The sequence below is a fragment of the Cibotium barometz genome, chromosome 26 (assembly GCF_041138505.1).
Source record: "Cibotium barometz isolate CiBa-2024 chromosome 26, ASM4113850v1, whole genome shotgun sequence".
Taxonomy (NCBI): Eukaryota; Viridiplantae; Streptophyta; class Polypodiopsida; order Cyatheales; family Cibotiaceae; genus Cibotium; species Cibotium barometz.
In genome coordinates this window covers 37,837,588-37,909,676 of record NC_141071.1, presented here as the reverse complement: position 1 = coordinate 37,909,676, position 72,089 = coordinate 37,837,588, and the positions used below count along the sequence as shown (strand labels likewise).

The following is a 72,089-nucleotide window of genomic DNA, read 5'->3' as shown; positions in this document are numbered from 1 at the left end:
AGTCCATAATGTGAACAGGCTAAGTGGAGTGGGTGGGTGTAGACTAGTCAATGTAGTCCAACTGTAGAATCTCTGGCGAAGATATGTCAGTGCCAGCTACCAATCCTGCGAGTGATGTAAATGTCAAACAGTCATGCAGGTGCCTCATGAGTGTCATCTCATATTAAGCTTGACATCTCAACACCCCCCTCAAGCTCAACTCTAGCTCATGAACTCCAAGCATATCTTGAAATTTGTAGAGCTTCTCAGCTCCCAAGGCCTTCATGAAGTGGTCAACAACCTGATCCTGTGTGCTGACGTAGGCCAAGTCGATGTCGCCTACCAAGACTCTCTCCCTAATGAAGTGGTAATGTACCTCAATGTGTTTTGTCCGCGCATGGAAAATTGGGTTCTTGGCCAACTGTATACTACTAAGATTGTCACAATATATGACAACCTTTCTCTCCACATGCAACCCCAAATCAGCAAGTAGCTTGCATAACCAAGCTACCTCACACACGCTGCCACCGCAGCTCCTCTATACTTTGCTTCTGTACTCAACAAGGCAACTATGGGATGCTTCTTGCTGCTCCATGTTGCATCATCACTCCCCAATGAAAACATAAATCCTTTGGTAGATCTCCTGTTTGAGATGCTACCTGCCCAATCTACATCTATGTACCCATATAACTCCAATGGTACACCTATTGCATAAAACAATGCATAATCAACAGTGGCCCTCAAATACCAAAGTGTGCATTGCACACTATCAAGATGTGGTTTACGTAGAACCTATATAAACTGACTCTCTAAGCCAACAGTGTAACTCAAATTTGGCCTACTGATTGTGACATGGATCAAACTCCCCACAATCTTCCTGTATATAGTGGGATCCTCCAACACATAACCTGTATCCGCACTAAGCCTGCCATTTTGATCTAATGGCACCGAGATTGACTTACAATCAGCCATCCCATACTTGGACAACATGTCTAGTACATAATGTCTCTGTGACAGCCAAATACCCTCAGGTGTGCAAATGACCTAAATTCCCAAAAAGTAGCGCAAATCTCCCAAATCCTTCATTTTGAACTTCCTTTTGAGAAGACTTTTCACATGCTCAATCTCGTCCAAGTTGTCACCCCCCAACAATAAGATCATCTACATAGATAGTGATGATCACAATACCCTTGTCACTCTTGTGCACATACAAAGAGTGATCTGCATCTGCCATATGAAAACTAATAGAGTGACAAGATATTCAATAATCTTGTCATGCCATGCTCGTGGAGCTTGCTTTAGCCCATACAAAGCCTTGCATTCTGTGCAACCACATTTCCACTTACTTCAGCCCCAATACCATCTTTTTTAGTAGCATACCAACTACTCATCTCAGCAAATACAACATCCATGCTTACCCTCAATTCACGTGTAGTAGGATTATAGCATCTATATCCCTTTTGCTCAAGGGAATACCCAATAAACACACATTTTTCTACATTTGGATCTAGCTTAGTATGCAACTCATCTGGCACATGCATATATGCAATACATCCAAAAACTTTTAGTGAGACAAATCAAGTTTCTTGCCAGTAAACTTCTCCTCTGGCGTTACATCATGTATGGCTGCAGTAAGAGTCATGTTCATGATATAAACTGCTATAGACACATCCTCAACCCAATAGCTATTTGGCATATTCTTCTCTGCCCCATCAATGCTCATGCTATCTTTGTAATGTGCATGTTTTTCTGCTCAGCAACTCCGTTTTGCTGTGGAGTGTATCTACATGTAAATTGTCTCTAAATGCCATTCTTTTGCAAGAATTTAGAGAACTCATTGAAGAAGTATTCTCCCCCTCCATCTAACCTTAGGCACTTCACATGCTTTCTTGTCTATTTTTCAGCCACCATCACTCTGAAATTATGAAAATGAGTGAACACTTCACTCTTCTCCTTCATGAAATACATCCAAACTTTCCTCGTTTCCTCGTGTGGTCATCATCAATGAATGTTACGTAATACCTGTAGCCCCCCATAGACACAGTCTTTGTAGGACCCCATATATCCGAATGCACAATATCTAGTACATTCCTACTCACATTTCTGTCATGTGGAAATACATGCTTTGTTTATTTTCCAAATTGACATGCTTCACATAGTTTCTGCATACCTTCAACCTTAAACTTAGGCAGCCCTATCACAATTTCTTTAGTCTACATAGACTTCATTCTTTACACATTTACATGCCCAATTCTCTTATGCCTAAATGTCTATATCTGCAACAACTCTTGAACCACTTGCAAACATTACAACACTCACTTTAGGCATATTTACATTCAATGTAAACATCATGCCCACTCTGTTGCCTTTTGCAACCAACTTGCACTTATCTTTAAAGTCTTCTACACAATAGACATCACGATTAAATTGGACTTGCAAACCCTACTCAATCATCTGGCCAACTAAAACTAAATTCTTTGTAATTTTTGGAACATGAAGTACATCTGCAAGGTACTTCACCTTACCATCCTGTATAGACAATGGCACATCTCTAACATGGGCAATCGGATGAGCAATGTCATCCCCTGTTTCAACAAAACCTAGTCTTTCAAGACTCTTCATTTCCTTGAACCACTCACCATGACTTGTCATGTGGTTCAAAGCACCTGAATCAACATACCATACATCATCCTTACATGCTGTACATCATTTCCAGACACAGCATTACCTACATGTTGCATAACAAACAACCTCTCATTATCCTCATTATTTTTTCTAGAGGACGCATAGTTATTTTGTTGCATTTTTCTATTTTGCATGTCAATCTATTTCTTATAGCAATCTGCCTGCACATAACTAGGATTACCATAGTACAAACAGCCTCGTGTATCATTATGCTACCTTTGCCAATTACCACGACCTCGTTGACTCCCCCTGCCTCTAAACTGGCCTCTTCCACCAGTGGGTTGTTGTGAATCCTAGGACTATTGCTGCTGCTAACTATAATTCTCATTACCTGTTCTTGGACACCACCTTGGCCATGTCCACGACCTCTACCTAGTCCTCTACCTGCACTTGTGTAGAAGGCATGTTGCTCTGAACTGTTTTTGTTTTGTGAAGACTGTTGATCTTCACCCAAATTCTTCTCTTCAATGATCAGTATTGACACCAAATTTGTGAAGTTGGAAATGTTCTCTCGAGTCTGAATATGAAAGATCCCTGCCCCCTCTGCGCAACAAAATCTAGGGTGCTAGCAGCGGAAGTAGCACTTCTTGCGCAGGGCGGAGCCTCTCACTCGGGGCCTCGCCCACGGATATCCGGACAAGAGACTAATCCCTCGGTTCTTCCAAAACCGACCGAAAAAACTTCTCTCGCCCAGAAAGCACAGGCGATTCCTCCAAAAAAATTTATTCCAATGTAATCAAGAGCCTTAACTAACCAAACTGATCCGACCAAACTTGTAAGTCACATGATCAGATCAAGGAAGAGACTTGCACTTGGATCATAGAGACCAACACTTATTTCCTTATCAAGAGACACAGCCGGTGATTCTTTTCCATAGAACAAGGGTTATCCGAGATTTTACTCAACTATCGTAACATAACAGAATTGAGTCTCATTTAGGGATCTATCAGTCCAGCCTACATCCAATCCCATGGGTTAGCCAACTGCCCAACCACTATAGTGATAGGATCCATTTAGAAATTTGGTTATGTTTTGCCCCAGGTACCAGGGAAAAGAGTTCTCAGGCCCCCTAGCCGCAAGCAAACTTCAAGATAGTCACACCACTTATACACCCAATATGAAATTGCCTATTTCACAGATTTCGCTATCTTTAAAACAATCTTTTCATGAAACCATAGTATCAGTGATCATAATCCTCCAAAATATCTAGCTTGAATTCTAATTTCCAATCATTCCTTCATCGGTGTACCTATGGCATCATTGGCAACCAGAACGCTCACCACCTGTTCACTCAGAGGCCTTTTCAATAGTTCCTAGCTCATAGTACCCGGAAATATATAATCACATAAGAAAAATCCAAATGGACTCTCCGTTGAAGATCAGCAAGATCAACTAACAAATCCATATAAAAGAGCCATGGACTCATCCGTTGAGGACCATCAAGGCTAATCAACCAGATCCATGCTCCCAGTTCAGAAAACAACTCTAACTCCTTGTTCCATTTTCTTCCCCGACGCACACGTGGGTATCTTCGGTGACCCAGAGCCCAAGCACCGTATGGTCAGCACCCTCTAGGCTCCTTCGCAGGTGACCTAGCGCTTCCCTCATAGGCCGCTTCCTTGGTCCCTCATCTAGTGTATCGGAAGCTCACCATTTAAATCTGTTACATTCCCGTAACGCCGCTACGGGCATTACCACGAGAGGGGACGGCCTCTGGCTCACCACCCAGCCATAGAGAAAGAATGAGGATTGCCCCTCATCCCCCAGGCTATATAGTGTGTGACCTGCCGTCCACACTAGCCTGGCCGCCCATGACTCCGCATGGGCGTCCTCTCCCACTGAACCCCGGACATGGCCATCCGGTCTGCCGTCGATCACAGGCATTACAGCCTACGTGACATTACCCCCCCCTTAAGAAGAGTTTTCGTCCTCGAAAACAAACTGGGGAAACCTTTTGGAAATTGCACTACGGCATTCCCAGGTAGCTACCTCCTCATCCCTATCTATCCATTTAACAAGTACCTCCTGGTACACTTTATGTCGGGTTTGTCTGTCTCGATACCCAAGAATCCTTTCCGGTTCATGTGGTATCTTTGGTGGAGTGATCAATTCCACCAAAATCCCTGGAGAAACTACGTTCTCTAACCCGTGAACTGATTTCTTCAGTTTACTGACATGGAAGACAGGATGAACTTGAGAACTCTCCGGTAACTCAAGTTTATATGCTACGTCCCCAATCTTCTTAAGGATTTTAAAAGGACCACAATATCTCGGAGAAAGTTTATTACACTTTTCCGTTTTCATGGTTTCTGACTGCGCAGGAACCTTGAGGAATACAAAGTCACCTTCTGCAAAGGTCACTTGTCTGCGTCCTTTATAGGCAAATGTTTAGCGCGTTCTGTGCGCTACGAATGCTCTTGCGTGCAGCTTTGAGCATATCATTCATATCTTCAAGGAAATCCTTGACAGATTGAATCTTCTCCTTTTCTAGGCCTACAACCATCGGAGATCTCGGCTAGAATCTATACATTAACATGAATGGTGTAAATTTAGTCGCTGAGTGTTTGGAGCTGTTATAGACAAACTCCAATAAGGGCACTCTTTCCAATTAAATTGCTTCTTACTAACATAAGAACGCAACATATCTTCTAGAATTTGTTTAACTCTTTCAGTTTGACCATCAGACTCCGGATGATCTGCCATACTCATACTCAGAGTAGTATCCACCTTTTTGAAGATTTCCCTCCAAAAATGACTGTTGAACTTTCTATCTCTATCCGACACTGTATCTGCGGGCAGGCCATATAGCTTGTAGAGATGTTCAATAAAGAGTTTTGCCAACTCTGGCGTTTTAACAATTTACTTCGTGGCAATAAATTTTACCATTTTAGTTAACCTGTCCACTACCACCCACACCGAGTCATTCCCTCGTCTTGGGTAAACCGGTAATGAAATCCTTGGAAATGCTTTCCCATTTCCCTTGAGGAATCTCCAGCGGATGGAGTAGTCCTCCAACCTTAAGACGTTCATGTTTATTGACCTGGCACGTACTGCATTTTAGCACATAAGTCCGGACGTTCTTAAACAAACTAGGCCAATAAAACAGTCTTTTTACTAGTGCATAGGTGTTCTGAATCCCAGGATGACCCGCACTTGGACTATCAAAACTATATTCCGAAGGCTCGGCGCCACACCTACGGCCAGTCTCTCCGGACTAGTATACGTGCCGGCGAGGAAGGTGGGCGAGGCTGTGACAAAGTGCGTACGCGTACAGCGCGCCAGACCTCTGTAAATACAGGATCATGCTCAAACAAGCCATGATTTGGTATTTCAACCAAAACCTTAAGGCAAATTTCATGCCTTGATTTTTCATCATGTCATTAGCACAGAAGCTAATGTATTGGAGAGCACTCTAGTAGTGCAAGTTCTTAGACTATGCTACTAGATATTTGTAGACTACGCTACCATGTTGCTTCACCAACTTGTTAAAACTTCTCCTTGGAAAGCTCTACGGCCATAGGAGAAATAAACTAGAGCCAATCTAATCATGCATCACAAGGATTAGTTCCAAAGTTGAGAGACTTCTCTTTCAGAGTAACATCTTTGCACAAGCATATGCTCTAGAATCTTGTTGAGTTTCTAACTACCATCAATCTACGGATGGTTAAACTCCACTCTAACTCAGAGTAAATGTAAGTTTTGAAGATTTCCCTTCAAATATAACAATCAAACTTCCTATCTCTTATGCCATACTATATATGCGGGTAGACCATATAGTATGTGGAGATGTTTGATAAAGATTCTTGTACCACTACGGGGGTCTCGAGTTACATCCAATCACTTACAACTCTTTGTTGCTATTACCAGACACATCCCTTCAAGTATTGTCTGGACTTACACAACTATTCGAGTTTATGTGATATTTGAGGATATCCCTCCTTTCCCTCAAGAAAGGTTTTTGTCCTCAAAAGCTCTACTCTCAAGCGGACTACGCGCTAGTGTAATAGGTCCAAGAACAAATCTAGACTGTGTTTAATATCATATGTTATATTCTTGAGTCCTTCCAAGAAACTTTTAAACATCTTGCAACGAAGATGTGGTGTAGTGTCTACGCACATATGGTGGTACTATTGATAAACTGTTTTGCAACAGATCAGTGGTTTCACACTTGTAACAAAGTGCTTAATTGTTGCATATTATTACCCTTCATAAGCGGTTACACACTTATGAATCATTTGGTGGGTTGTACCATCTATCAAGAAAATTCCAAACTACTAATAACCACATTATCAATCCACAGATAATGACTGAGCTTGCTGTGAAGCCATAGGTTGCTAGATAATTGATGGTAATCAAGCCCAATGTCCCATTCCATCGTACATTCAATATAAATGCAAACATCACAGTACTTCGTGATGATGAACTTAGGAATTTCATCCTATCCCTGTTTAGTGTTGGTATGAAGTATAACTATGAGAACATTATTTGCTGCCTCCTCATTATAGCGGCAAAGCTACCTACCCATCACAGGTGGCAATCTCTACCAAGCTATAACCAATGACAAGCAAATAAACGAATACTCTTGTAAGAACTTCATAACCATATGTCACACCAAACTCATAATCACTACGGATTAAATGCCAGGGCTTGCAAAATTGAATGTTATCTGATAGGTAGAGGGGATCATCAAACTACGGATGACCTCGACAACTCACTAGGACTAGTGATGTGTAACTTTTAAGTTACTCCACTCTCCTTGCTTATTCATACCATCGAACAAATCGGTCCCTCGATTTGAGCAACGTCAACATATTTATGAGTACCTCGATACTCATGGATTGTGGTTCGGTAATTTAAAATGTTGATCTAGAGTATCTTTCACTCGAGGATCTTAATTTTATTAGCAGCTATGTATTAGTAGTGAGTAACTACGTACCCACTATCATCACACTAGTAGCTCCATACTAGTCTGTGAGTAACTCCGTACCCAATGGCGTACCTCCCCCGAGTGGGAGTACCATATACAGCCATCTATAACAAGATGCTTAAGTCACTTGCTGTGCTAAGAAGTGACTACACAAATTGACCCCTCCATTGCACATTGCAGTACAATTTCTGGTATTACAACACAAATTTTTGGACGTCCTTATCATAGAGGTCAACTTAAAAACTAGTGCATAGGTCTTGTGGAGTCTCGGCTGACCTAACCACACCACTGGTGACTTCCTACAAAAAATGTGGCGCCGAAGTCACCACCTATGTACTTTAACTCCGTAAAGTATATGGTCTTCATCTATCATCTATGGAAAGTTGTAAAACATTCCTGCGATGGATTTTTATCACCCTAAAATTTTTGTGCACTATTTTAGTGTGAAGAGCTTTTTTCCTGGGTACCATGGTTCACCCCAAGCTCATCTTTTGCTAAATTCTCCGATTTAGCAAAAGATATGTCTGCCTCCGAACACTCCGGTTCAGCCCCAGACTTTGAGTTTACTTCTTAACACTCCGGTTAAGTCAAAACTCACCAGATACAGTAGGATTTACCACTAAGCTCTCCGGCTTAGCCTTCTATCCTAACTCAGTCCGAGTTTATGTACACTTCATATGTCGGATCTGATACTAACAACAACCAGGCTCATCTGGAGTGAGATACTACTCACTATTGCCATGTAAAACCTTATTAAATCCATGGAATGCTCCACTCATTCCCAAGGGGTCTTACGACTTATAGGGTTTACACGCACATGAACTTTGTAAGCAAAATAGCCTGTCATGCAATATTACAATTGCTTATGTAGGAAAGTAATATATTTCCCAAATTCATATGGTAGCAACTAAAATGTGCTCACAATCGCACACTTATGTTGAACATAGGCAAGACTACGCTTGCAAAATGCTATAGGGCGTCCCCCATGCATGAAATTGTCCAACCAAACTAGTCTTACTGCTAACCTCTAGATTTAGATCACTCCGGAACTAAATCACTCTGTTAGCACTAGCACACCATCATGGTCTTGCTACCTAGAGCTTCTCCGAACTCTGTAATAACTGGGTTTTATCCCAACTCATGGCTATATTTGATAATTTTCAAAGTTCAAATTTTATCTTGCACACTTTATCACTACAGACAAGTGTACATACATACCTGCCAAAGAGTCAAGTTACATGCACAAGCCTTGGCGTCCCATTCCACCAAGACTACAATCGATTCCGTGAGAATTTGATGTCCCATACCATCAAATTACCACCAAACCAATTGATGTGACATATAAAAAGGCTCTTTCCCCCCTTAAAAGATCACCACAAACTCTCGAGCAGTGGGATGTCGACGCATGGCAATAAAAAGAAGAGAAAACTATGCTAGTAAGCTTAAGAACAGTTCTCTTGTCGATCAACTTTTATAAGGGCATTGAGCATTACATCTCAAGACTATACCCCTTCAGATTTACCTTTGATTTCTACAAATCAATCTTAAATCTGCTATTATATCTAGGCGTGTACTAATCACTCGATTAGTACTCGTAGATAAAGCATTCAATTGAGTACTGTTAGCAGCACTCCTAGCCCCTTTATCCCAAGTAATACACACCTTAGGGATTACTTTTACCAGGCAATCACGTGACTAAATCAAACTAGTCACCACTCTCTAGGCTCAAGTAGTGACACTATTTTGTTACTTTGAACAAGGGCCAGCTTGCCTCTACGGGCCAAAGCTCTCTTGTTGCTACAAACAGTAAGCAACTTGTTTGGACACAAGGCGTAACCACATCAAGACTCCTCTTGTACATGGTTTTCATTTGCCAAAGTTTATCACAATCTTCTAGCATCTGTTAAAAGATTGTGAAGGGTTATGAGCACTACGGCTCAATTAGGCTTACCTAGATTTCTCGTGATAAGTACTTCTTCTAATTTGGGCACAACTGACGCCATTGCCAGTCCTCTTAGCCCAAGTAAAACACACCGCGGTTTCAGATTTACACTATAGCCAAACTACGTGACTTTGATGGTCAATACTAAGTGTATGCTCTGCTTTCATTTAGTCTTTCCGAACCAAATGTGTGATCACCACATGTGTTATTCTCGAAGCGCTACGGCCATATACATGTTAACTAGGCACAACGGCCATAGAACGGCTCCCTTCGAATGATTCGGCACTACGGCCGTGGGATTTGTCTCTCGCTTAGCACGCGACGCTACGACCGTGTGCGGTGGGTCTATTTCGTGGAAAACGGGCACTACGACCACACGGCACGACAGCCGTGTTGGGTTTGTTTCGTGGGGTGTGCTGTTGTTTTGTGTTTTTTTTTTAAATAAAATAAAATAAAATAAAATAACGGGCCGGGCCAGCCCTCACCGCTTCGAGCATGGTCGCCCGCCCGTGGGGAGTGTCCAAACGATTGTGGCTGGCCTCCCGATGCCAGCTGTGCGCTGGGCATGCCCATATGTGGTATCAAGTGCTGGTTGCCCGTCATTTCATTATTCATAAAAATGAATAATTAAAAAATATTTAAAAAAACAAATAATTTTTTTAACCCCCTTTTTTTTTCTTTCTTTCTTTCTTTTCTCTCCGCCTGCAGCGCTGGTGGCTGGGCTGCTTTGGCCGGCCGCCCTTGGCTGGCCGCCGCCGCCGTCGCCCCGCTGGCCGCCCCGCCGCCGCTGGCTGGCTGGCTGGCCGCCGCCTGGGCGCCTAAGGCTAGCCTGGCCCTGGTTTGACGGCATTGTACGCCACCGACACCCTCCATCAACGACAAGACACGGCGTCTCCACAAGCTCACGCAGATTTCGCCCACACAAACGGCGCATAAATATGGCGCAAATGATTTTCCCGCCCCACATGCGTTTCAGTTTATTCGTGGGGCTGTCTTCGCCTTCAGCAGCAGCTCCACACACCTACGTAGCCGCTTGGGCTGGCCTGGCCGGCTGGCCGCCGCCCGGCCGCTAGGCTGGCCTTCCGTTGCACAGCGCAGCCATTAGAGCCTAGCACTTGGACTCTACGCCCCTCAGACGTGCTCTTCATCTACTCTGCTGCGGGTCAGTTCTCTTCAGTGAGGTGCTACATGGGCTTTGCGCCCCCCCCCCTTTCCACACAGTCATTTTCACCTGCAGGTAAAAGCGTGGGGCTGTGGGGCTGCTCTTCGCCCCCCCCACCTCCCCCCTTCAGCACGGGTCGTGGGCTGGTGGTCTTCGCCCCCCCCACGCACACGCGTTTTTTCTTTAATTTCGTGGGGTTGGTCTGCGCTCCCCCACCTCTACACAGGTTTCACTTCGCAAGCATTCAACGGAGAGGTTTTCGCAGCATTCGTAGCCATTCAACGCAGAAAACAAAAAGAAAGCAAACAAAAATTTTGCTTACCTGCGATGCTCCTTCTGGTGTGTTGTACTACAATGAAATCTTCATCAAGACACCCTCCACAACATCCTCTTTGGGATCAATACAAACAATGTTCATGTCTAATTCGTGTGCTACTACACATTATTGTGCCCGTTTCGTTTACTAATATAAAAGCACAATTAAGTAGTAAGTAAGCTTTGTAGAATGTTATGCTCTTGAATAGAGCACGCTTGGTAGCAAGGTTTGAAGCTACCACACGTTGTTTCTTCAAGTTTGATCCCACATTACCTCAAACAACTTCCCAAAATACATTCTCTTAAGGTTGGAAAGGTCCTCCTGAAATGTATCTAGGGGAAAACTATCTTATACTTTCCTGATATTTTTGCAAGGATGGCCACACCCTTGAGCTCCAATATCATGCCATATGACTTCTCTTCGAAGCCAATCCCTGAATAAACTTGCATTTGCTATGTTGCTGTAACGTCCCTCCCAAGCCATGTATATATGTGTCTCTTTTAATATAGATTTCAATAAGAAAAGAGAGTGTAATTAGAAAGAGTGAGACAATAAGGCTAGAAACATTAGAAAAGTGTTAGAAAAAAAATATTAGCACCAAAAATCCTAAAAGAAATAAGAACATAAGAATAGTTCTATTAAGAGATAAGTATCCCCAAAAATAGAATTTCGATTTTAGGTGATAAGAGGTCATATTTAGAGTACTTTTACACATTTAGAGTCCATGCATACTAAAAATGTGGAAAAACAACGCGTTTCTAAAGATGGTGCGTTTGCGGCTATATACAGACGTTTTTGCCTATTCTGCCCACGTGAGCTTGTAGACCAGATGCCTTCCCGTTCTTTTGACTGGTTACATGACCATATTCTGAGTTTTTATCAGAGAGTTATGGTTGAAACAGTTTGCTGTTTCTGTCAGGGTCTCTACACAGAGAAAACTGTGAGAAGACAGCAAGTAGCCCTCAAGGTAATCCTAGAGTTTGAGATGCATATATCCCTTCATTCTTATCTAATATCTCAGAAAAGAAGCTTAGATTGCTATAATCTTTCGAGGAAGAGACCAAAACTCCATAGTTTTCTTTTAAAGAAAGAATAGTATGCCGTAGCCCTGTAGGAGAAGGCTATTTTGTCATAGATCTTAGAAAGAGAGAAGAATCACAATATGAGTAAGAGGAGATAAAGCTTGGAGATTATTGGATGATTTCAATCAAAGGACAAGGTATTAGAAGACTCTATTCTCATATGTCAAGTTCTAAAGCTCTTATTGACAAGCAAGGACAACGAGATAAACGACAAATTTCTATAAGGTATATACATATTTTGTTTTTTATTTACATATCATTCTTAGGGGTTGAGGTATGGCCCCGGCTTCTCTATTGATTGTTACAGTGATCTATTTGATTGATTTACCATTTAAAGTTTGTATTCTTTTAAGCAATAGCATATGCCTTAATAAAGAATGTCCTATCGCAATCTCAAGTTGAAATGCTAAAATCTTTGTGAAAAAGATTGTTTTCTTAAAGAAGGTGACATGGATCCTAGTCATATGGTTTAGTGAGTAAATGGATTGTTATCTTGGTTAAATTAAGGTACAGGTACAACTTCTCCCTGCCTTGATGCTGCCCCGTTCTTGTGCTTGTGTAGCCGGACAGCGGAGACGTTAGTAAGGCCCGGAGTTGGCCCATGGTATCCCTCATACCATTGGGAGAATGAGGTTTGCCGATTGAGGCAAGTGATTGTGATGATGCTGCCTAGTTCTGAGGGCCCAGGCTAGTGCGGTGAATTAGCCCACCCTAGTGCGCAGACATCCCTCTGAGGGGCGGGAGGATCGAGCGATGGAGCCTGAGAGGGTGACAGGCCGGCTTGAGTCCTCGCCAGCGGCCGACGATGAGATGTATGGTCCCGTAGGGTTTTGCCCAGCATGTGGAGGCTGGAAGGCCGAATTCTAGATCATCGGCGGTATAAAGGAAAAGAATAAGAAAGCCAGTTTGGCTTGTATGAAATTGATTCATGTTTAAACTTTGTTTTTATAAATCTTATCTTTGGCATTATTGTACTGTGAAAAAAGGCAAAGGCTGTTTTAATAAACCTTGTGAAAGGGCCTTAATTAAGGAACATGTTTGTTCATGTCAAACAGTGTGGTAGGATTAATTAGAAAATAAATTGACGCGTGAGTAGGGTGGAAAGTGGGAGGATGGAATGCCCCGACGGCACCATCCTACGGACGGGTGGACCCGATTAGTCGGGTAGCTTTCCAACATATTAAGTGAAAGCCCTACGTTAGATAAATAGGTTCTCGAGCAATTCTATTCTAGAAGACTAGGCCAACGGCTGTGCCTTGCATGGATGAGGAAAAAAGCGTTGCCTCTAGAAATCAAGTCTTGTAGTTGCCCAATTTATGTGATCAATTACCCTATGGGTGATTTGATTTTAGAAGACCACGCTCCCCCTGCGGGATAGAACTAGGTCTTACCTATGAATCGTATCCTTGAATCTCTGTATGGTCAAGGTGTCGATGAGTAGGAAATTTTCTCTAAGATAAGACTTAGTGGACTATCTTAAGTGTTTCCCCTATTTGTGGAAGGGGGGAACCTTACAGTTGCATTGAAATTGTTAATCAAACAAAATACAGTGCTTTGTATATATCAAGAAGAAAAGGGAAGAAATTATTACTTACCTTTAGGGATTTGTGAGTCCTTCAGTCTTTGCCTGCGAATTTCCATCAACCAAAATACCTTTAGGGATTCACTCACAATAAAGGGGGATGTCACCTGCATGCATGAACCTCAAGGATACCTTTAAAAATGACTATGTCACCCCCTTCCTTATATCTATGTCTTTGATCACATTCTTGAACTCCTCGTTTCTCATTGCCATATGTCATCCCATGCACTAACATCATGTTGTGTTACTTCTCTAACAGGATTATGGGATGAGGAGATAGAGCAAATGAACCTCCATTGATTGGCAACATAGCCATTTGTATAGAATTCCCTTGCCAACTTCTTGTACTAAACTGCACTCTTCGTATAGAGGGGTCTGAAATGGTTCCCTTGACAAATCTTTACTTGAATTTTATGAACATCTCTAGGGGTGTATGGTCCAGTATGTACACCTCATCACTGTATGTGGCTCTTTTTTGGATCCTCTTCAATTTTTCTATGTTTCTTCTGAACATCCCAAACCCTTATTGCTTGCCTCCTGCGGTGTTTTTTGATCAAAAAGTCTCACCACCGATCTGAGTGGAGTTTTCCCCAGAATCTTTTTCTTTGCCATAGGTATGGGTCTCCATTTAACCTAGGCCACTTCTTTATACTCTTATAGATTATTTGATGGTGGACTTTTTTCCCTTTCTACCACTGGTTCTCCGGTGCCCCATTTCCATATATTGGTACTTGCGGGTGGTTGCATTCTGGGTGGCAGCATCCTCTTGTGTCTATGAAAACAAAAACTGAGAGCATGGGTGCTCCAAGGGAAGAGGTTTCCGGACTAGTATGGACTTTATTCTTTCTGCATTTTTAAAATATATTCTATGTTCGCCTTCAGTAACTCAAAAAACATGACATGAGAGGCTTCAAAAAATGGGTTTTCCATGCTAGCATATGGAGCAGAAGATCTAGTGACCAGTTGGTACTTTAAGCGTTCATTTTCCTTGAGCAAAGCTTGGTTGGCATCCTACACCTTCCACACCTCAACCAGCAATTCTCCTTGTTCTTTTTTGGGTACTCCGGGCATCAACATAATCTGTGGTTTTTCTATGGCTAGCTCCGCATCTATTTGAAAGTTCTACTTGGAGTCTGGCAATTTCCTTTTTTTCTTCCCTTAGCTCTAACTTCCATTGCAATCTTGTTTTTTGGGTTTGCTTCACCTTTTCGGCCAATTTTTGTGCTTCTTCTATTTGTCCTTGTAGGGCCCCCTTGTAATTTCCCTAGTCTCCGGGCCCTTTTTCTCTTAGCACATTTTCATTTTCTATGCATCTCTAGTTCCAATGCATTTAACTCATTGATGACATGCTTTCAAACTTTGTGCTTCTTTAAAAAATTTTCTTGTACTCCTCTACCTATTCTTTTGCTCTGTCTCTATCATGAATTACATCTCTTAATATGTTTGAATATTCCTTTCTGGGTGTGACTTCCTGCAACTCCTGCAACACTTTGTTCCTTTCAGATAACTTCCTTGTTTCTTATTCCTTGCATCAGACTCGTCTTACTTTCTATTTGTTTCTCCTTTCTAGAAGCATTGGTCTTGGAAAATTCATGACCCATTGGTTTTGCTAGTGCTGATGTTGCTGCCCTGCAGCTGTGGTTGCGGTTGTTCCATCATTGATGTCCAAGTCATGGATGACTTGTTGGGGTTTGCAAGGCAACTGCTCATGGAGCTGTCAAGCACTTCATCCTTTAACCCCTTGATTTCGTCAGCCCAGTCTTTTGCTCGCTTCCTTGCTTCTTCCAATTCTACTTGCAGCCTTTCTATTTGTGCTTGGAGCAGTTGCCTCTTGCTAATGAGAGTCATGATTTTTCTCTCACTTAGCTCTTTTTGGTATACTAGGGCCCTTTCAGCCATGGCCACCTTCTTTTGCAACTCATCGTTTTGCTGCACCATGGACTGTGATTGGCATTCCAACTCCTTGGTTTTTGTTGTGGCACTCATCAACATTCTATATTGTTTATGGTTTAGTGCACTCAATTGGCTCCCATTTTGTTTCCACCACCGCAAGTCATGTGCTTATTACCCCTGGGCCAATGGGTAGGCAAAAAGCACCAACAAAGTCCTCTGCCACTTACTTCGCAAGATGTGTCATCAGCACCCAAGCCATTGGTGGTGGTCAGAAGCCCTCCTCGTGGTACCTTGTGAGCTTACTGAACTGCCTTCAAGACCACAACACAACATATTCCTTTTTAGCTGGTCCACAATATGGAGGTCGTTCTGTCCTTCGAGTTCAACCACCCACGGGTCATACTACCGAGTTGGAATTGCTGCCAATGATGACCCTCATCAGAGTGCTTCAGTGCTCCATCTGACAATCTTAGAGGAAACCAGGGCAGTGGCCAACCAAGCTTTGGAGGTGGAACAAAATAAATGAAAGGCATGGCATGATTGACATCTATAGAAGCCCTATTTCCAGGAAGGCTAGCTCGTCTTGCTGTACCAAGCTCATTATCTAAAATGGGCAAAAAAGCTTGTCCCTGCTTGGGAAGGTCCATAACTGATCCAAAAAATTCTTCCTCATGGTGCTTTTCAACTCCGCACTTTGGATGGTCTATTGCTTCCTCTGGTTAATCACTCCCAGATCAAGTCTTATCATCTAGAGGCCACACTTGTCGCTTCCACTTCCTCATAGCTCACCCCTTCCTTCCATGCCCATCTTCAATGTCCGTTCCTCCTTGCTAACTCTATTGTTCAGCTTGCCATTGCCACCTCTCCCTTTCACGCTCGCCATCGACCTTCAGCACCCCAGTGTAGTCACTCATGGTTCCAATGTTGACCTCACAAATACCCCATATCTCCAAATCACGATCTGAAACTAGACAGTTTTACCTTATTGGCTTATTTTATTCTCTTGGCCAAGTTTACCCACAATGGTGGATGACCCAATTACCAGCTCAGCATCCTCCAATGACCCCACCGCTTTCATTCATTTTGCTATAATCTTTCTTCTATGTATCCATCCTGTGGTGGCAAACTCCTTCATTCCTCCTTCCCTTTCCACTCCTATGGTGGACTTTTCACTCCATCCCCCCCCCTTTCCCAATCCTCTAAGGGGAAGAATCCTCTCTTCCTCTTCCTCCTCTCATTTCTCTATGGTGGACTCCTTCAGTGGTTTTGTCATGACACCATAATCTCTCTCTCTTTCTTTGTTGACTTCTCCCTAATTCCTTTTTACTGAGTCCTCCCTTCTGAATCATCCCCTCTCATTCCTCTCATCTACTTCCTCCCTTTTGACTCTTCTCTTTGGTTCCTCTTTCCTGAGTCCTCCCATGGGACTCATCCCCTCTACTTCCTCTTTCCTGAGTCCTCCCATGGGACTCATCCCCTCTACTTCCTCTTTCTTGAGTCCTCCCTTCGAACTCATCCAATCTGCTTCCTCTCTCCTGAGTCCTCCCTTCCAACTCCTCTCTATGAAACCTCCCTTCTGACTCCTCTCTCTGCTTCCTCCCCTCTGAATCCTATCTCTGAATCCTTCCTTTTGACTCCTCTTTTTAAATCCTCCCTTTCTTACTACCACTCTACTTCCTCCCCTCTAACTCCTATCTCCTTCCTTTCGACTCCTCTCTCTACTTCCTCCCCTCTAACTCCTATCTCCTTCCTTTCGACTCCTCTCTCTACTTCCTCCCCTCTAACTCCTATCTCCTTCCTTTTGACTCCTCTCTCTACTTCCTCCCTTCTGCCTCCTACACAACGGGATTCACTCACAATTAAGGGGGATGTCATTTGCGTGCATGAACCTCAAGAAAACCCCCTATATATGATGCTAAAATAAGATGATTACACCCCTATTTTAGCTTATAAGGATACCTTTAAAATTGACTATGTTGCCCCCTTCCTTATATCTATGTTTTTTCTCTAGCATTTACACACCCTCTCTCCTTAGATTAAAGTATGTTACGTTGAGCCTTATTGAGCAAACATAAGTACTTCATGCATGCTACCAAGAAATAGATGCTAAGTACTAGGAAATCATTATTGTAAATCACCAACCTACTTGAATCATTATTGAAGCATGTTGTGATCATTTCTTAATATCATTAGATCATTACCATACATGCACCATGAAAGTGATGTGAAACCATCCCCCCATCCCTCCCCCAATGCCCCCTTCCCCTAACTTAAATTTAAGATTTAGTATTCACCTAAATACATGGCCTTACCCCTACCTTATAAGCTTATGCCTTATTTAAAAAAAAACCCTCTTGTACACTCACATGATATCATAAGTTTTCTAAGAGTGAATCCCTTACGGCTCCTACCCTCTGCTTCCTCTCATAAGTTTTCTAAGAGTGAATCCCTTACGGCTCCTACCCTCTGCTTCCTCTCACATGAATCCTCTCTTTGCTTCCTTCCCTTTGATTTCTTCCAATTCTCTCTTGAATATTCCATATTGTTCTTGAAAAACATGTGTAATAATAAATTTGTAGAGAAACCATACAATTTTGTAGTAGTTTTCTAAGAGTGAATCCCTCGCGGCTCCTACCCTCTGCTTCCTCTCACATGAATCCTCTCTTTGCTTCCTTCCCTTTGATTTCTTCCAAATCTCTCTTGAATATTCCATATTGTTCTTGAAAAACATGTGTAATAATAAATTTGTAGAGAAACCATACAATTTTGTAGTAGTTTTTTAGTAGTTAAAAGCACTTCAAAGCACCTAAAATGTGGATTGAGGAGAGAACTTTGGCTCCCTAGCATTAAAAGCACCTAAAATCAACTACTAGTAGTTAAAAGCACTAAAAATCACCTAAAAACAGTGGCTTAAGGAGGGAACTTTACCTCCCTAGCACACAAAAGCACTTCAAAGCACCTTAAAGTAGTAGAGAGCACTTAGAAGCACTCAAAAGAATAAAAAAGAGGTGCCTTAACGAAGACAATTTGACTCTCAAGCAGTAAAAGCACTGTGTTAAGGAGAGAAATTTGCCTCCCTAGAGGTAAAAGCAATCAAAAACAGCTACAAGGACCTAAAAGCAATGGCCACATGGTTTTTACAAATCATGTGCATTAAGATATTAAGAGGGCAACAATAAAATCTTGTAGCACTTTTCTTGTTATTCAATAGCACTTCAAATCATCAAAATCACCTAAAAGTGTGGATTGAGGAGAGCACTTTGCCTCCCTAGCATTAAAAGAAACTAAAAGCAACTAGTCATAGTTAAAAGCACCCAAAAGCACCTAAAAGTAGTGGCTTGAGGAGGGCACTTTACCTCCAATCCACTTCAAAGCACTTCAAAGCATCTTAAAGTAGTAGAGAGAACTTAAAAGCACCAAAAAGATATGCCTTTACCAATTCAATTTGTCAATCAAGCAGTAAAAGCAGTGTGTTGAGTAGAACACCTTTCCTCACTAGAGATAAAAGCAGTTAAAGTTATCTACTATAAAAGTAGTAGAAAGAACTTAAAAGCAATCAAAAGCAATCAAAAGGTGTGTTGAGTAGAACACCTTTCCTCACTAGAGATAAAAGTAGTTAAAGTCATCTAAAAGTAGTAGAAAGAACTTAAAAGCAATCAAAAGCATAATACCTCTCAATTAGTAAATACACCTTAAAGCAGTAGGTTTAACCCACTTTGCCTCGCTAGTAGTAAATGTAGTCCAAATCAACTCAAAGAACTTTAAGTACTAAAAAGCTCCTAAAGTACTCAATAGCACTCAAAAAGCACATACCAGTACCCAAAAAGCACTCAAAAGCACCAAAAAGTATCTAAAAGTACTTAAAAGCACCTAAAAGTAGTAGGATCTATAAGCACCTTAAAGTAGTATAGGTAGGCACCCAAAAGCATCAAAAGCAGTGGTTTGAGGAGGGTACTTTTCCTCCCTAGTAATAAAAGCACCTAAAAGTAGTAAAAATCACTTAAAAGTAATTAAAAGCACCTTAAAGTAGTTATTGGACCAAGGCCCTCTCCCAAGTTATAAAAAACACTTCAAAGTAGTTGTTTGAGGAGGAAACTTTGCCTCCCTAGTAGTAAAAGCAACCAAAAACACCTACAAGCACCTAAAAGTAGGCAAAAGCACCTAAAGCAGTGGCTCCCAAGCACCTTTTGTTTTCTCCCAAGGAGTCAAAACACTTAAATGCAATAAGAAGCACCTTAAAGCAATGTCTTAAGCACCTTTAAGAACTTTTCATTACAAGTAGTCCAAAGCACCCATAAGTAGTTAAAAACACCAAAAAGCATTGGCTACACCACATTGTTAAAATCACATTTACAGTTAATATTAGAAGCACCTTAAAGCACTCAGAAGCAGTCCAGAACATGTATAACTAGTGGCACCTAGAATCACTTTGCTTGCCTAGTAATCTAAAGCACCTAAAGGCGTTGAAGAGCACATAGCACTTCTAGCCTTTTGAAGCACCTGGCAATCAAAAGCACATGGATTGATCCATACACAAAGAACTAAAACATCAAAAAGCATAGGAAAAGTAGTGTACAATAACTTTAAAGGAGCTAGAAGCACAAAGAACAGTGACCTTATAAGAGAATTAGGAAAATGACCTCTACAGTTCTGCAACATCAGCCTTGAAATTTAATATTTGTTCATCTACACAGATAGACAGGAGAGAAGTGCATGCTGAAATCTGTGCTTCTAGTTTCAATAGTCCCTCCGTATGAGACTGAGAACCTGCACTTATATTACCTACATTCACTTCAATCACAAATAGTCCGGTCCAAAACTACTAATTTTTTTTGTGCCAAATTCAATTGCCCTTATAAAGTGGCCAAGACATTGAAGGCACCTTTCTCACAAAAGATTTTCTCCTTTTTTCCATCTAAGAGAGCTTCCTTTTTAGCTAGTTGATTCTTCTTTACATCAACTATTGCATGTGCAAGACGCCATGGATATGCTTTGGATTGAGTTTGCAAAACTCTATGGACAAACAATGCTTTTGACCTCACCCTGACAACTGTGTAGAATCTTGTCACTCTAGTCGATTCTCTTCTTCTATCTCACACTCCATCTCAGCCTTGTCAACCCCTCCAAATGAAGATGTTTGTGCATTGGATGACTTGTTGACACTTCTCCAATAGTCCAGCTTCTGATGCAATGCACCTAGTTGCCCTTGGATAATCTGCACCACAAGCTATGCAAATTTTTCCCATGCAACAACATTTGCTAACTTCTTTGATGGACTTTAGGCTCTCGAGGATCTTTCAAACGTGAACCCCTGAGTAAAAGAAATCCCCAACTCATTGTTTGAGGGGGGCTCTTGGTACAGCTTATGATATAGTGTTGAAAATAGGGTTAAAGGAATGCACAAACAATGCATTCCTCTGCAGCATAACAATGCCATCATTACGTTGCCAAAACTCAATGCCCAAATAGTATTGCAGTAGTCCAAGATCTGACATCTCAAAAGACTTCTCCAAATCAGTTATATAAAAGCTAAAATATGATCATCATTAGGGCATGTGAGTAGCATGTCATCAACGTATAGCACAATTTTCCCATATTATTTAGGCTATTTTAGGCATTTTTATCAATCTCATGGACATTTGTCCTCCAGCCCTATAAAAAACTTGTGCAACCAAATATGCATGTATCTTTTCGAACCATGCTCTAGGAACCTCCTTAAGACCATATAAAGATTTCTTCAATCTACATACTTTTGATTTCTTACTTTTCTGAACAAAACCACGAGGCTGAGATACATAGACCTGCTCATGCAAATCTCCATTCAAGAAGGTAATTTGATATCCAACTGATGTACACTCCGACTTTTATGTGCTACTAATGTAATGATTCTCTAGATGGTAGTCATATGACATGTGGGTGCAAAGGTTTCACTATAGTTAATTCCTTTTTCCTATGCATAACCCTTTGTAACAAGCCTTGCTTTGTATCACTCGACACTACCTTCAGCTTTATGTTTAAGCTTGTAAACCCATTTCATGCCAATGGCCTTCTTGCCATGAGGCAAGTCTACTAAATCCCATGTATAATTTTTGAGTATTGAACGAATCATACTCAGATTGCATAGCACTCATCCAATTTCTAGATTCCTTTGCTTCATCAAAGGAGATAAGTTCCTCTTCTCATGACATAAACTAGCATAAACTAGCAATAAGAGCATGACCTATGTCAACATGAGATGTATGATGAGAACTTGCACATGTTCTACTAGGCAAAGGAGTGGCTAATTTGCTGTCACATATGTTTGCACCAGCCATTTTGGCATACTTTGGCATATAGTGTTTGTACCAGTCATTTTGGCATATTTTTTGACTCCTCAATTTTCCTTTTTTCCTCATCAACTACATCATCCACATTTGCCTCATCAATAGGCTGATCTGTGGGCTAAAAAACATGCTGATTTGTAACCTGTGTGGGCTGCTTTTTAGCATTTCTTTGATTACCCAAATGCTCTACATCAATGTGTCCTCCATTGAACAATGGAAGGACAGTGTTGAATATGTCTTGCGAACATACATTTTGCTATTTTTTATATGAAAGCAAGGACTAAATTACATCTTCCACAAATACAACATCTCTACTCACAAGAATCCGCTTGGTAGCAGGATGATAAAGATGATGACCCTTACTTTCTGAGCTGTACAAAAATACATTTAATAGCCTTATCATCAAGCTTGCATGCAAATTCACTCAGGCACAAGTGCATAAGCAAGACAACCAAAAATGCATAAGTTAGCCACTGAGGTCTGTCTACCATTCCAAGCTTCAAAAGTTGTAATTATATGCAAAGCCTTTATAGGACACCTATTCAAAACGTATGGTGCACACATGACTGCCTCTAGCTAGAAACCATGAGGTAACTCCTAACTTTTGACTATACAATTTGTCATCTCCATAAGAGTCTTGTTTTTACATTTAGCTACACTATTTTGCTAAGGTGTATAGGGCACAATACATTAGTGTTTTATCCCATGATTAGCCATGTATGCATGAAACTCCTTAAACATATACTCCCCCCTTCAATCAGTATACACAGGGTGCCAATTTTATATGTAGAAACATTTTCAGCCATAGCAGAGCAAAGTGACTAAAGCACATAGAAGCCTCTGATTTTTATTTCAATGGATATATCCAAGTATGTTTAGAATAATCATCAATGAATGTGACAATTTAGAGATGGACCCCAATAGATGGTATCCTCATAGGACCACATATATCACTATGTATAAGCTGCATTTTTTGGACAACTCTAACTGAACCATGTTTGGGAAATGATGCCCACTGCATTTTTTTAAGAATACAGCCCTCATAAACATGTTTGATAAGGGCTTCAAGATGTGGTAGCTCAGACACCATGTCATGCTTATGCAAACGCAGTAAACTACCAAAGTTCAAGTGACCAAAGTGTGCATGCCACAGCTTAGCATCACCCATTGCCTTTGTGGTAGAAACTATACATACAACATGCTTTTGTCTCTTATATGCATCTAGCTTGTAAAGGTCATGAGACAAAGTACCAGAAGCTACAATTATATTGCTATCACTTTGCGATCATGAACAATACATCTATCATCCACAAACTAAACCACTAAGCCTTAGTAATGGTAGAGACAAATAACAAGTTCTTCTTGATCCCTGGTACATATAATACATCTGAAAGCGTGATTGTTCCATCATTTTTAGTAGTGAGAAAATTTTTTCAACTCCTTTTATATGATATGAGGAATTGTTTGCACATGTTACAATGTTTCCCTGTGGAGCAGATTCAAGTGATTAGAACAAACTATGATAAGAAGTAACGTGCTTACTAGCACCACTGTAATGTGCTTACTAGCACCATAATAGCCATATGTACATGGAGATGTAACAAACCTAGAAAAATCACTTGAAGACTCAAGAGAGTGTGTTTGACTCCTCATTTGGGCAACAAACCAATTACAATAATCACTGTAATATAACATTAAATTCAGCAAAAAAACTATAACACACACATAAGATAATGATAATTATGCAGAGGAGAGAGAGAGAGAGAGAGAGAGAGAGAGAGAGAGAGAGAGAGTCACGGGACCCTTTAATCTTCTTGAAGAAATAATTAAAAATTCACAAAATACATCAATTATTAAATCAAAGACTTGAATTTAATTGAAAAATCAAATCACGTAGCATAACATAAGACAAGAGAGAAAGAATAACATCACCATCAAGACAAGATTGGGTGCAATCTCCCCCCCCATGCCGTGTAGCTCCACTTCCACGACATGAGTATTTAGATAATTTTATTTCATAAAAAATAGCCCACGGAGCTAAGAATAGGTGAGTGTACAAATTGGGCTTCCTTTTTCCACTTTTGGGGTATTGCTTTACACATTTTTAGCCATATGAAGTCTCCTAAGGTTAATACATATAAAAACCTTTGCCTAAATAAAATTGCTAGTGGGCCTTGTTACATAAAATGACTATGTGCACATTTACACTTATACATTAATCTTGTGCCCACTTACATATTCCATTAAACTGAATCCTGCACAAATTAAATTAAATATATTTTTGTAAGATTATTAATTCATCAAAAATATGAATAAATATATACCTATAACAGTCCTCCCATTTGATGAAGCAATTGTCCTTAAATGTGTAAAAGAAAATGCTACAACAATAAAAAAAATCTCGTGTGACACCAAAATTAGTGATGCTCGCATCATCATCAAATCACAAATAATAAAAAAATAATATCGTATAGGCAAGATTCCTTGTGTGTGGCACAAACACATTGCTCATCACCTATTTCTGTAAACATATCCCAATTAATTGTCCAGTGTACAATTAATCCCAATATGATACATTGATGGGCACAAACTTAGCATATATTCACCACTTGTTTCACTATGATAAGAGTATCACTATGTACACATCATCTAGCATGGTGTGAGCTGGCACTTGTTACACTCCAATGAGCATGGCACATCAGTTGCATAAACCACTTGTTTCTTGTCGACCGTGTGCAGTTGTCAAGCATAGTCCACTTGTTTCACTTGACCATCAAGCATGGCACTACTTGTTACACTTTAACAACATACACCCATCAAGCATGGTCTTAAGTTATGCCAATACCACTAGTAGGTAATCAATATTTAATGTGGAGTCACCCACGATACCAATTCATAAGATGGCACACTAGTGTCCGGGCATCCCCGTACAACTAAAGGATGGACATTATGTAACATCCCTCCTGCTTGGATAAGCAATTGACCTCAAATGCTTGTTTGCTTATGCAAGCAAAGGAGATCAATTGTCATATACTATATAAATTCAAGTATGTTCCCTAACAAAATACATTATATCAAGGACTTCTATGTGTAATAAATTCTAGTGTCCCATACCACCATAAATTATCCCACATAGATGTGGAGATAAGTATGCATCAAAATCCACTGGATTGATCTCGTGTCCCATACCACAAGATTAATGCATAGTGAAAAATTCATAAAGTATAATTCAAGATGGAAGGGTGAGTTCCTTCAAGAAGTTCTACTTTTGATGCATAAAAACTCTCCTTGAGTTTACCCCAAAAAGTGTTAAGTAATCAAACGCAATAAATATGTTACCTCAAGAGTCTAAGTAGTCGTCGTGGTATTCTTCTTCTTCATCTTCATTGATCATATTGAGTCCTAATGAAATAAACTTTGACTTCCGTGGACAATTTGATACAATGTGTCCAATCTCATTACACCTGTAACACTTCTGGGAATCATGTTTATTAGCTTTTTGTGAATTATCTATCTTAGTGTTAATGGTCATTAAGAGATGTGTCAAATGATTTTGGTGAGGTTTTAGGGTTCAAAGATGTTGATGCCGAGGTATTAGGATTCATTGTTTTCTTAGAAAAATCATTTTTCTTTCACAATTCAAAGCTAGAGAAATAGCTAAGCTAAGAGAATGTGGTCAAAACATATTTACCTCAGATCAAATTGTAGGTTTCAAACCTGCTACGAACTTTCTTCTTTGATCCTTGGTGCGAACCTTCTTGATTACCTGCATTTGTAATAAAGTTTGCCAAAACCTATCCTTTTCTCTATTAAGCTGTCTGAAGGTATAGACCATCGTGTCGAGTCTTAGCTTTGTGTTGTGAAGGTAGGAAATGTTTCTTTAAGAGTTTTTGGAACTTTTTCCATGTTGAAGGTCTATGTTCACCTTGTTTGATCACATTCCACCATAAGGCAGCATTTTTGATCAAGTGATTACAAGCACATTTAATTTTATCTTTTTTTGGGGAACTTCTCACCAGAGAAATAGTCATCTAGGTGGCTAATCCAAGCAATGAGAACTTGTGCATCCTTCTTGCCATCATAATTTGGAAAGTGAATGCCTTTCCTGATTCGTGTGACAGAAGGATAAATTTCTAAATTCTCCAATTTCAGGATTTATAATAGCCTTCCATTATACAAATTGAGGAGTAACTGGGTTTAGCAATTCTTACAATGGCTCTCCATGCTCTTCTCTTTGCTGATTCAATCAGTACCGACAGATTATGAAGAGGATTAGTGTTGAGGAAGGTGGTTTTGTGGTTTTGGGAAACCCACTAATGGTTTTTCACGTAGTTTTACCCTTTGGGCAATAGATTGATGGAGTTTTACCCTTTGGACAATAGATTGATGGAGTTTTACCCTTTGGGCAATAGATTGATGGAGATTGATTACCCAATGGTTAAAAATTGGTTTTACTCTTTGGGCAATAGATTGATCCAGATTGATTACCCAGTTTTACCCTTTGGGCAATAGATTGATGGAGATTGATTACCCAATGGTTAAAAACTGGTTTTACTCTTTGGGCAATAGATTGATCGAGATTGATTATCCAATGGTTAAAAATAAGTCTTCTTTCAACCATGTATAAACATAAATCCATAAAAATGTTCTTCTTTAATTTAAATTCAAAAAATTTACCAAAATTACCTCTATTTTTGTGTCTTTCACCTCTTTGTCCACAAGTTTTCAACCGCCTTCAAGAAGATTAAATTAAACCAAAGCTCCGCCTTCAAGAAGATTAAATTAAACCAAAGCTCTGATACCACCACTACTGTGGAGACCCTTTAATCTTCTTGAAGAAATAATTAAAAACTCACAAAATATATCAATTATTAAATCAAAGACTTTAATTTGATTGAAAAATCCAATCAGGTAGCATAACATAAGACAAGAGAGAAAGAATAACATCACCATCAAGACAAGATTGGGTGCAATCTTCCCCCCAGCTTCCCATAGAGCTTTTAGCCACCTATTAAAAGTACCCAAAAAAGTTGTGTAAGTGTACCACTCAACCTTGACCCTGAAACGGATGACATCAAACTCTACATACATTCATATGTGTTGGTTGAAAACTAAGTCAAGAGAGATGTGATGATGCCCAAGGTAGGCACAAAGCACAAAGGACCCTGATGTAGAAATGGTAAGTGCTAAGAGAAATCCTGCTAAACGGATAGTGCCCAATTTGTGGACTCAAGCCACAAACACATTGCAACCACCATAGTTGTGTCATTCTACATCTTAAGCTCAAGCGAGAATGCCTCACTAGAAGCTTGAGTATAAGGTTTGGCTAGACCTTCCAATTGGAAAGAACATGAATAGGCAAAGAACGCTCATAAACTCGAAAGCTATCCCTAATGCTATATCATGGGAAACTTGGGTGTCCCTTGGTTAACGAGAGACTTGGCTAATGCAATTGTCACTAGGAGGTATAATCGTCACATTTCTATCTGTGAAGAAATCAAAGGAAAAACCAGGTTCCATGCGATTGTTGGTAATGCGGCTAAGGGTTTGTAGAGCTGGGCCGGCCGCATACTAACTATGTTATTACTGCAAAACATAACCATGTTCTCAACCATGAAATAAAAAAAAGTACCAAAAATTGGGTAGAGTGGGGGCGATTCATCTCCCCATTCTATGCCAGATTTTTTATTAATTTTAACTATAGAATTAATTTTAACTACACGTCATTTTTCAATCAATTTTAACTGCACATCATTAAGAGTACATTAAAAAGATAAAGATCTCATAACATTTAAGATCATAGAAAGATTTTACATTTAATATATAAAATAATAAAAGAACATTTATGATCCAAATAGATAGTCATTATGTTGGTTAAAAAATATATACGGTGTATACAAAAAGAGGTCATATTCTCAACCCCCATGAGTTTTAAACCAAAAAAAGTATCCTAGAGTGCCATGCTCATATTCATCATCAAGCTGCTCTTCATCATCATCATGCTCCTCAACATCATCCTATAAAACATAGAAAAGAAATAAATTATATATAGAACTATAATGTTATTGGAAAAAATAAGAGAGATAATATGAAATAACATTTAATTCACCTCAATCGGAGCTTGAACTATGACCCCCTTTCAAGAAGCCATTTCCATGTTTCTTTCTCATTATGTCTTCAACAAATAACCATATTCGTCTTTTGTGCTTTCTAGACAAACAAATTAATCATCTTAAGCAATTATATACATAAGGTGAAGAGATTAATTTTTTTAAAAGTGAGAATACTTACGCATAAGAGGCAATGATGCCTAGAGGCCTCTTATGCATAAAGAAACAATTATGCATAAGGGGAATTTATGCATAGAGGCCTCTTCTTATGCAAAATTTGAATTGATTCATAGAGGCCTCTAAATGATGCATAGGCACCTCTTATGCATAAGAGGTAATGATGCATAAAGGCATCTACTTATAAGAGGTAATGCATAGGCATAGAGGCCTCTATGCACAAGAGTCTTCTATTATAAATAGATGCATAGAGGCCTCTTATGTATAAAAGGTAATGATGCATAGAGGCCTCTATGCAAAAGAGGTGCCTATGCATAGAGGCCTCTATGCTTAGGTGCCTCTTATGAATAGATCTTTTGCATAGATTCATAAGAGGCCTCTATGCATAAAGAGGCTTCTATGAATAGATGCATAGAGTCCTCTATGCACAAGCGCTTCTTATGCATAGATGTATAAGAGGCCTCTATGCATATAAAGAGGCTTCTATGCATAGATGCATAGAGGCCTCTATGCATAAGCGCTTCATATGCATAGATGCATAAGAGGCCTCTATGCATAAAGAGGCTTATATGCATAAGAGGCCTCTATGCATAAAGAGGCTTATATGCATAGATGCATAGATGCCTCTATCCATAAGTGCCTCTTAGGCATAGATTCATAAGTGGCCTCTGTTGCATAGATTCATAAGAGGCCTCTATTCATAAAGATACTTCTATGCATAGATTCATAATCGGCCTTTACGCATAGAGGAAATTATGGATAGAGGCAATTCATTAGCATAGAGGCCTCGATGTAAGCCATATGCATAGATGCATAAGAGGCAATACATAGGCATAGAGGCCTCTTTGGATAAGAAGCTATGTGCATAGATGCATAAGAGGAACGAATGCCATAGAGGCCTCTATGCATAAGAAGCTATGTGCATAGATGCATAAGAGGCTTGTAAGCCATGTGCATAGATGCATAGAGGCCTCTCCACATAAGAGGCATAGAGGCATCTGTGCATAGAGGCTTCTATACATAGAGGAAATGATTCATAGATGACTCTATGCATAAGAGACTTCTATGCATAGATGCATAGAGGCCTCTATGCAATCCATATGCATAGATGCTAGGCCTCTATGCATAAGCGGTATGGGGATATTCATGGAGGCCTCTACAGAAAAGAGGAAATGCATAGGCATAGAGGCCTCCTCTACATGTAGAGGCCTCTTTATGCATTGAGGCAATGCATAGGAGAAGAGAAATAACTTCTAAAGCACCTAAGCATGTGAAAGTAACATAGAGCATAGGTATACCTTTTAACTATGTTTGATGTCGTGGAATGTTGATATGGTGTAAAAGAGGCCCCTACACAAACACAACAAGGCAAAGTATGTCAATAGGTCACTTTCTCTTATGCATTCTCTCTATTAGATGTGTTGCCTCTATGCATAGATGCATAAAAGCAATACATAGATGCATAGGAGCAATTCATAGGCATAGAGGCCTCTTATGCATTATATGCATAGATGCATAGATGAAATGAAATGCATAGAGGCCTCTTATTTATAGATGCATAAAGGTATATTATTTATTATCATAGATATAAATATGCATAGAGGCCTCTTATGCAATCTCTATGCATTCTCATAGATGCATAGATGCCTCTTACGCATTCTCATAAGGATTTATAGACGTGTAGAGGCCTTTTATACAATCTCATAAGGATTTATACATAGATGCATAGAGGCCTCTTATGCAATCTCTATACATTCTCATAGATGCTCTATGCATAGATGCATAGAGACCTCTTATGTATTTTCATAAGGCTTATTCATAGTCTCTATACATAAGGCTTTATACATAGCCTATGTACATGTGCCTCTTATGCATAGATGTATAAAGGCATAGCGGCTCTCATGCATTCTCTATGTATTCTCGTAAGGCTTTATGCATAGCCTCTATGCATAAGACTTTCTATATAGCCTATCCATATAGCTTTATGGAAAAGCTATGCATAGAGACTACATTTAATTCAAACCCAAGTACTTTTCCCCATACTTATGCTTACAATACATGCATGAGATAAGGTGATGATGCATAGACAATATAAAAAAAGTAAAAATCCCAAAGCGCTCGAGGATGTGAAAATAACATTAAGCATAGGCATACCTTTTTGACCACTACGACTTGTTCTTGATGTCTTGGAATATGGATATGGTCTACAAAAGGTTCCTACATAGACACAACAAGGCAAAGTATGTCAACAAGGCATTATCTATGCATTGATGCATACACGTAATGCATCAATGCATATATAATGCATAGGCATAGAGGCCTCGTATGCATTATATGCATAGATGCATAGTTCATAGAGGCCTCCATGTATAGATGCATGGTGGTCTCTTATGTGTAGATGCAGAGAGGCCTCTATGTGTAGATGCATAGAGGCCTCTTATGCATATATGCATAAGAGGACTCTTATGCATAGAGGCCTCTTATGCATATATGCAGAGAGGCCTCTTATGCATATATGCATAAGAGGACTCTTATGCATATATGCATAAGAGGACTAGAGTCCTCTATGCATATATGCATAAGAGGACTTTTATGCATATATGCATAAGAGGACTCTTATGCATATATGCATAAGAGGACTAGAGTCCTCTATGCATATATGCATAGAGGACTCATGCATATATGCATAAGAGGACTAGAGTCCTCTATGCATATATGCATAGAGGATTCTTATGCACTCTCTATGCATAAGAGACCTCTTATGCATACATGCATAGAGGTCTCTTATGCATTATCTATGCATTCTCATAAAGTTTTATGCATAGATGCATAAAGGCCTCTTATGCAATATCATACGACTTTATGCATAGTCTCTATGCATAAAGCTTTATACAAGCTCTCTATGCATTCTTATAAGGATTTATGCATAGTCTCTATACATTCTCATAAAGCTTTATATGTTCTCAATGAATTCTTGTAAGGCTTTATGCATAGTCTCTATGCATAAAGCTTTATACATAGCCTATGTAGTATAAAGCTTTATGCATAACTTTATACATAGCCTATGTGCACATAGCTTTATGAAAAATCTATAGAGATTACATTGAATGCAAACCCAACTACTTTTCTCGATACTTATGCTAACATTACATGCATGAGATAAGGCATTATTTCAACATTTTTGCTTACTAAGGAGAAGAGAAGCAAACCTATGGAGGTGAGTGAATACTCTACTCTACTTCCAACTCAAGATTATATTCAAATAGAAAATAAAATATTGCATGAAAGAAACGAATATTAGGCTGGAAAATACCCTTGATGGAGCTTGCTTGCTTGTCATTGCTTGCTTGGTTGAGTGGGGGGAGATTACCTTGATTTCTTATCATTACTTGGTTGCTTGGTTGAGTCGGGGGACATTACCTTGAATTATTGCTTGATAGAGTGGGGGGGGGGATTAGATAGGAGAGAGGGAGGGGGAAGAGCAAGTGGGGGGATAGTAGATAGGAGAGAGCAAGATTGACACAGGGAAGGAAGAGGGAAGACTACTTGTTAGCTTGTCGAAGGAAAAGGGAAGAGAGGAATGAGAGTGATTAGTAGAGGGATGGAGAAAGAGAGGAGGGAGAGAGAAATCAATAAAGCTGCATGCATTATTTTTGTTTGGGAGTTATACCTTTGTTGGTTGTAGTTGTACATGAGGTGCAACAACGCGATGCAACAGAAGTGTAAGGTTCCCCCTTCCAAAATAGGGGAAACACTTAAGATAGTCTACTAAGTCTTAGCTTGGAGAAAATTTCTTACTCGTCGACACCTTGACCATGTAAAGATTCAAGGATACGATTTGTGGGTAAGACCTAGTCCTATCTCACAAGGGGAGCGTGGTCTTCTAAAAGTCAAATTACCCATAAGGTAATTGATCATAATTTGGGCAACTACTAATCTTGATTCCTAGAGACAATGATTTTTTCCTCATCCATGCAAGGCCTAGTCTCCTAGAATAGAGTTGCTCAAGAATCTATTTATCTAGCGTAGGGCTTTCACTTAATCTGTCCGTAGGATGGTGCCGTCATGGCATTCCATCCTCCCACTTTCCACCCTACTCACGCGTCAATTTGTTTTCTAATTAATCCTACCACACTGTTTGATATAAATAAACATGTTCCTTAATTAAGGTCCTTTTACAAGGTTCGTTAAAAATAGCCTCTTTCCACAGTACAATAATGCCAAAAATAAGATTTATATAAAAAAAGTTTATGCAAGAATCAATTCCATACAAGCCACACCGGCTCTCTTATTCTTTTCCTTTATACTGTCGATGATCTAGAATTCAGCCTTCCAACCTCTACATGCTAGGTAAAACCCTACGGGACCATACACCTCATCATCAGCCGATCGTTGGTGAGACGAGGACTCAAGCCGATCTGTCGCCCCCTTAGGCTCCGTCGCTCGACCCTCCCGCCCCTCAGAGGGATGTCTATGCACTAGGGTGGGCTTATTCACCGCACTAGCCTGGACCCTCAGAACTAGACAACATCACAATCACTCGCCTCAATCGGCGAACCTCATTCTCCCAATGGTATGAGGGATGCCATGGGGGGCCGACTCAGGGCCTTACTAACGTCTCCGTCATCCGCTACACAAGCACAAGGACGGGGCACATCAAGGCAGGGAGAAATTGTACTTATACCTTAATTTAACCAAGATAACAATCCATTTACTCAACTAAACCATAGGACTAGAATCCACGTTACCTTCTTAAGAAAACAACCCTTTCACAAAGGTTTTAACATTTCAACTTGAGATTGCGATAAGACATTCTTTATTAAGGCATATGCTGTTGTTTAAAAGAATAAAAACTTTAACTAATCAATCAAATAGATCACTATTAACAATTAATAGAGAAGCCAGGGCCATACCTCAACCCCTAAGACTGATATATAATTGAAAAACGAAATATATATATATATACTTTATAGAAATTTATGGTTTATTGTTGTCTTTTCTTATTGATAAGAGGTTCAAAACTTGATATATGAGAATAGAGAGTCTTCTAATACCTTTGCTTACGATTGAAATCATCCGATCATCCCCAAGCTTTATCTCCTCTTACTTGTACTCTGACTTTTCTCTCTTTCGAAGGTCTATGGCAAAGTAGCCTTCTCTTGCAGGGCTACGACATACTATTCTTTCTTTAAAAGAAAAGCTATGGAGTAGTAGTCTCTTCCTCATAAAGGTCATAGCAATCTAGCTTTCTTTTCCAAGAGATTAGATAAGAATGAAGGCATATATGCATCTCAAGGTCTAGAATCACCTTGTGGCACAGTTTCTCTGTGTAGAATCACCTTGTGGCTACTAGCTGTATTCTTACAGTTTCTTTGTGTAGAGACCTTGACAGAACCAGCGAATTGTTTCAGCCATAATTCTTTGATAAAAACTTAAAATATGGTTGTATAACTAGTCAAAAGAACCGGAAGACATCTGGTATACAAGACAACGCGGGTAGAATAGGTAAAAATGTTTGTATATAGCCGCAAACGCGCCTTCTTGAAACGCATCGCTTTTCCACATTTTTAGTATGCATGGACTCTAAATATGTAAAAGTACTCTAAATACGACCTCCTATCAGCTAAATTCGAATTTCTATTATTATTGTCTTCTTATTTCTTTTATGATTTTTGGAGCTAATATTTTTATTCTAACACTTTCCTAATGTTTCTAGCCTTATTGTCTCACTCTTCTCTAAGTGCACTCTCTTTCCTTCTTGAAATCTATATTAAAAGAGACACATACATGGCTTGGGAGGGACCTTACAAGAAGAAAGAGAGGAAGGAAGAGGGGAGACTGCTTACTTGCTTGTGGAAGGAAGAGGGAAGAGGAGAATGATTCCTTGCATGAAATGAATAAGGTGGACCTTCATTAAGAAATGGAGTGGTTGTATCTAGAGTTAGGGGAGTGGTTGTAGTTGTACACGATGTGCATCGTGATGCAGCAGAAGAAGAGAGGAAGGAAGAAGGAAGAGGGAAGAGAGAAGAGGGAAGAGGGAAGAGGGAAGATTGCTTGCTTTCTTGTGGAAGGAAGAGGGAAGAGGAGAATGAAAGTCATTAGATATGAGGGAAAGAGGAGATTAATGATTGATTAGAGATAAGTACTTGCATGAAAGAAAGAGGGAAGACTTGCTTGCTTGTGGAAGGAAAAGGGGAATGAAAGTCATTAGATAGGAGGCAAAGAGGACATTAATGACTGGTAACCCCTTGCATAAAAGGAATAAGGTGGAACTTCTTCAAGCAAGGGAGTGGTTGTACATAGAGTTAAGGGAGTGGTTGTACATAGAGTTAAGGGAGTGGTTGTACTACACGATGCACAGTTAAATCATGATCAGTCGTGATTTGGCCATGTGTATGGCGATAAAAACTGGGAAAAAAATATAAAAAGCTAAAAATTCCAGAGCATAAAAAGTTTTACATTCACAAATGTGATTTTAGGTGCTTATATTAGCATGATGTGTAGGTCATCTTCATCATCGGAGCAAGAGGTGGGGCCACCTAAGGGAAACCAAGAATCGTAATATCAAAAGATCTTAGAGAGAGAGAGAGAGAGAGAGAGAGAGAGAGAGGAGGAGAAGGCCTAAATTGGATTTTTTAGAAAGAAAAGAGAAGATATATTCATCCGCAAGTTATATCCAAATGAAAAGTAGGTTGGACAACCACCATATGAGCAAGTTTTTCTTCCTTGGGCACGCTTGAGAAGCTTGTGAGAGTAGTTTTGAGTGGTTGTGCACACCAAATAGAAAGACAAAAATAGAAATTTCTAAAAGTATTGATAGATACCTAAACATGCTACCTTGGAGCTTTATGTATCTCGTTCATTCATAAACCAACTACCTTAACTTTGTCTACTTTTCAAGAATGACTAAGGTTAAAATCTTTCTTAAAATGAAACCTTCTCATCATGAGAAAAAAGCGCTTTAGAATGACACACGTGAAAGAATGATGGGACGTTTACTTGGCTTGAGGTGTTTAATGTGTTAACATTGCAAGCCATCGAACCATGCTTGACGTGAATATGCATCCATTACATGGAAAAAGTTTATCAAAGGTTATGGGGGGATTCATCCAATACTATTAAAAATCAATCACCTTCGTCAACTTGAAACGCCATCAACATAGGCTAAGGTATTAAGCTATAATCCATGCCATCTAGAGTTTCTTTTTCAGTAAGATAAAGTCTCAAGTTATAATCCCATGCCGACTAATGTACCTTCTTTCTTTTTTTTTGAGAGCCTATAAGGCACTTTTGTTTTGTTTTTATAGTAGATTACTCATTGATCAATTGAATATAATTGTGTGTATTATGTGATAAGATATAGGTGTATGTGTGTGCACATGTGTAAGGACTAAGAACTATACCTTTTATATAAAAAATTATTCATTTAAGTCAAGGATCATTTGAAAAATCTATGATGCATATTAAAGTAAGAGCATGACATCTTCTTTATTTTAAAACACTATTGACAACTACATTAGTTGAGATCATGAGTGGGCATCACTAAACTTATTATTTCAAAAAGGATGTAAGAGCAAAAAACAACCTTTGCACGCAAACATCAACATATAAAATAAAAAATGCAAAATTTTAACTTACTCCACTTCACTTTTTGTCCTCCAAAGACTAAAGATCAATGAGTAATAAAGCACTTGTGGCAATTCAATTTTAACACTAGGTAAAACTCTATGTTTGCTAGTTTTCCTTTTCCTTGGGAAAAAGAAACACTTACTTGTTTGATTTTTTTCTTGCTCAATATAAATTGTAATCTCTCAAATGCAAACACTAACACGAATGCAAACAAGCACACACAGAAATGTGCTCGCATTCATGTGTGCGTGCATATGTATGTGTGTGTGTGCATGCATGTGCAAGAGCATGCGCATGACGCAAGTGGAATACATGTGTAGTAATTTGAATATGTATCAATTTACAAAAGATGATATGATGTCTTGTGACTTAGCCATGCTTCATGCATGTTTTCTTCATATAGTTTCAATGATACCAAATCATAATGCTTTTTTGATTCTTTTCTTTATGTGTCATCTTTTCCTTATAGATTTGGTTCGATGTCAAATTTACACGAGTCACCATCCTTCCATAAAGCCTTAGGCTCCATTTTGAGTGAATCTAGCCACCAACCAACATTTGGGTTTTAGAAGGTTCCTTCAAGCAAATTTTCTCGATAGGTGGTATGTCTTTTCTTTCGAATGGTGAACTTATTTTAAGTGGCGATGTAGATGGGAAAAGTAGGATTTTTTAAATTGTTTTTTAAGTTAGTTTTTGTAAAGGCATTTTAGCATAGGGACGGTATTGATATGCTTGTAAATGGAAAATACTCAAATATTAATTGAAAGCCCGCGATATGAAAAGAAAAGTGAGTTGTGTATCACTTTAATGCCTACTTCAAAGAGGTGTAGTGTGTATGCCTAAAGCCTACTTGCCACACTCACTCTCATCGACTTAGAAACTAATAGCCATCAACTTCTATAGGGGGTGGGGTTACAAATTTTAAGTGAGCTACACACATAGCTAGCATCTCAGCCTATGTCATAGGTGTGCCACGATGTTGAATGAGCTATTTTTTCTTGGATCCTTTACACACTTTGATGGAAGCTCTCATACATCTTTCATAGTTAGCAATAATGGGTACATGCCTAAGAATCTCTTTTGAGATGTGGAAGAGCTAGGATTGGAAAGTTGAATAGTTACTCGTCAAGAGCCTCTAACTTGGCAACACTTTGTGTGTAGAGCCATGCTAAAAAATGATAAATGTAGAGGAAGATAAATCGTTGTCTGCTGTTCTAGAGCACACAAGCATATGAGCTTGTGAAAACTTACATGAAAATTGTCTACACACTCTCTGTTGACCAAGAAACGATAAAAGATCTCTATATCCAAGTGTGAACAGACTCCTTAAGTAAAAGTTTAAATTACATAGCAATGCGTGGCGCCATCATATCCAAGTGTGTAGATTCATTAAGTATAGGCTTAAAATACATGGCAATGTGTGGCGTCATCATATCCAAGTGTGTAAAAGGTTTATTGTGCGATAAAACAACGGTGGGCAATTGTGCACACCCACCAGAGAACAATGTCCCCCCCCCCCCACCCCGACCAACTAGAGATCATTTGCCATTGGTTTTGTCCACAATGTGCCCCCACCCCGCCCATTGGATCCAAGTGTGTACAAGACTGTAAGCGCTTCCCCCGCCCTGCCCAACTAGAGATCATTTGCCATTGGTTTTGTCCACAATGTGCCCCCACACGGCCCATTGGGTCGAGGTGTGTACAAGACCCTAAGAGCTTATTAGCATCATGAGCACATAACAAAGGCATTAAAAGGCAAGGTCTTGCAGCACATTTTGCACAGCCCACACATGCTGATGACCTTAGGAAAACCCTAATTAATGCGCAGAAAGACGCCATGGCCGGCAGCAGAAACCATGGCGAGTTTCACTCGCAGTTGGAGGAGGGGGGCCCTGAAGGGAAAAAGGCTTCTTGCGCGGCCTTGTGTGGTGGGCAAGAGGAAACAGCAGGCTTGGAGAGCGGTCTCAGTGCAACAACAACACCGAAAGCGAAAGCGAAAGCAAAAGCAAAAGCAACTGTTGAAGAAGACAGAGAAGAAGGGGGCTCTTCCCGCCCTAGAAGAGTTCTGCTTTCTGGCCAAGTGGGAACTGCCAGAGTGAAGAAGAGGAGGAGGTCCAGGGCCACCAGCAAAGCCCCCATCAAAGTGTTCTCTGCAGACGCTTCGAACTTCATGGCTATGGTGCACCGCCTCACCGGCATACCCTCACACACATTTCAGCTCCTTACCCCCCCTCCTGTGTCCAAGCCCCTTCCTTTCATGCAGGTGAGTTCATGCCAAAACCCTACCCGCATGTTTATCAGTTATGCCTTATGGCTCCATCATCCATTTAATGTTATGATTAGTGACAAAATGAATGAGTCAATCACGCCACATGATAGATCAATTATCACCACAATTAATGCTTGAATTAAGCAAATTGATGACAACATTTGATTTAATGGGAAGTTAAGCGCATTAATGAGTTATTTTCATTCTTAATGGGGTCATTTTCGAATGTCGCTCAGTTAAGGAAACTGATTTGTCAATCAAACAAGTAGGACATGTAATATGTGAATCAGTAGGTCATTTGAGAGTTTACCACTCCCTAATAGGGTAGAGCAAACAAGCTTGAAGCAACAGGTGTCCTGCCATGTGATGGGACGATAAGACCAGGCGATGGAGCAAATGGACGGGTTCATCAGGTAGCAAATAGGTAGTATTAGGTGATTTAATGAATGATTGAAGGATTAAATACAGCACAGTAGAATGAGGAAGATTAAGGAAACCAGTAAGCATGTCATTGGGTCAATGTAGCAAAATTGATTAACTGTTAATTAAGCAAATTGATGGGGTTTATTAGGTAGCAAGTTAGTCATATTAAACATGTTAAGCTATGGTTTAATTAGGAGTAAATCGTACCCTTGTCAGGTGAGGAAGAATAAGTTGGGGTCAGTGTAGCAAATTAATGGTTTTCTCATGTGCTGGAGGTTAGAAAGTAAACTAATGGGGTTAACTGAGCATTTGCTAAGTCAAATTCTTAATAAAGCTAATTTCTTTGTCTGTTTTTTCTCGGATTAGCAGGGCCTTCCCACTCTCGACACCTCTGCTGTCCTTCTTCCTAGGAGGTCTCGTGATTATATCTCGGGCGACAATGAGTTACAGAAAGTGTGTAGCTTTCCTTGCTTGCAAGCAGCATCATCACAGCAACACTTTGGTTCTTCAAGCCTGAATCAAGCACGTCAATTGAATGCAGGCTCTGATACCAAGTCTCCGATACCTCATTTGATGAGAAACAGAGGCAGCACAAGCTCTTCGTGCGCCTCGTTACCGAGTTTATGGGAAGCTTCCGAGGTCAAGCAGAAAAGTGTCGCCCACAAACTGCAAGAGAATTGTATCAATGGAAGAGAAAGCATCTTTAGACAAGCATCACATCAAGGCATAACAAGCGAAGTGAGTTTTTCAAAACCTAGAGATGTTTCAAGTTTAGAAAGCTTGCTGGCGCAACATGATGGGTTAGCATCAGTAGAAACTTGGCTATCTAGCACGAGTGTTCTTGCCAGTAATATTACCAAGGAAGAGCTTGCTTGAATTGAAAGAAAACATTAAACTAGCTGCAGCCCATATCAAGCTTGTCAAAGAGAAGAACCCCTTTTTGTTTGATCCTCTTTGTACATGCGTAGGGTAGTGAGAGTTGGATGCCATCCTTTTATCCTTTTAGTATATAAGTCTAACACCCACTAACTATTTACCTGCTTTTACCTATATGTGAGGTGCTAGAAGCCTCTATCAAGCTCGGAGTTGTGGATGTGTGTACATTATGGTGATCTATGAACATTGTCATGTAGTACAAACTAGTGCTTCCTTGCCTACATATTTTAGTGCCATTTTTCCATTTGTATCGTTGCTGTGCACACTACTTAGTCGGCCCAAATGAGTCACTATGAAATCTATTGATCTATGTGTTGTTGCAGGGAAGAGTCTTAATTAACAATAAACTGAGGCTTTTAAGTAAAATGAATTGGAACTGCTGAATATTGCATAGCCATTTTTGTGAGATTTAGATAGTGCGCCTTATCTCAACAATTTTCTTCACGGAAAGTGGAGGGAACATTGTACTGGCTTAAAAATCAAAGCATTTGGAAAGCTAGATGGTTGTAAGAAATGGAATGAAATGCTCTACGATCCCTTCTCATAGTACAAATGTTGTGTATTTGCTTGGCCTAAACATCATGCGATGGTTGTTTAAGACTCGCAATGATTGTAAGGCTGATCTTCCCTAACATGTACATGGTTAGATGAAAATAAGGGTGATATGATTCATTTCTAGTATTGGTCTTTGCATTGTATCATATCAGGAAAGAGTGCATTTGTAGGGAACCTATCTAGTGAATCAAAGTTAAAGTATGGAATCTTAAGTAAATTTTTGTTTGTTCAAAGGCAAACTAGCAGTAAAGGAAGTTCAACATGAATCGCAATTTATCACTTATCAATGATGGCCTTAAACATGGTCAAGTTATATGCAATTGGCTCTCTTCTTGTAAATCAAAAATTGGAGATGTGGATTGTTAGGATTCTAAAAGTGGTTGTATCAAGTGCACCCTCTTGGGTTAAAAGATGTTTATACTTGGCACTTAGTGAGCTCCAATTTAGTGCGACAAGTTGCCAATTGCCAACAAAGTAGGGTAGGTCAAGTCAATTAGTCGCTGATGCAAAATCTTGCATAATTTGGTAGTCCACTTGGAATTGAAGTGTGCATAATTTTTCCACGTCATGTTATTAGGGCCTAGTTTTCACAGGAAGTAAAGTTTAAAATGGTTGCAATTTAGTTAAGAATTAAATGAAACAAACACAAAAGTATCCATGAATTTGGTGAACCATTGGCGCCATATCAACCATAATCTCACCAACCATGCTAGTGGCATAAGTGCCTAGGTGTACTCTTGGCATGTCATCGATATCTACACTAGTCGAGCTAAATATTTCAACACTCCTCCTCAACTTCAACTCCATACCTTGCACTCCCAGTAAGCTTCTAAACCTTCAAAGCTTTTCTATACCCAATGCCTTCGCGAAAATGTAAGCCACCTGATTCTCTATGCTTACATAAACTAAATCTACATCACTTGCTAGAACCTTCTCTGTCTCAAAGTGATAATGCACCTCAATGTGTTTCCTCCTAGTACGATACATTGGGTTATTGGCCGGCTATATTCTGCTCGTGTTGTCACAATAAATGACAACTTCTCTATCCATGGGCTCACTTATGCCTATAAGTAGCTTTTGCAGCCAAACTACCTCACATGTCACCATAGCAACGTTCCTATACTCAATCTCTCTAATCAACAAAGCAATCATCATCTGCTTCTTCTTGCACTTTAGTTAACAGCAACATTCCCAAAAGAGAACACAAAGCTGGTAGAAGGTCTCATGTTTGAGATACTACTAGTCCAATTTGTATTTATTTACCTATGTACATGTACTTATATCTTAGCATCATAGAAAGTTATATAATATGACATGGACTTTATGTATGTGAGTATCTTGCTAGATCCATCCTATTGTGGCTTCCTTGGGGCCTGCATAAACTGACTCACCCATCCAATCGAATAACTCAAATCTGGCCTAGTGATAATTATCTAATTCAAACTATGTACTATGTGCATGTACATAGTAGGTGGAAGGCTCTCATGTTTGAGATACTACTAGTCCAATTTGTATTTGTTTACCTATGTACATGTACTTATATCTTAGCATCATAGAAAGTTATACAATATGATGTGGACTTTATGTATGTGAGTATCTTGCTAGATCCATCTTATTGTGGCGTCCTCGGGGCTTGCATAAACTGACTCACCCATCCAATCGAATAGCTCAAATCTGGCCTAGTGATAATTATCTAATTCAAACTATGTACTATGTGCATGTACATAGTAGGTGGGAGGCCCTTGCGCCATAGAAAGAATGTAGAAACAAACCAATGTCGTGGGGCTTTGCCCAACCACACTCCGGAGCACAAACAACTCAACCGAAAAACCAAATTACTATGGTCTAGCACATAAATACATATAGTCGGAGTGTGTCACTCACCTTGTGAAAGCTTGTTGCCTAGGACTCTCGTAGGAGATGATGTTTCCGCTCAGTCGTACCCGAAAGCTCCACTCCACCGTCGCACTCCAAAGGAAGCTTGACCCTCCTGTCACCACTTAATCTCTCACACTCTACTCTCTCACATGCAAGCAAGAAAGCATACATAAGAGCTCGAACAAGCAAGCAAGCAAGTAAGTAATAGCATAAAATAGTAGATAGAGAAGAAGAGCACTCTATTGAATCAACATAAAAGAATGAGTGGTAAGAGTTACATTTTAGGTTTTGTAAGTGACCTCTAGAGTTTACACTCTTGGGTGGCTAGAGTTAAAAGTCTATTTCTCGGTCTCATTTGGTCACTCTAGATAGCGTAAACACCTACCTAGTTTTGTAGGTGATCTCTAAGGTTCACACTCTTGGGCGGCCAAAGTTAAAAGTCTTGTTCTCGAGCTTATCTCGGCCAAAGTTAAAAGTCTTGTTCTCGAGCTTATTTGGCCACTCTAGCTAGTGTAAACACCTATTCTAAAGCTGGCACTCTCAACCTAGGATCCCATGGTGCACCTTTAAAATAGACAAGCGGTGAGAACACACGTAAAATATACAATACATGGTTTTCCAGTGAATTCCAGCCATTCCGACTCGTGACCTAAAAGAAGTGAAAATAATATGGTGGCCGATATCGATGCCATAAAAGTCTTGACAACAAGGGTTAATATACCTCTCTTCTCTTGATGCAGATTTCGTCCTCGGAATATGTCGATGAAGATGTCTTGAGACTGTATGCTGGATGCATACAACCTCAACACATGCTGGCTTGGAAATGTCAGAGGGCTTGTAAGGTTTGCAAGGCAACATGGCATAACCAGTTGCGTGTTCCTATGGTAAATAATTGAAATTTAAGCATAATGCAAACACTTAATCAAGCAGCAGTGAGGAAATATTGTTGTGACTGGTCAAATTTTTCTAGTTAAGACAAGGGTAATATTAAGGTTGGTCCAAATTTGATCTAGACTAAGATGGATCAAAGAGCATGCCTTGGGGTTATGACCCTAGTCTCTACACACTATTACTTTGGTGAAACTATCTTTAGCTACTATCTAGCCTCATAAATGAAACTGCTAAGTGATTATTACAAGCTTTCGTCTTTGAATTTTTAATTATTTATTTATTTTTAAATTTAATAAGAAGATAGAAATATAAAAGTAGGGCACCACCCTGCACAGACCCACAAGCAATGGCCCATAGACCTCATACAAGAGCATCTAAGAACCGCTAAGTATCTCTACAACGATGGTTTTTTTAAATTTTAATTTTAACGTTCTTTATTAGGTCTTTAGCCACAAGTTCCCATCCCATGGAGATCAAGGCTATGATTCCAAGGCTCTATCACTAAGAGCCAAAAGTCCTACCTAGATGGCACATGGCGATGATTATCTTCTTGGGTTTTTTTTTGGTATTTTTGGTATTTTGTTTAAACTACTTTCACTTTCACAATTCACCTAGAAGGCTCTATTCTAACTAAAGAGGGCACACTAAGGAAGGTGGAGTACATGGCATACTCCTTCGGCACACTTTAAGGTTGATCCTAGAAAGGATTGAACTAGGACCAACTCTCGAATCGTTATCCAAGTAATGACTAGAAAAGCGATAGACTAGTCATAGAATGATGCAGCACTCAAACAGACATGAAATGGAGAATTATAAAAAATATTGAAACTGAAAACAATAGCATTAGTTGAGGATGGGTTTAGAATACACCTGGTTAGTTGTATGGTTGGGAAGTCGGTCTTGTGAATTGTACTTGTAATGTTGGGAACTTCCTTTGTGCTTCCTGTAAGCCTGAAAAAATCTTCAAAAATCAATGCAACATGTCATCATCAGATAGCCATAAATCATACGCTGGGTTAGACTCAATGTCACTAAGCTCATCATCCTCACAGTTTGAGTGCATGAGGCAGTGGGCTGAGTGCATATTAGTCCATAAGGGACAAGGAGTTGGCAACATTATTTCATAGAATGACAGTGTAAGTGCGTAAGCTCTTGCCCTCCTCCCTTGCTCTACAAGCTCTTCCTATGCATTTCTTACTTGATAAGGTCCTCCCACTAGGTGTGTAAGTGTGTAGGCTATTGCCCTCCTCCCCTGCTCTACAAGCTCTTCCTGTGCATTTCTTACTTGATAAGGTCCTCCAAATGGGTAAAGTACACTCACGTTATCATGTCATTGTGGTGTCTCTCCTACCATGGAATGCAAGAGTCTTGTCCCATAGCGCCTAAAATAAGTTCTACAATGCCAGCATAAGTAGGACACTGTGGACAACATGCGATGCTCATAGCTAAGACATGGTGCAAGGAGATGAAACTGTAGGTAGAACACATCCACAAAGGTGGCTCCACAACATCGCTCCCCTAGTGGTGCATAAAAATAGCTCAAATGGGTTTAGAAAGGAGGAATACTTAGCTACCCTTGATAGTACCAATCCAGACAATTCGGGTCCAAGCTAGGGTCACTCGTTCAATCCACGAAAAGTCCATGATCATGGCCTATAGTAACAACACAGTTGTACTTCATTCTCTTATTTTGATATGGGCTCTTTCGCATCATCAAATTTTTATAATAAAAATTAATGGTTAGTCAGATTTCTAGTATGTGTCAAGCTAAAAATTGTTGTACATGTTGGTGCAAGCTAAATTATCATAGGTTAGCTTTTTCTAGGAGAGGCTCCCTCTTGATATAGACATGAAATTTGTCGGGGAGCAAAACATGGGGGATAAAAGTAATGATATTAGTATAAATCCCCCCTTCATGCTTTCTATCATAACTTGACTTTGTGGAAGGTATTGTAGGTTTTTTGTAACGATCCCTTCCAACTGTGCTCCATCAATTTTTGTTGGCTAGGAGCGCCTTTTGTTACTTATTGTGGCATGTGAATTTCTAGTTTTAATGGCAGTAAAGGGATATCGTAAGACCAGATGGAGCTTATGGGTTCTCCCATATACATGAGCAATGGAGTTAACACTTGTTGCAGTAAGGCAATTTGTACTTGCATAGTGGGTCGCTCTAGGGAAACCAATGGTTTTGGGGCTTGGATAGCCAGCAATGGTTTTATAACATTTTGTGATGTAGAAGCTTCGGCATTTGTTCCATATGATAGGGTTTCTTTTTGGGATCCAGACTTGTTGCTTGGGTGTTGGTGGTGAAGGTTCCCTTACAATAGTCTTTCCTTTGCTGGAATTTGAGCTATTAAAGCTTTTTTCCATCACTGAGGAGACTGGGGAATTTGTAAGCAGTGGTAGTGAGGCTAGTGGTATACATTTATGTTTTGGTATCCAAATACAATGGTTACCCTCCTAGTAGCCTTGAGCGTTCAATAGGCATTTAGGTATCCATTTTGCGGTAGCCTATAATCTGGACTTCCAGCACCAATTATTATGTTGAGGCCTTCTTTGCTTCGTTGGTTGAGGTGGTATAGTTGGAGAAATCTTGGGAACCCATTTCAAGGTAGAATTGTAGTGCCCCTTTTTAGCTCGTCATCTCTGCTCACCCTTCTGACATGCAGGTATTTGCCGTGTGGAGTAAAAGAATCTAGAGATCCTTGAATAGTAGACGCTGAAGTGGATAGAGTTTCCTTAGATTTTGTGGGTGTAAGATTCCTCCCTAGCGTCTCAAAATGTCCAGCATCTTCCCCTGTAATCAATCCCTCTTCAGAAATATAAAAAACTTGTTTCTAACTGTTTTAACCTAGAGAGAGAAAATATTTTAGAGAGAGAATATTCAGATTTTTAATATTTTTGGATAGAAAATTATCTCATCTTATTAAAATAAGTTCCCCTGAAACAGAAATTCAAAAAGAACTTTCCAATGTGCAATTGGAATTAATTGGAAATGAGTATAAAGGACCTTAGCCTAAGGGTCTAGATTTTCAGAAATTTTTGGATTATGGTCCAATTAAGGTTCCTATGGGCCAATAGCATCAATCCATGTGTAGGGAGGAGATAAATCCAATTTGTCAAAGAAGATACCCAAAAATGAGTAAATGCTCACATAAGATGAAGAGTTAAAAATGTACAAGGTTTATTAGTAAAAAACTATGAGCAATATTAAAAATATGAGATATTTTGGGTATCCAAAAATGAGTAAATGCTCACATAAGATGAAGAGTTGAAAATGTACAAGGTTTATTAGTAAAAAACTATGAGCAATATTAAAAATATGAGATATTTTGGGTATAATGATTCCATTTTGACACATATGTAAGGAAGGGGAGTTCTTTAAAGGAGGTGCATATTTCACATAAGATGAAGAGTTGAAAATGTACAAGGTTTATTAGTAAAAAACTATGAGCAATATTAAAAATATGAGATATTTGGGTATAATGATTCCATTTTGACACATATGTAAGGAAGGGGAGTTCTTTAAAGGAGGTGCATATTTCACATGCTTGAATGAGTTTTAAACTCATAAAAATTGAGATATTTCATCTCTCCTCTCTCCTCATTCAAGTCTAGTTCCAAAAAGTTAGCTTAACTGACCTAAAAATGGTCAAAAATTGACCAAATTGATTTGGAAAATTCTAGAATCAGTTTGTTTGGTTAGGAGCTTAATTTTTCCTATAAATAGAAGCCTCCCCCTTGTTGAAAAATATATAGTGTTTATGCATCGTTACTCTACTCCACCTAAGCCAAGAACTGTGAATTCATTAATAATTCACTAGTTTTTGGAGCTTCCCTCTTTCTTCAATCCCCATTAGTGGCTCCATCAACATACTTAACCAATTGATTGGTTGGGGGCCTCTACCGTGAATAAAGAATCAAGCAAATTGTAAGGTAAATGGTGAATTTTGATCTTTTCTATAATTCCTCAATGTTTCTCTCTTCTCAACCCCTCTCAAGCTTGAGAAGCTTAATTGGAATGGTTTTTGAATGCTATTGAAGTTAATTGATGAATGTTAGTGAAGAGTTACTTAATTTGATGAATGCTATTGAAGTTAATTGATTAATGATAGTTAAGAATTACATAAATTTCTATTTATGCTTAATTCTAATGGTTTTTATGTAATTTCTCTCTCTCACTCAAGAAATGGTCATACTCATGACCCATTCTCAATTCAAATGAAGCTTTTCATAAAGCTTTTCCTTAATCCAAGATTAATCTATGCTTGAGGCCAAATTAATGGTTTTTTTTCTATGCTTTTAGTTTATGTATATTGATGATTCAATCCATTATGGATTGATGATCCAATTAGAGACCATTCTGGATTGATGATCCAATTAGAGACCATTCTAATTATTTCCTTAATGATAAGGTTTATCCCTTAGAAAAATTGAGATATATCAGCCATAGCAACGGAGCTATGGCAAAATTTTTATAAAAATTACGCATAAAATAATTTCATTCAAAGCATAAAAAAGAGGACTTCCTACCATATTCTAGGAATTATCATCCTAGAAAGAATTTTATTGTAATCATGGAGAAATTAAATTTTTATATTATGCATAAAGGATAAGTTTTTATATCAAAAGTGTTACTTTTATCATTTTTAATTTCACGCATAGAAGTATGCATAATGGATAAATTTTTATATCAAAAGTATTACTTTTATCATTTTTATTTACATGCATGGAAGTATGCATAATGGATAAATTTTTATATCAAAAGTGTTACTTTTATCATTTTTATTTTCATGCATAGAAGTATGCATAATGGATAAATTTTTATATCAAAAGTGTTACTTTTATCATTTTTATTTACATGCATAGAAGTATGCATAATAGATAAATTTTTATATCAAAAGTGTTACTTTTATCATTTTTATTTTCATGCATAGAGGTATGCATAAAAGATTATTATTTTAACATAAAAGTGTTACTTTTATCACAATTGAATTTCATGCATAGAGGTATGCATAAAAGTTGATTATTTTATTATAAAAGTGTTACTTATATCACAATTGAATTTCATGCATAGAAATATGCATAAGAGTTGATTATTTTATTATAAAAGTGTTACTTTTATCATATTTGTATGTCATGCATAGAAGTATGCATAAAAGATATTCTTTTTATACTAAAAGTGTGATTTTCATCATAAAGGGATTTTATGCATAACTTAGATGCATAAGAGAAATTCTTTTATTCTAAAAGTGTAATTCCTACCAAATTGAATTTATGCATAGGAAGATGCATAAAAGATTGATTCAAAAGTGTCATTCTCATCTAAATTGAATTCATGCATAGGAAGATGCATAAAAGATTGAATTTTAATTCAAAAGTGTCATTTTCATTTAAAATGAATTTATGCATAGGAAGATGCATAAAAGATTGATTTTTACTTCGAAAGTATTAATCTCCTTAAATGGAATTTATGCATAAATAAATGTGAAAGAAATCTTATATCAAATATAAGAATTCTCTTGTATTCTATAAATAGATATGAGATGTGATAGGATGTGATAAGAGGTGTATAAGATGCGATAAGAGGTGATAAGATGCTTATGAAATAAGTTAGGAGGTGATAAGATGAATTAAGATGTGATAAGATGTGTATGGGATGAGGTAAGAAGTGTATGTGATAGAATAAGATGTATATGGATTGTGATAGGGCGAGAATGGATGTGATGTAAAAGATTAGATGTGAAGGCATATGGGGTTATATGAATGGGAATGTGGAAATGGATGTATGTATGTGGATGTGTGGATGTGGAGATGGGAGTGTGGATGTATGAATGTGAAAATGGATGTATGCATGAAGATGTATATGCATAGATGTGAATGTGGATGTAGATGTGGCTGTATAGATGTGAATGTGGAATGTGGATGTGGATGTATGTATGTATGTGGATGTAGATGTGGATGTATAGATGTGAATGGGAATGTGGATGTGGATGTATAGATGTGGATGTATGTATGTATGTGGATGTAGATGTGGATGTATGTATGTGAATGGGAATGTGGATGTGGATGTATGTGAATGTGAATGTGGATGTAGATGTATGTGAATGTATGTATGTGAATGTGAATGTGGATGTAGATGTGGATGTATAGATGTGAATGTGGAATGTTGATGTGGATGTATGTATGTATGTGGATGTAGATGTGGGTGTATAGATGTGAATGGGAATGTGGATGTGGATGTATGTGAATGTGGATGTAGATGTGGATGTATAGATGTGGATGTGGAATGTGAATGTGGATGTATGTATATATGTGGATGTAGATGTGGATGTATAGATGTGAATGGGAATATGGATGCGGATGTATGTGTGTGGATGTGGATGTATGAATGAGGATGTTATAGTGGATGTATGCATGTGGATGTGGATGTATGGATGTGGATATGGATGTGTATGTATGAATGTGGATATGGGATGTGGATGTATAAATGAGGATGTGAAAATGGAGGTAAGCATGTAGATGTGGATGTATGGATGTGAATGTGAATGTGGATGTGGATGTGGATGTATGGATGTGGATATGGATGTGAAATTATGATATGTGATGTGAAGGAGTCTGAAGTGAAGAGATGGAAAATGATGTGATTGGATGAGTACACATATAAATGGAATGTGGAATAAGTAATGTGGATTAATGAGGATTAATGTGGAAAAATGAGAGTTAATATAGAAATTGTATTTATAAACTGTTTGTAAATGCTGTTTATAAATGGCTGTTTTATGTCAAGAATGCTGGGGAAGCATTTTGACCGTCTTGTGATTAAGGTCGTGGAGACCTAACTGATAAAGTTGCAACTGCTGAACGGAGAGTCAATGGAGGACGTCTCGCGTAGCAAGGTCGGCCGAGGTCTTGACCAGCCTCGGTTCGATTAAAATGGTGAGCTTCCGGTACGGTGGATGAGGGACCAAGGAAGCGGCCTATGAGTGAAGCACTAGGTCACCTACGTGAAGGATCCTAGAGGGTGCTGACCATACGGTGCTCGGGCTCTGGGTCGCCTAGGATACCCACGCGTGCGTCGAGGAAGATATTGGAACAAGGAGTAAGAGTTGTTTTGTGAAACCGGGCATGGATCTGGTTGATTGACCTTGCTGGTCTTCAATGGATGAGTCCATGGCTCTTTATATGGATCTGTTGGTTGATCTTGCTGATCTTCAACGAGAGTCCATCTTGATTTTTATAAGTGATTATATTGCCGAGTATTATGGGCTAGGAACTATTGAAAAGGCCCCTGTGTGGACAGGTGGTGAGCGTTCTAGTTGCCAACTATGGTTTCATTAAAGGATTGTTTTAAAGTTAGCTGATGCTAAGAAAAAGGCAATTTCATATTGGGTGTGTAAGTGGTGTGGCTAGTTTTATGTTTGCATGAACTTCCGGCTAGGGGGCCTTGGAACTCTTTTCCTTGGTACCCGGGACAAAAACCTAACCAAATTCCAAATTGGATCCCATCACTACACTGGTTGGGCGGTTGGCTAACCCATGGGATCGGATGGGGTTAGGCTGGACTGATGGATCCGTAAATCGAGATTTAATTTCTATTATTACGATAGATGAAGTAAATCCCGAATAGTAATTGTTCTATGGATAGGAATCAACGGCTGTGCCTCTTGATGGGGAAAAAAGCGTTGATCCCAATGATCCAAGTGCAAGTTTCTTCCTTGATCTGACCAAGTACCGTTAGAGGTGTAGTCAGATCAGTTTGATCAGTAATGATCTTGACTACATTAGAGTAAAGAGTTATCCTGGTGGAATCGCCCGTGCTTTCCGGGTAAAGGAAGTTTTTTCGGGTTCGGTTTTGGAAAAACCGATGGATTAGTCTCTTGTCCGTAGTTCCAAGTATTATGACAACCCGTATATACCGAGGGTATAACTGCAGCTCTTTACCGGCAGTATATACGAGTAAATCTAAGACTTAAAATTATAAGCATTAATACTATCCAGATGATGATTTCGAATGTGGTTGATATGATTTTTAATTCTGTTTAAGAACTGATGAATTGATTTGGATTCTGATTGAAAAATGATGATCCCTGAAATTTGGTTGAAATGTAAGAAGCTGAGCGAAACCTCAATGAGGATGAATGGGACGAGTCTCTGTGATGATATTCATAACTGAAATGATGATAATGATTTCAGCAAATCACTATGAGATTAGTGGATTGTGCTGTCAAATTGCTACTGTTAACACTTGACTCGGTATATCAAGTTAAGGGATGACAAATTGAGAACTTGCTTGACTGAAATTCCCGTGGAGGAATGTTCAGAAAGAAAATTTTTTGTTCTAATGGACCATTATCGTGTTAAAGATATGAATGATATGATCTGAAATGAATTGTTATTTAATGATGAGTTCTATATAAGGGATATTTATTCCCGTATTCTGTTGGGTTGACCAGAATATAAGGAACCCCAGAATAAATTGGATCTTAAGAAAAAGAGTTGTCCTCTACTTTACGAGATGAGGACATCTCGCACTTTTTAAGTGGGGTAGAATGTAAGATTCCTCCCCAGCCTTCGAGGTATGCAAGAGTAAGAACCTCCCTTTCTGATCTTATAATTATTCCCTCTAAATAAAAGAAAGATTCTGTTTAAAAAAGGAAGACCCTTTCCCCAGAATACTTCTCAAAAGTCCCACCTGTTTTAAGGATTATGAATGATGAGTTCAGAAGTGAGAACCGGTGTTTTGGATGCCAAGGTTTTGGTCATCAATTAAAAGACTGCCCAGGATCGACAGAAGCAGTATGTAGATAAAAAGAGGGCAGTCAGAGAATTCAAAGAAGCAGATATGGTCTTCATTTGAGTACGGCCCAAAAGAAGTTCTTTATCTCTTAGGAAGTATAAGAAGTTATCCCCCAGATATTGTGGGCCATATCGGATTTCAATGAAAGTAGGTGACTTAGCCTACGAGCTTTTTCTACCTCATCATCTCAGTTCATAATGTATTTCATGTGAACCTTCTATAGAATTATGTGCCAAACCCAAATCATGGAAAGATGGTAAAACTTCAATGACAAGATACCGTTGGCTTCTAAGTTACGCTAGCTCCTTTCTTTATATAAGTCGTAACTTTTACTTGCCGCTCGCAGTAATCTTACTCCCATCGATCTCCTTTCTTTCTTAATCTCCTTCATGGCTTGGCAGCAAGAATTAGTTTTATCCATGATGATTTCTCACCTTCAAGACGCAAGTGAGTCTGTGAAGAAGGATTTTATAGAACAATATGAATGCTCACTTTTTCCTCAATTGGGAACGTCTGTAGCTCAGACCAAATGGCAGACCTATCAAGACATAACTAGGGTAACACCTTGGGGTGGTCAGCAGCACTTTTGCAACAATGTCCGCTTGGCCATGGTTATTGAAGCCTTGGGTCTGGGTCCCCGATACTACTGCGTCATGAGATCAAGACATCTTGGGTTTTCTGAGCGGGTCTTCTTACTGGCGTGTTTTCTTCCTCATCACAAGATATGCCTTTACCCCGTTTTTGGCTTGCCTCTCAGAGGTCCTTTTGTTAGATCACCTCATACCACTGAGATAGGTGCGGCAATAACCAACAGAATTATTCCCATAGATGAGTTACCTTATACGTGCGCAGCTTGTGAGTGCTGCTTTTGTGATCATATGATGATGAACGGGCTTATAGAAGTGTAAAGAGTTCTTCTATCTTTACTGTATATGTTCCAAGAATGAATAAAGTTTAAATCTTGTTCTTGTCTTGACCCTTACTCTCTTTGAAACTTTTTTAATTGGTGATTAATCTTAATTAAAAAATTTCTCTCAGTCTCATACTTGTGCATCTTGCGAAATTACCCCCAGTTTGCGAGATGAGGGCATCTCGCGTTTTTCAAGTGGGAGAGAATGTAAGATTTCTTCCCAGCCTCTCAAAATGTCCAGCATCTTCCCCTGTAATCAATCCCTCTTCAGAAATATAAAAGACTTGTTTCTAACTGTTTTAACCTAGAGAGAGAAAATATTCTAGAGAGAGAATATTTAGATTTTTAATATTTTTGGATAGAAAATTATCTCATCTTATTAAAATAAGTTCCCGTGAAATAGAAATTCAAAAAGAACTTTCCAATGTGCAATTGGAATTAATTGGAAATGGGTATAAAGGACCTTAGCCTAAGGGTCTAGATTTTCAAAAATTTTTGGATTATGGTCCAATTAAGGTTCCTATGGGCCAATAGCATCAATCCATGTGTAGGGAGGAGATAAATCCAATTTGTAAAAGAAGATACCCAAAAATGAGTAAATGCTCACATAAGATGAAGAGTTAAAAATGTACAAGGTTTATTAGTAAAAAACTATGAGCAATATTAAAAATATGAGATATTTTGGGTATCCAAAAATGAGTAAATGCTCACATAAGATGAAGAGTTGAAAATGTACAAGGTTTATTAGTAAAAAACTATGAGCAATATTAAAAATATGAGATATTTTGGGTATAATGATTCCATTTTGACACATATGTAAGGAAGGGGAGTTCTTTAAAGGAGGTGCATATTTCACATAAGATGAAGAGTTGAAAATGTACAAGGTTTATTAGTAAAAAACTATGAGCAATATTAAAAATATGAGATATTTGGGTATAATGATTCCATTTTGACACATATGTAAGGAAGGGGAGTTCTTTAAAGGAGGTGCATATTTCACATGCTTGAATGAGTTTTAAACTCATAAAAATTGAGATATTTCATCTCTCCTCTCTCCTCATTCAAGTCTAGTTCCAAAAAGTTAGCTTAACTGACCTAAAAATGGTCAAAAATTGACCAAACTGATTTGGAAAATTCTAGAATCAGTTTGTTTGGTTAGGAGCTTAATTTTTCCTATAAATAGAAGCCTCCCCCTTGTTGAAAAATATATAGTGTTTATGCATCGTTACTCTACTCCACCTAAGCCAAGAACTGTGAATTCATTAATAATTCACTAGTTTTTGGAGCTTCCCTCTTTCTTCAATCCCCATTAGTGGCTCCATCAACATACTTAACCAATTGATTGGTTGGGGGCCTCTACCGTGAATAAAGAATCAAGCAAATTGTAAGGTAAATGGTGAATTTTGATCTTTTCTATAATTCCTCAATGTTTCTCTCTTCTCAACCCCTCTCAAGCTTGAGAAGCTTAATTGGAATGGTTTTTGAATGCTATTGAAGTTAATTGATGAATGTTAGTGAAGAGTTACTTAATTTGATGAATGCTATTGAAGTTAATTGATTAATGATAGTTAAGAATTACATAAATTTCCATTTATGCTTAATTCTAATGGTTTTTATGTAATTTCTCTCTCTCACTCAAGAAATGGTCATACTCATGACCCATTCTCAATTCAAATGAAGCTTTTCATAAAGCTTTTCCTTAATCCAAGATTAATCTATGCTTGAGGCCAAATTAATGGTTTTTTTTCTATGCTTTTAGTTTATGTATATTGATGATTCAATCCATTATGGATTGATGATCCAATTAGAGACCATTCTGGATTGATGATCCAATTAGAGACCATTCTAATTATTTCCTTAATGATAAGCTTTATCCCTTAGAAAAATTGAGATATATCAGTCATAGCAACGGAGCTATGGTAAAATTTTTATAAAAATTACGCATAAAATAATTTCATTCAAAGCATAAAAAGAGGACTTCCTACCATATTCTAGGAATTATCATCCTAGAAAGAATTTTATTATAATCATGGAGAAATTGAATTTTTATATTATGCATAAAGGATAAGTTTTTATATCAAAAGTGTTACTTTTATCATTTTTAATTTCATGCATAGAAGTATGCATAATGGATAAATTTTTATATCAAAAGTATTACTTTTATCATTTTTATTTACATGCATGGAAGTATGCATAATGGATAAATTTTTATATCAAAAGTGTTACTTTTATCATTTTTATTTACATGCATAGAAGTATGCATAATAGATAAATTTTTATATCAAAAGTGTTACTTTTATCATTTTTATTTTCATGCATAGAGGTATGCATAAAAGATTATTATTTTAACATTAAAGTGTTACTTTTATCACAATTGAATTTCATGCATAGAGGTATGCATAAAAGTTGATTATTTTATTATAAAAGTGTTACTTATATCACAATTGAATTTCATGCATAGAAATATGCATAAGAGTTGATTATTTTATTATAAAAGTGTTACTTTTATCATATTTGTATTTCATGCATAGAAGTATGCATAAAAGATATTCTTTTTATACTAAAAGTGTGATTTTCATCATAAAGGGATTTTATGCATAACTTAGATGCATAAGAGAAATTCTTTTATTCTAAAAGTGTAATTCCTACCAAATTGAATTTATGCATAGGAAGATGCATAAAAGCTTGATTCAAAAGTGTCATTCTCATCTAAATTGAATTCATACATAGAAAGATGCATAAAAGATTGAATTTTAATTCAAAAGTGTCATTTTCATTTAAAATGAATTTATGCATAGGAAGATGCATAAAAGATTGATTTTTACTTCGAAAGTATTAATCTCCTTAAATGGAATTTATGCATAAATAAATGTGAAAGAAATCTTATATCAAATATAAGAATTCTCTTGTATTCTATAAATAGATATGAGATGTGATAGGATGTGATAAGAGGTATATAAGATGTGATAAGAGGTGATAAGATGCTTATGAAATAAGTTAGGAGATGATAAGATGAATTAAGATGTGATAAGATGTGTATGGGATGAGGTAAGAAGTGTATGTGATAGGATAAGATGTATATGGGTTGTGATAGGGCGAGAATGGATGTGATGTAAAAGATTAGATGTGAAGGCATATGGGGTTATATGAATGGGAATGTGGAAATGGATGTATGTATGTGGATGTGTGGATGTGGAGATGGGAGTGTGGATGTATGAATGTGAAAATGGATGTATGCATGAAGATGTATATGCATAGATGTGAATGTGGATGTAGATGTGGCTGTATAGATGTGAATGTGGATGTAGATGTGGCTGTATAGATGTGAATGTGGAATGTGGATGTGGATGTATGTATGTATGTGGATGTAGATGTGGATGTATAGATGTGAATGGGAATGTGGATGTGGATGTATAGATGTGGATGTATGTATGTATGTGTATGTGGATGTGGATGTATGTATGTATGTGGATGTAGATGTGGATGTATAGATGTGAATGGGAATGTGGATGTGGATGTATGTGAATGTGGATGTAGATGTGGATGTATAGATGTGAATGTGGAATGTTGATGTGGATGTATGTATGTATGTGGATGTAGATGTGGGTGTATAGATGTGAATGGGAATGTGGATGTGGATGTATGTGAATGTGGATGTAGATGTGGATGTATATATGTGGATGTGGAATGTGAATGTGGATGTATGTATGTATGTGGATGTAGATGTGGATGTATAGATGTGAATGGGAATGTGGATGCGGATGTATGTGTGTGGATGTGGATGTATGAATGAGGACGTGATAGTGGATGTATGCATGTGGATGTGGATGTATGGATGTGGATATGGATGTGTATGTATGAATGTGGATATGGGATGTGGATGTATAAATGAGGATGTGAAAATGGAGGTAAGCATGTAGATGTGGATGTATGGATGTGAATGTGGGTGTGGATGTGGATGTATGGATGTGGATATGGATGTGAAATTATGATATGTGATGTGAAGGAATTTGAAGTGAAGAGATGGAAAATGATGTGATTGGATGAGTATACATATAAATGGAATGTGGAATAAGTAATGTGGATTAATGAGGATTAATGTGGAAAAATGAGAGTTAATATAGAAATTGTCTTTGTAAACTGTTTATAAATGCTGTTTGTAAATTGCTGTTTTATGTCAAGAATGCTGGGGAAGCATTTTGACCGTCTTGTGATTAAGGTCGTGGAGACCTAACTGATAAAGTTGCAACTGCTGACGGAGAGTCAATGGAGGACGTCTTGCGTAGCAAGGTCAGCCGAGGTCTTGACCAACCTCGGTTCGATTAAAATGGTGAGCTTCCGGTACGGTGGATGAGGGACCAAGGAAGCGGCCTATGAGTGAAGTGCTAGGTCACCTGTGAAGGATCCTAGAGGGTGCTGTGCTCGGGCTCTGGATCGCCTAGGATACCCACGCGTGCATCGAGGAAGATATTGGAACAAGGAGTAAGAGTTGTTTTGTGAAACCGGGCATGGATCTGGTTGATTGACCTTGCTGGTCTTCAATGGATGAGTCCATGGCTCTTTATATGGATCTGTTGGTTGATCTTGCTGATCTTCAACGAGAGTCCACCTTGATTTTTATAAGTGATTATATTGCCGAGTATAATGGGCTAGGAACTATTGAAAAGGCCCCTGTGTGGACAGGTGGTGAGCGTTCTAGTTGCCAATGATGCCATAGATACTCTGATGAAGGAATGATGGGAAATTATGAATCAACCGGATAAATTGGAAGATTGTGATCAGTGGTACTATGGTTTCATTAAAGGATTGTTTTAAAGTTAGCTGATGCTAAGAAAAAGGCAATTTCATATTGGGTGTGTAAGTGGTGTGGCTAGTTTTATGTTTGCATGAACTTCCGGCTAGGGGGCCTTGGAACTCTTTTCCTTGGTACCCGAGACAAAAACCTAACCAAATTCCAAATTGGATCCCATCACTACAGTGGTTGGGCGGTTGGCTAACCCATGGGATCGGATGGGGTTAGGCTAGACTGATGGATCCGTAAATCGAGATTTAATTTCTATTATTACGATAGATGAAGTAAATCCCAAATAGTAATTGTTCTATGGATAGGAATCAACGGCTGTGCCTCTTGATGGGGAAAAAAGCGTTGATCCCAATGATCCAAGTGCAAGTTTCTTCCTTGATCTGACCAAGTACCGTTAGAGGTGTAGTCGGATCAATTTGATCAGTAATGATCTTGACTACATTAGAGTAAAGAGTTATCCTGGTGGAATCGCCCGTGCTTTCCGGGTAAAGGAAGTTTTTCCGGGTTCGGTTTTGGAAAAACCGACGGATTAGTCTCTTGTCCGGATATCTGTGGACGAGGCCCAGCCGAGTGTGGGTCCCTGCCCTGCGCATGAAGTACTACTTCCACTGCTAGTACCCCGAATCCGTCGCATGGTGGGGACATGGATCTCACAGTGGGTGGTGAAGCTTCCTCTTTGTTTGCGACTCTTGATAAGAGTGAGAGGTGGCAGGGGTTTACGCGAGTAGAATGTTCAGCCACACCTTCCCCCAGAGAGACACACCCTATCGGACCAATCAATCATACATCCATCAACCTTTATCCATGTTCAACCAAGTATTACCAATTCAGGTAATATTCTGGCAGAAATAACTAGGAAGTCTCCCATCAAGTGCTTGTTGCCATCACAATATGTCTCTATTTGTAGTAGCCCAAGAACCTTGGTATTTATACCATGGACACCTTTCACCTTTATAGAGGTATCTACAAGTTGAGGTTTTCCCAACTGGTTCCATGCATTGAAGGAAATTAGATTGTGACTCAGCCCCCCGTATCAAGCAAATCATTGTAAAGCACTTTACCATAAGGGCTAGGTAAATAAATGAACGTTCATAGAGGTGCTATGGGCTCCTCTGTATCTCCTTCAACTTTTCCCACAAAGGCTTGTGCAGAATTAAGAATAGCTTCTCGTTGTTGTTGAAGTTTTGTCCATATTTCCCTTGCCTCCTATTGGGCTTGGATCTTATTTTGAGTGGCGCTTTCCATGGTGGCTTTCTTGTCAAGAGAAGCACGTAAGGATTCTTCGATAAGAGGTCCATAGTAGTTTTTAAACTTACTACCATTCAGGAAACTGATAGTTTCAACTCTGAGAGTCTCAACGTGTATAGTACCTTGTGGAGTCACAAACCCTAAATGGTCCCTTTCCAGTATATTTAACCTTTTTCTTTTCACACGACGGATCCTATACATAAGTACAAGATCTCCTACCTCAATATCCTATCCTTGGAGATTTTGGTCAAACCACTTCTTTCTTCAGTCTTTTTCTGTTAGCATGTTTTGCACTGCAATGTCTTTCCTCTATAAGTTGATTTAAAACAAACAACCGGTCAACCAATTGACCATGAAGCTTTTCATTTATAGCTACCCTTAAGCTAGGGATCGTGAACTCCTAAGGCATTATTGCCTTAAGTCCATACACCATCTTAAATGGTGTACAACCAATGGAAACTTTGTATGATGTGCGATAGGCCCATAAAGCTATTGTGAGCTTAGACTCCTAGTCAATGCGTCAAGCGCCTCAATATTATTTGTCAATATCAAAATAACAACCTTGTTGGTGCTCTCTGCTCGGCCATTTTCTTGTGGATAATATGGCATTGACTTACAGTGTGCAACCATGAACGTGCTAGTGAGATTTTTGATAACATCGTTAATGAAATGCTTACCTTGATCACTCACTATCTCAAATAGACATTCAAAGCGGGAAATGATGTTCTCATAGAGAAACTTAGTAGTCGCCATGGCATCCTCTTTTTGTGAAGCTCTTGCTTCAGCCCATTTCGTTACATAATCTATGGCAATAATGATGAAGCATGCTTGTGTGCCACCTGTAGCAGAACTAATAAAGCCAATGAAATCTAAGCCCCATTTTTCAAAAGGCTGGTCGACTCTGACAGGATGTAGTGGCATCATGTCTTTATTTTGTTGCTTGGCACAATGTTGGCACTTATCACTCATCACAACCTTTTACAAACAGTGTACAATCCTTAAAAAGCGTTGGCCCCACCAATACCCCGCGAGTGGATTATTTTCCTGATTATGATTTCTATCGCAAAATGTCTACCTGCTACCCCTTGGTGTGCTTATTCCATGATCATGAGGTATTTGTCCTTCTGTGGGGCAGTGTCTAAGAATATCATCCTTACCTCTTCTATAAAGAGTTTTGGCACAATAAGTTGGTAAGGCTCACTCTCTTTTAGCAACTTTCTTGCTAAATCTTTCCTCAATTTCTTTCCTTTTGGAAAACCATTAGCTAAAAAGTTAACGATTTTCTCGCTTCACTCTAGAATAGCCTCACCCTTGAATAGTGTAGCGTTTGGTAACTCATCATCAACTCCCATTGGTGCTTCGCCCATTAGGTACACAAGATAGATGATCCGCCATTACATGTTGTTTGCGAGGCCTCACAACTACGATGAAATTGAATTTGAGAAGAATCAATAACCACCTTGTGATTCTCCTTGTGGAGCATGATTTGTTAACAAGGTACAAGAGGGCTTGATGATAGACATAAAAAACAAATTTATTAGCAAGAAGGTAATGCCTAAATTTCTTAATATCATATACCATTCCTAAACCCTCATGCTCTGTGGTGGTATAATGAGTTTTAGCCTCATTCGATTAACGGCTTACGAAACTAATAGGGTAGTCTAATTTATAATCACCTAGATGGGCTAGGATGTGGACTAGGACAATTATAAAGTTAGAAGCATCAATATGCACATGAAATATAATATCCTAGTTTGGTACTCGTAATATGGGACGGCTAGGCCAAAGCTTGCTTCAACATGTCATAGGGTTGTTGGCATTCTTACGTCCACTCAAATATAATGAGAAGCTTGTACAAAGGTCTAGCTATCTTAGCATAAAATAATAAGAATCGTCGATAGTAGCCTACATGACCCATAAATCTTTGAAATACCTTGTAGTTTGTGGGTGGCGGTAGGTCCAAAATGACTTGATTTTTCCCTCATCTATAGAAATACCATTTTGGAAACTAAATGTCCCAAGATCAATCCATGCTTGACCCAAAATTGGCATTTGAAAGGGTTCAATGATATGCGATAAATCCTACACCTTTCAAAGATCTTTATTAAACATGCTAGATGTTCTTTCCAGGATGAATGTACGCATAAGCCATCTAAGAACGCTTCAACAAAATCTCTTAAGAAGTCCTTAAAGGTAGTGTTCTTCAGCCTTTGGAACATGGCTGGTGTCTTGGTTAGGTCAAATGGTAGAACACGATAAGCATACATCTCACCTTCTAAAAAAAAACTATTTTAGCGTGGTCCTCAGGTGCAATGGAAATATGACTATAACATGAGTATCCATCTAAAAAGCGATAAGCTTCCTTCTTGCAACTTGCTATAGCACATGCTGGTAGTGATCCTTGTGTGCGGGTGGCAACATTCACCTTCTTGAGATCACACACACTCTAAGTTTTCCATTTTTCTTAAGCATAACCACAATAGGTGAAACCCACTTTGATTGTTCAATCTCATAAATGAATCCACATTCAATAAGCTTGTCAATTTCTTCCTTCACAAATTTGGCATATTTAGGATTCATTGGATAGGGTCGTTGTTGCTAGATTGGTCTAACATTTGGTACCATTGGGTTGGTGTGTTGTATAACACTAGTAGGCACTTCCTTCATGTCATGATAAGTCCACACAAAGAAGTCCCTATACTCCTTGAGGAGAGTTACAAGTTCAAACTCCTTGGCCTTAAATATTTAATTCCTTGGCTATGTAGACAGGCTTAGGATCTTCTCCTGCTTTAGCTAAGTCTACTTCTTTAGCTAAGTCTACTTCCTTGACCTCTATAAGCCCGTCTCATAAATATCTCCACTTTCACTTGTGGGGTTACGTTTTGCATTATCAAACACTAACTTGCATTTCCCTATGGTATATGACTTGTAATGCTCAAGTGTGTTGGGATTTAATCATTCTCATTTTCCTTTCTTTTGTCAACTGCTTCAACTATAGCTTAAGTCTCTCGTTCCTTCTGTGCGAGTTCATGATTTTGTTTCCTCCTAGTTGAACGACTTGATTTTGGTTCATCAGAGACTTTAACCTTAGCTATATAAATTGAGGGTGGGTTACAATACTTGACCTTTTGTAACTCCTCTCCCCAGTCATCTATAAACTTTCGATATAAGTCTAATACACCCATGTACTAGAGCCATTGGTTGGGCGGTAGTTGTTCTCTCTTGCAGCATTCTATGATGATTCTCTACATAGCATTTATGTCTCCGCCATCTTTGGAGATGCTCCTTGGTGTTTTGAAGAACTTCATCCCTTTCTTTCAGATTAGAAATCTGTATCAGATTCGGAGCTACTCCTTGTAGTTTCTTTTGATGTTGTCAGCTTTGTTTTTCTTATGGTAACTAAGGAGTTGATATGGCTTTCAATCTCTATTTCAGACAGCTCAAAACTATCGGTGCTTGAGCTTGACTCATCCGATGTGGACTCAAGATCACTATAACCAATCCCCTCGGCATCAAAAGGTAAAGCACTAATCATTCATAGGGGAACAACCGTAGGGATATCCTCACCATAAGGTGTAACCCATGTAGATCTTCTAGCTTCCCAACTATTGATTGTAGCCATCATATGTATCCACTTTAGATCATCTTCAGCCTTAATAGCTTGTTTTTTAGCATCTTTGTAGGATGGGTCCCTATTGGATAAAATTGATGAGTACATGAGGATGAGGGATAATATATGAAGCATAACTTTAGGGAAAATGTGTGCAAAAGTCAAAGGTATAATCACCAAGCAGTAAAAGTATTAAAAGAGTTCATCCAAGTAGGTAGAAGCCATTCATGGAGAATCTGGTAAGTGAAGAGATCGTTGGGAGACGAATGAATACAACTGGTTGTGTAAGATTCCTCCCTCCGGCTTTTGAGGTGTGCTTTTTACCCTATTTTAGCCTAGAGAGAGAAAATATCTAGAGGGAGGTAATTCGAAATTGAGATATTTTTGGATATAAAAATCCTCCTAGTGTCTAAAATGGTTTCCCTTGAAACAAAAATTCAAAAAGAACTTTCCAATGTGCAATTGGAATTAATTAAAAATAGGTATAAAGGACCTTAGCCTAAGGTCCAGATTTTCAGAAATTTTTGAATTATGCTCTAATTAAGGTTTCTATGGACCATTAAGATTAATCCAAATATAGGGAGGAGATAAATTGAAGAATAAAAGAAAATCTCCCAAAAATGAGTAAATGCTCACATAAGATGAAAAGTTGACCAAGGACAAGGTTTATTAGTTAAAAAAGAAGAGATATTTAGAGAAAATGATGCATTTTTGACACCTTACCCCTCATGAAGGAGGCACCTATTTCACATGTGTGGATGAGTTTTAAACTCACAAATAATGAGATATTTTTATCTCTCCTCTCTCTTGTTTCAACTAGATCCAAAAAGTAAGCTAAACTGACCTAAAAATGGTCAAAAAGTGACCAAACTGATCTAGAAAATTCTAGAATCAGTTTGCTTGGTTAGAGGATCACTTTTTCCTATAAATAGAAGTCTCCCCTCTTGTTAAAGGTTACTCTACTCCTCCCCAGAGCCAAAAACATTGAATTCACTTGATAATTCAATTGTTTTTTACTAAATCCTCTACAAAGAATTGGTGGCCACTCTTGATGCAAACAAGAGTAGAACCCTCAATCTCTCAAGCCAAAGGAAAGCTCATAAAACTCCATGTCAGTTAATAATTCTACTTTTTTTAAAAATTCTAATCTATGGTTTTCTGATTTCTTGCTTTTTTAATGTGAATATGGATGTTATGCCTTGATGAAAAGGCCACCCCCTTCTCTTCATTAAGAATTCAACCTTTCTTTATCCTAAATTGAATAACAAATAAATTGATTTAAACTTTTCTTATTGTTTACTCTTTAGAAAGTGAAAAATTGAGTAGATTAGAGTGCTTTACTTCAACTTGGGATTAATTTAAAGTGATATTAGAATGTAAAAATTGAGAAATGGTCAGCCATACAAAGGAGGTTATGGAAAAATTTTCTTAAATTTTGTGAAAATAAAGTTTATCTTTTTGTTATTCTAAAAGAGTAATCCCCACCGTTTGTGCATTCTAAAAGAAATTTATTTTATTATAAAAGTGTTATTTTCATTAGATTTATTTTTATTTCAAAAGTGTTGCTTTAATTAAAATTGAATTTATGCATAGAAAGATGCATAAAAGATTTATTTTTATTTCAAAAGTGTTGCTTTCATTAAATTGAATTTATGCATAGAAAGATGCATAAAAGATTTATTTTTATTTCAAAAGTGTTGCTTTCATAAAAATTGATTTTATGCATGAAAAGATGCATAAAAGATTTATTTTTATTTTAAAAAAATTAAATTTATGCATAGAAAGATGCATAAAATATTTATTTTTATTTTGAAAGTGTCGCTTTCATTAAAATTGATTTTATGCATAGAAAGATGCATAAAAGATTTATTTTTATTTTGAAAGTGTTGCTTTCATTAAAATTGATTTTATGCATAGAAAGATGCATAAAAGATTTATTTTTATTTCGAAAGTGTTATTTTCATTAAAATTGATTTTATCACTAAAATTGTTTTTATGCATAGAAAGATGCATAAAGGATTTATTTTTATTTCAAAAGTGTTAATTTCATTAAAATTGATTTTATGCATAGAAAGATGCATAAAGGATTTATTTTTATTTCAAAAGTGTTAATTTCATTCAAATTGATTTTATGCATAGAAATATGCATAAAGGATTCATTTTTCTTTCAAAAGTGTTATTTTCATTAAAATTGATTTTATGCATAGAAAGATGCATAAAGGATTTAATTTTCTTTCAAAAGTGTTATTCTCATTAAAATTGATTTTATGCATAGAAAGATGCATAAAGGATTTAATTTTATTTTGAAAGTGTTATTTTCCTTTAAATTGAATTTATGCATAAAAGGATTTTTATAAAAGTGTTATTCCACTGAAGCTGATTTTTATGCATAATTAGATGCGTAAAGAATCTTTATATCAAAATTAGAATCCTCTTAAAATCTATGTTTAAATCCTATGATTGGATGTGAGGTGAATAGATGTGATGAGATGTGATGTGAATCAGATAGATGTGAATGGATGGTGAGGTGAATAGATGTGATGAGATGTGATGAGATGTGATGTGAATCAGATAGATGTGCATGGATGGATGGATGTGATGTGAATAGAGGTGATGAGATGTGAGGTGAATAGATGTGATGAGATGTGATGTGAATCAGATAGATGTGAATGGATGGATGGATGTGATGTGAATAGAGGTGATGAGATGTGAGGTGAATAGATGTGATGAGATGTGATGTGAATCAGATAGATGCGAATGGATGGATGGATGTGATGAGATGTGATGTGAATCAGATAGATGCGAATGGATGGATGGATGTGATGTGAATAGAGGTGATGAGATGTGAGGTGAATAGATGTGATGAGATGTGATGTGAATCAGAGAGATGCGAATGGATGGATGTGATGTGATGTGAATCAGAGAGATGCGAATGGATGGATGTGATGTGAATAGAGGTGATAAGATGTGAGGTGAATAGATGTGATGAGATGTGATGTGAATCAGATAGATGTGAACAGATGGATGAAGAGTACTCATTTGCTGCAAAAGCGTCTTAGTTCATGTTCATTCCAAAGATCATTCAGTAAGTCAGCATGTTAGTCACTTCCGCTCAGTTAAATCCAGTTCTCAAGATCTTGCAAGCCATCCTTAAGATTTTTCCCTTAGGTATACATCAATAACCCATCCATCTACATTCTTGCATAGCATATAAGATTGTACATGGCTTGCATCAGCATAGTAGTCATCCTAGTAGTCAGTCTAACATCTCACATCTGCAAGGCATACAGGTTTTACCCATACGTTCTCTGGGGAAGAATGACATCCATCATCAAAGGAGTAAATGGAGATTGGGCTTCAGCAGGGGGTTCTCTTCCACATAAGAAGATGGAAGTTTGCTCCAACATTGGAAATTAACCACCTATGTTTTATATCATTATGCTGGTCTTTTGTTGATTACATTTTATTAATATTAATCACTCAATGCTGTGCATACTTATGTTTAATCAACTATGCTAATCTTAATCTATGATCTACCCTAAATTCTAACATGGTAACAGAGCCTTGTTATTTATTCTATCTTCTGCTTGCTCTGCCGACTAGTCCTGTGCATCACTGCTCACTTCAGTCTCCCTGCAATCTGCTCTGTAGTGACCACCTATTGATGACTACATCAAGTTCTTTTGATTCACATTTATCTGATTCACATCACATCCATCCATCCATTCATTCACATTTATCTGATTCACATCACATCTATCCATTCATTCTCATTTATCTGATTCACATCACATTTATCTGATTCACATCACATCCATCCATTCATTCTCATTTATCTGATTCACATCACATCACATCTATCCATCCATTCATTCACATTTATCTGATTCACATCACATCCATCCATTCATTCTCATTTATCTGATTCACATCACATCTATCCATCCATTCATTCACATTTATCCGATTCACATCACATCTATCCATCCATTCATCCATTTATAAAAATCAACTTCAGTGGGAATAACACTTTTATAAAAATCCTTTTATACATCTATTTATGCATAAATTCAATTTTAAGGAAAAAACACTTTTAAAATAAAAATAAATCCTTTATGCGTCTTTCTATGCATAAAATCAATTTTAATGGGAATAACACTTTCGAAATAAAAATAAATCTTTTATGCATCTTTCTATGCATAAAATCAATTTTAATGGGAATAACACTTTCGAAATAGAAATAAATCCTTTATGCATCTTTCTATGCATAAAATCAATTTTAATGAAAATTAATGAGAATAACTTTTTTGAAATAAAAATAAATTCCTTTATGCATCTTTCTATGCATAAAATCAAAATTAATGAGAAAAACTCTTTTGAAATAAAAATAAACTCCTTTATGCATCTTTTTATGCATAAATTCAAAATTAATGAGAATAACTCTTTTGAAATAAAAATAAACTCCTTTATGCATCTTTCTATGCATAAAATCAAAATTAATGAGAATAACTCTTTTGAAATAAAAATAAATTCCTTTATGCATCTTTCTATGCATAAAATCAAAATTAATGAGAATAACTCTTTTGAAATAAAAATAAATTTCTTTATGCATCTTTCTATGCATAAAATCAAAATTAAATGAAAACAACACTTTTATAATAAAAAGAATTTCCAATATGCATCTTTCTATGCATAGAAATTAATTCTAATGAAAATAACACTTTTATAATAAAAATATTTTCAATATGCATCTTTCTATGCATAGAATGAAAATAACACTTTTAGAATACACAAACGGAAGGAAATATTCTTTTAGAACAACCTAATGATAAACTTTAGTTCCACAAAATTTAAGAAAATTTTGCCATAACCTCCTTTGTATGGCTAACCATTTCTCAATTAACATTCAATTTATGACTTGAATTAATCCAATTTCAATTCTAATATCTCTAATCTACTCCATTTTCTAAAAATTAAGAGAGTAAACAATGAAAAAAGTGTAATCAATCATTTAATTAAACTTTCTAGGATTAAGAAGGGCTGAATTGTAAAGAAGAGAAGGGGGTGGCCTTTCCATCAAGGCATAGCATCATATTTTAATTCAAACATTTTCAAAGCATAAAATTTAAGAAAACCATAGATTTAAAATTCACAATAAGTAAGAATTAAGATTACATGGAATTTGTAAGCTTTCCTTTGGCTTGAGGGATTGAGGGTTCTACTCTTGTTTATAACAAGAGTGGCCACTAGTTCTTTTGGAGAGGATTTAGTCAAAAACAATTGAATTATCAAGTGAATTCAATGTATTTGACTCTGGGGAGGAGTAGAGTAACAGTGCATAAACACTACTAACCTTTTACAAGGGGGGAGGCTTCTATTTATAGGAAAAAGTGACCCTCTAGCCAAGCAAACTGATTCTAGAATTTTCCAGATCAGTTTGTCACTTTTTGACCATTTTTAGGTCAGCTTAGCTTACTTTTTGGATCTAGTTAAAATAAGAGAGAGGAGAGATGAAAATATCTCATTATTTGTGAGTTTAAAACTCATCCACACATGTGAAATAGGCACCTCCTTCATGAGGGGAATTCCCCACACTGAGGTGTCAAAAACGCATCATTTCTCCTAAATATCTCTTCTTTTTTATCTAATAACCTTGTCCTTAGTCAACTCTTCATCTTATGTGAGCATTTACTCATTTTTGGGGGATTTTCTTTTATTCTTCCATTTATCTCCTACCTACATTTGGATAAATCTTATTGGTCCATAGGAACCTTAATCCAAAATTTTCAGAAAATCTGGACCCTTAGGCTAAGGTCCTTTTTACCTATTTTCAATTTATTCCAATTACACACTAGAAAGTTCTTTTTGAATTTTTGTTTCAAGGGAAATCATTTTAATAAGAAGGGATATTTTTCCATCCAAAGATATCTAGAAACTGAATTATCTCTCTCTAAAACATTTTCTCTCTAGGCCAAAACAGAGAGGAACAAGATCTATTATTATTCTGAAAAGGGGATTGATTACAGGGAGAGAAACTGGACATCTTAAGGGGCTGGGGGAGGAATCTTACAGGTATCTCCAAACCTGGTGGAGGATGAAGATGAAGAAGAACTACTGAAGCTCTTGCATCTCATGAGACCAATTTTGTTGATTATGAATGGGCCCTCTATAGTGCTCACATGGATCCTAACTCATATGTAAATCATCTATGCCAATTGAATTCTCTCATTTTGTAAACCAATATGCTAGAATTGGAGGGAGATTTGAGGATTCTCCTGCCAATAATGTAATTGGAGTGAGTTTCAAGTTGGGGTCATAGGTGTTGTCTCATGGTACTTAGAGTAGGCGAGCCACAAAGGTTCCCATGGACTACTGCAAGGATTGCGGGTCATCAATTTGAGGGAGGGATTGTTGGACAAAATTGATGAGTACATGAGGATGAGGGATAATAGAAGAAGTATAACCTTATAGGGAAAATGTGTGGAAAGGTCAAAGGTATAATCAACAAGAAGTAAAAGTATCAAAAGAGTTCATCCAACTAGGTAGAGGCCATTCATGGAGAATTTGGTAGGTGAAGGGGTGGATTCCCGACCTCAACACTAATGTAGTAAAGTGTGGACTTATGCCTATTTAAGAGGCAAGATCTAATGGAAATGAACCGCTTGCATTTTATATCATTGTGTTGGTCTTCTATTGATTACATTTGCTTACTGTTAATCACTCAATGATGTACATGATTATGTTTAATCCACTATGCTGATCTTAAACTACGATCCACCCTAAATTCTAACATGGTGTTAGAGCCTTGTTATTCATTATGTCTTCTGCCTGCCGGCCGCTGTCGACTAGTCCTGCGCATAGCTGCTCACTTTAGTCTCCTACGATTTGCTACAAGCGACCACCTACATACAACTACATCAAGTTGTTCAACCTACTGCCACAACCATAATCGCTATATCGCTCTTCCATGATGACCTCTGAGAACACGGTCTATCAGCACCGTACTGCGCAACACTTCATCAGCTACATCAACACTATACTGTAGTTACGCAAAGGCCATGTGCCCTATTCATCTTAGCTAGAGAGTCCACATTTGATGGGGACCGTCTTTTCAAACTGTAATTGACACTCTATCAGCACTGTCTGTGCAACACTTCATCAGCTACATTAGCACTATACAACAGCTTCACAAAGGCCACGTGCCTTCTTTGTTTTAACTAGAGAGTCCAGAACTGTTGGGAATTGTCTTTTCAATCCTACCAAGTCACGTGTGCCACCTTGTCATGTCTGCTCTGTGCGTTACTTTGTCTTTCGATTGGTACTCTGCTCCAATTGGCATTGGAGATCAAGCATATCAACATCAACATCAGCATCAAGGTACGACATGAACGTGGAATCAATCAGACGACTTGCTTGTTAACAATCCATGACTTGCCGACAGCCAACAACCTGCTGACAATCCATGACTTGCCGAGATAGCCAACAACCTGCTGACAATCCATGACTTGCTGATGGTTAACAACCTGTTGACAATCCATGACTTGCTCTGATAGTCAACACCCTGCTCTTGACAGCCAACAACCTCTGGACACCTACTTTTTGGTTAGGTTTATTTTTTGATCGGGTTTACATTTTTGGCTGAGTTTACTTTTATGGCAGGGTTTACTTTCTATGAATCAGCTGTGATGGAGTCCGAATATGGAGTTAAATATCAGAGTCAGCTGCCTGAGTCAGATTTTGAAGTCGACTGCCTGAGTCAGATTTTGGACTCAACTATCTAAGTCAACTAATTGAGTCAGATTTTGAAGTTAGCTACCTAAGTCAGTTGACTCTATCGCGTCGGGGTCACACCTGCTTGATTCAACTCTCTAAATCAGCTATCTGAATCAGATGATTATCGGAATCAGATTTTGTTTCACATTTTTAGATTTTGTTTCGTATTTATTCTCATGCATATCTAATTCTCAGTGGGCTCATTACTTAATTAATTTAAAATTAATCTTTATATTAATCATTTATTTTCTTGTAAAGGGACTAGACACTACCTCTTTGAGATAAGACCTTCTCTAATGGTCACCAAGATAGATAAATTTGAAGGAACAAGCTTTCATACATGGCAGACCACGATCAAATTTACATTAATGAAAAAGAGGTTGTGGAGCATTGCCAATGGGAAGGACAAAAAGCCTAACACTAGGGAGGGAGAAGCATTGTGGGTTAGTAAAGATGAAAAAGCTTTTGCCATCATAGCATTGCGCTTAAGTGTTCGGTTTATCCATCACATAGAGGGGAAAAAACACTTCAAATAAAGCTTGGGAAGAGTTAGCCATATTGTTTGGTGCTCAAGCTAAGAGCTCCAAGATTAGTCTTCTAATTCAATTATTTGAACTTAAGTTTAAAAAGTCATTTAAATTTGATGAGAAGTCTAACCACACAACTTGCAAGGATTAACTTAATGATGGAGGAAGATGTTTGTATTGCATTATTGTTAAAGTTTACCCCATAAAGACTATGGCAACAGTCACTACCCTCACCAACTTGCCTTCTCCAACACTAAATGACTTCACTATAGCTCTTTTAGAAGAGGAAAACAAGATCACAAGATCACATTATTGTTAAAAAGTTTACCCCATGAAGACTATGGCAACAGTCACTACCCTCACCAACTTGCCTTCTCCAACACTAAATGACTTCACTATAGCTCTTTTAGAAGAGGAAAACAAGATCACATGGAAAAACACCATCAGCACCACCATGTTTCAAGATGAGGCCTACTTCCACAAAGAAGCACTTCAGCAAAGGATCTACATCAAAGGATCTACATCAAAGCCAACATTCAAAGACAAAGGAGAGAGTAAGTGCCATTTTTGTGGTTAGCCTAGATACTTTGAGAAAGATTGCTACACCAAGAAAAGGGTATCTACAAACCTGGTGGAGGATGAAGATGAAGAAGAACTACTGACGCTCTGGCATCTCATGAGACAAATTTTGTTGATTATGAATGGGCCCTTTATAGTGCTCATATGGATCCTAACTCATATGTAAATCATATATGCCAATTGAATTCTCTCATTTTGTAAAAACCAATAGGCTAGAATTGGAGTGAGATCTGAGGAGTCTACTGCCAATGCAATTGGAGTGAGTTTCAAGTTGGGGTCATAGGTGTTGTCATAGAGTAGGCAAGCCACAAAGATTCTCATGGACTACTGCAAGGGATCCGGGTCATCAATTTGAGGGAGGGATTGTTGGATAAAATTGATGAGTACATGAGGATGAGGGATAATATATGAAGCATAATCTTAGGGAAAATTTGTGTAAAAAGTATCAAAAGTATAATCATCAAGTAGTAAAAGTATCAAAAGAGTTCATCCAAGAAGGTATAATATGTGAAGCATAACCTTAAAGGTATAATCACCAAGCAGTAAAAGTATCAAAAGAGTTTATCCAAGTATGTAGAAGCCATTCGTGGAGAATTTGGTAGGTGAAGAGATCGTGGGTGTGTGAATATAGCTGGTTGACAAGCTAGAATTAAGGAGAGAATTATGGAGAGGTGCTGATTTATGAGGTGGACTTCTAACCTCGACGCACTGATGTAATCAATTGTGTACTTGTGCCTATTTTAAGAGGAAAGATCTAATGGAAATGAACTGCCTGCATTTTTTTATCATTATGCTGGTCTTTTGTTGATTATGTTTCCTTATTATTAATCACTCAATGATGTGCATGCTTATGTTTAATTCACTATGCTGATCTAACTTGAATTCTAACAATCCTTCCCTACATTGGTCTCTTCTCTACAAGTATAGCAGTATTGCAAAGGGGTGAATGGATGGTAGTATCAAATCTCTGGTTGAATACCACTACCCATTGGATGTACGTGACCAGTCAACAAGGTCTACTCTAAGGATTGAGTCATCAAATTGTAGGAGACATGGTTTTTGGACCAATTATAGAACAT

The 72,089-nt window shown here is 38.2% G+C and overlaps 1 protein-coding gene across 2 annotated transcripts; it reads left to right on the top strand.

Annotated features, from left to right (window-relative positions):
* Positions 1-37,539: 37,539 nt before the first annotated feature.
* Positions 37,540-39,654, top strand: LOC147623935 (uncharacterized). Of its 2 annotated transcripts, none has more exons than XM_086820582.1 (2): positions 37,540-38,070; positions 38,866-39,654. In XM_086820582.1, the coding sequence occupies exons 1-2, from the start codon at positions 37,645-37,647 to the stop codon at positions 39,373-39,375; spliced, it is 936 nt and encodes a 311-aa protein (XP_086676708.1). In that variant the 5' UTR covers positions 37,540-37,644; the 3' UTR covers positions 39,376-39,654. The 2 variants fall into 2 exon arrangements, with proteins under 2 accessions (XP_086676708.1, XP_086676709.1); XM_086820583.1 differs by having other exon boundaries at positions 37,542-38,070; positions 38,869-39,654.
* The last annotated feature ends 32,435 nt before the right edge of the window (positions 39,655-72,089 follow it).

What these genes read in the sequence shown, in the direction of transcription:
- LOC147623935 (XM_086820582.1), top strand. Translation starts at nt 37,645, where the DNA reads ATGGCCGGCAGCAGAAACCATGGCGAGTTTCACTCGCAGTTGGAGGAG. An exon ending in AGCCCCTTCCTTTCATGCAG is followed by an intron (nt 38,071 to 38,865) that starts GTGAGTTCATGC and finishes TTCTCGGATTAG; the next exon opens with CAGGGCCTTCCCACTCTCGA.